The sequence below is a fragment of the Nuphar pumila genome, chromosome 3 (genome assembly GCF_984573655.1).
Source record: "Nuphar pumila chromosome 3, dmNupPumi1.hap1.1, whole genome shotgun sequence".
Classification (NCBI taxonomy): domain Eukaryota; kingdom Viridiplantae; phylum Streptophyta; class Magnoliopsida; order Nymphaeales; family Nymphaeaceae; genus Nuphar; species Nuphar pumila.
In genome coordinates, this window is record NC_143251.1 from 114254119 (window position 1) to 114326207 (window position 72089).

The 72089-nt window shown below is 36.9% G+C and overlaps 2 protein-coding genes and 1 pseudogene across 3 annotated transcripts; 2 read left to right on the forward strand and 1 right to left on the reverse strand.

Annotated features, from left to right (window-relative positions):
- The first annotated feature begins 11615 nt into the window (after window positions 1-11615).
- Window positions 11616-36230, forward strand: LOC149843361 (small ribosomal subunit protein bS16m/bS16c-like). 2 transcript variants are annotated; one of them, XM_090001799.1, is made up of 4 exons: window positions 11616-11892; window positions 12012-12057; window positions 12314-12358; window positions 35884-36230. In XM_090001799.1, exons 1-4 carry the CDS (start codon window positions 11760-11762, stop codon window positions 36107-36109), a joined length of 450 nt encoding a protein of 149 aa, XP_089857925.1. In that variant the 5' UTR covers window positions 11616-11759; the 3' UTR covers window positions 36110-36230. The 2 variants fall into 2 exon arrangements, with proteins under 2 accessions (XP_089857925.1, XP_089857926.1); XM_090001800.1 differs by lacking the exon at window positions 12314-12358.
- A 2396-nt stretch (window positions 36231-38626) lies between these two features.
- On the forward strand, window positions 38627-42079 carry LOC149843362 (thaumatin-like protein 1 pseudogene; annotated as a pseudogene).
- Window positions 42080-51114: 9035 nt separating this feature from the next.
- Window positions 51115-67076, reverse strand: LOC149843363 (UDP-D-xylose:L-fucose alpha-1,3-D-xylosyltransferase MGP4-like). The gene is made up of 5 exons (XM_090001801.1): window positions 66379-67076; window positions 54639-54800; window positions 54247-54462; window positions 51388-51809; window positions 51115-51262 (listed from the first exon to the last, which is right to left on the reverse strand). The coding sequence occupies exons 1-4, from the start codon at window positions 66865-66867 to the stop codon at window positions 51600-51602; spliced, it is 1077 nt and encodes a 358-aa protein (XP_089857927.1). The 5' UTR covers window positions 66868-67076; the 3' UTR covers window positions 51115-51262; window positions 51388-51599.
- Window positions 67077-72089: the final 5013 nt, after the last annotated feature.

A 72089-nucleotide genomic window follows, 5' to 3' on the forward strand; every position in this document is an offset into this window, starting at 1 on the left:
ATTTAGGGTCAAACTCATCGAGTCCCAGTAGAGTGTACTAAAAGACAACACATGTAAAGTGAATCAATATACACAATACATGCTTTCATTCACTTACAAACCATCAATTAAGCAAACATTCATTTTAAAACTTGCTTTCAATCACAACTGCTTATCACAAATAATTTCAATAGCAAAAACCAAAATTATGCATGAGTAGTTAAATAATGCATGTACTTACCAATACAAATTTGATAGTTCTTTCTTGCACGAGTGACTTTAACTTCTTTTATTTACATTCGCTTTCTTAAATAATGCATACAATGTCCAAATTAATGCACATATAATTATTGTTTCGCTTTTTAGCCCTCTGAGTACTAACAAGGATTTTACATAGATTAGGGCAATGGTCAAGAGAGAGCATATTCAAACAAGCTATGACTTAACTGTGCCTGAGCACTAGTCACCAGTCGTGGGTGAGGGACAATACATCGATCTTGATATATCAGACTTCACTTATGAGTTCTAGACCTATTACCCTGTGGCTACTGTGAATGTTTCCTCTATCTCCATGGTTGGAGAGAAGCAATCTTTCGTGCTTAAACATAATTTCACAGAACCAAAAGTACCGCTTACCCTCTCATTATAAGCATCAGTAGATTTAATGTTTGTATTTTGATATTTTAATTACATTAATTTAATTGTCTTTCATGCACAAACACAATGAACCTATCTCAAGGCTTCGTGCTTTCATTTTGGGTAACCGGATGCATAATTTCAAAGTCATTTTCACACACATCATGCATATTAATCGTAAAGTAGTAGCATTCGTTCATGCATTCATGTCAGACATTAAATATAAATAACATTATGCATTCATATTATCATACACTACACATTAGCAAACATGCATTTACGTATTTCGATGAAAAGTATTAACATCGAATTAGTTGCATGCAATAACAAAATATCCAAGTGATATGTTTTATCAAAACTTCTAACATGCACCTAAACAATATCATAATGTACATTTGCATACTCTACATTAATTATCATGTCTGCATATTCAATTCATCATAATCGAAAGCCTATGATTCATACTACCAACTGACTCATTTTCGATTAAGGATCTGGTTGAGCAAAAAATACCTTGTTGTTATAGCAGTCACTCTATTATGCACAGACTGTGTTCGGGTCTCTTTTTTCTATCAAAGGTGTCCTGATCTGTAACCTTTCAAACCCTGCAAATTGTTTATAAAAACTTCTCATAGTTTGAGAGTTATGAGTGATTCACTTGGTAGTAGTCAGTTCCAAATTGTAGACCATAATAAATGCTAACTTAGAAATTTTGCAGAACTGCCTTATTTTTTTTCTATTCTTTTCTTTTTTGTTGGGGATGCGGCAGGCCTACTGCAGTCAAGCCGTGGGGCATCAACAGGGTGGTGCACCTTGCTGGTCACCTGAGTTCATGGCAAGCAAGCTGGGGTCGGGCAGATCCCACTGCTCAACACAACAGAATGGTTTTGCTATGTTCAACAAGGCAACAACAACTTGCGGTATGCCAAAAATAGCCGTCTGAGGGTTGGCAGACCCTAGTTAGTTTGCATTTTTTTTCTCGTTGATAACAAATAATTTCAGTTTTTCTTGCATTCATCACCTCCATTGTCATTGGGCTGTCCTCCACACCATCTCTATCTGTCCAAACTATGGTGTCATCTGACCTCATACAACTTCTCCCTCACCTTGTCCAAACTTTATCTTCGGTCTCTATCTCAGGTATCAGTATTACTTCTACATGGTTATTTGATGCATGTGCTTCAAATCATGACGGGTAATGGTTGGCTCTCTATTTTATGGCACTGCTCTCTTTTTTGGTAACCCTTCTATCTTCTCATCTTGTAAACTTAGTTGTTTGGGCTGCACTAGCTGACTCCATAGCCACTCCCTACCTCTTTTAATACCACCATGCCCTTCAACCGACCAACTAGTTTCAACTGCTTACTAACAAGCACTACAAGAAAAATGCTAATTAGCGACAGAAATTGGCGACAAATTATTTATGTCGCAAAGTTGCTATGAATTAGCGAAAGAAAAGCAGTCGTCGCTAAAATTGAAAATTGATGCGGACTTAGCGACAGAAATATTCGGTCTCAAACTTCGTCGCTAATTAGCGACAGAAAAGTTGTGTCAAGCTCCATCGCAACGTAGAGACAGATTACGGCAGAATTCTTTTGTCGCTATGAAAGTTGCTACTTAGCGACAGATTTTGCCACAAAACTTTTTCATCGTTAATCTGTCGCTATTTTTCGATATAAGCCTGTCTAAGGCACGAAATTCCCTCTCTCTCTCTCTCTCTCTCCTCTCTCTCTCTAATTTCTCCCAAATCGGGTTCGAACCCTAACCCTCCGCCTTTGCCTCAGCCAACCGGCCCCTTAGCAGATGACAACCCCTTTGCCTCTATCTGCCTTCCCTGCATCCGGCTACCTACTGCCGCCAGCCCAGCCAGAATCCACCCCGCCACTGCTCCCTTCCCTGAGCCCCGCTCCTCGCCTCACTGGAGGTCACAACACCGCTGCTCCCTTTCCCTTCCTTGAGCCCCATTGTTGCTCTCTTCCATCTGCTGCTGGCGACACCCTCCACCTCCCCCCCCCCTCTCTCTCTCTTTGTTTTCCTCTTCGTCTCTGTCGCCTTTGCCTTCATTGGCCAACCCCTTTGCCTCTGTCGGCCCTCCCTGCATCTGGCTACCTGCCACCGGCCGACAGACACATACCATTCCTCTTCGTCTCCTTTTTTTTGGCCGACAGGCATAGGCTGCTTGTCCTCTATTTTTTTTCTGGTCGACAGGCAGAGACTGCGCCTCAGCTTGTCTCCCTTTTTCGACCGGCAAGCAAAGGCACCCCTGCCAGTTTTTCTGATCGGCAGAAGAGACACCTCCCTCATTCCTTCCTGTCAGCAGGGGCTTTGCCCCTACTGCCTGGGTGTTTTCGGCATGCGGGGGCAAGGCCCTTTCCCCACCCGTTCCTTCTTTTTTGTCAGGGAGGGGTCAATTTCCCTCCCAGTCTTCTTTTTCTTGGGTTTTGACGGAGGAGCCCAACCCCCTCCCATTTCTCTTTCTTCGTAAGGGAGGGGCCAAGACCCCCTCCCTGTTGCTTGGGTTACGAGGGAGGGGTTTGGCCCCGACTGCGCCTCCCTTCTCTCTGTCGCCCTCGTCCCTCTTCGCTGTATATAAATGTGCATTGCAGGTATGTAGCTGAGCTAATTGCACGATGCTTAGTGCTAAGCATCGCATGCGACTAAAAATTCAATGCAAAAAAAAAAAGGAAAAAATGCAAAGGCAAAAGCAAATCGGGTAAATACCAGTGGTGAATAAGTGATGCAAGCGCATCACATGTTATTTACTTTCTTGGATGCAACACTTTCTTGTTCACACACTCACTTAGTTGTGGATATCTATGACTGCTTTGCTGGAGTTCGAAGATCATGCTAAGTATGATTTGAATATATGGTAATAAAAAGTGCTCTTATTTTTGTAGTTCGGAGTCCATGCTAGTCATGGTAGTAGTTAGCAGGATATTGGAGTGTGTTTGCAGCAGATATATATATATGATATTATTGTGATATGAATGATTGAATGTATTGCAATATTTAACGTGACTGTATCCTTGCTTGCATGAAGTTATTTTTGAATTAATTATGTCCTCCGTGTGAAATTATATTATGAAAACATGTTTAAATTGAATGTATCATGTTTATGAATGTGATTTCATCTTTCTAAATATGTTTGTGATATATATATATATATATATATATATATATATATATGTGTGTGTGTGTGTGTGTGTGTGTGTGTGTGTGTGTGTATACATGCTTGCATGAAGTTATTTTCGAATTAATTATGCCCTCTATATGAAATTGTATTATGAAAACATGTTTACATTGAATGTATCGTGTTTATGAATGTGATTTTATCTTCCTAAATATCTTTGTGATATATATATATATATATATATATATATATATATATATATATACAACAATGTATGATAAATTAGATGTTTTCTTTATCATAACATTCTTATGATTCTCTGTTAATTGGTTAGGATAATATCCGTAACATCATAGGATAAAATGACTGCAAACCATAAATGGATGTATCATAGGATAGTTGACAATGAGGTATCACTTGAATATATGAATGGTGTTGACAATTTTATTGAATTTGCAACGGTAAGTGTCAGTACAGTGGATCTCATAGGTCGGATCAGGTGCCCCTGCATAATGTGTAAGAATAATCAATTTGTAGAAGCTCATATGCATGATTGAATCACTATAAAAGTTTTTTGACCACCTTAAAACACATATTAGCATGATTTTATCATTGTGAAAGTTTTTTGACTGCCTTAGAACACATATATGCATGCTTGAATAACTATGAAAGTTTTTTGACAATATTAGAACACATATATGCATGATTGAATCACTATGAGAGTTTTTTGACAATATTAGAACACATATAAGTATGATTTCATCACTATGAAAGTTTTTTGACTGCCTTATAACACATATATGCATGATTGAATCACTATGAAAGTTTTTTAATAACATTAGAACACATATATACATGATTTCATCATATATGAGCATGCTTATATCATTATGAAAGTTTTTTTACTGCCTTATAACACATATCTGAATTCTGTTAATGTCCTTCACTTTATTGCTAGCTAGTCTATGTGTAATTCATTCATGTTACTTTGATTGCCTTAGATTAGGTGCATTGCATATAATTTATTTCATTATATTTTGTTTATTAATACTAATCTTTCGGTTCTCTTATAGGATGCTGGAGATAATCAACGTCGAGAAGCTGATGAAGGCATGGATGAATGGGCAGATCGAGACAATGAAGAAGATGATGCTCAAAATCTTGGCGATGATTAGATTCATGTGTTGAATTTGTTGCACCTTCTTGTTGTTTCAAAAGAAACTCTTTGTATATGTTCACTTGTAAATAATTAGAGTTTGACAAGGATTATAGTAGATCGATAAATTTTTCTACCTTTTATCTTGTGTTAAATTTGTTTCAGCTGCTTTGTATATGTATTTTGTTTTTTATACACAGGATATATAAATTGTATAACGAGAATTTTTTTCTCGATATTTATATTTCAAACATTTTTTTATTTTTTTATTTTTTGCGATAGATTAGCGACGGATAATATCCGTCACTAATTAGTATTAGCCTCCAATTTAGCAATGGATTAGGGATGGATATTTATCCATCGCAAAATTAAATCAGCCGATGTTTTGCAACGGATTGAAATCCGTCTCAATTCCATTGCTACAATAGCGATAGATATGTATATGTCGCAAAACCAAATCTATGCATATTAACGACGGCCTCGCGATGAATCATGGCATTCGCTAATTCGTAGCAAATTAGCGACAGATATGTTCCGTCGCTAATTAGCGACAGATATGTTCCGTCGCTAATTAGCGACTAGGAAATTGCGATGAAAGTTGTCCGTCGCTAAACTGTTCAGCGACGGATTACGATCGTTGCTAATCCACAGTTTTCTTGTAGTGAAAGAAATGGTTGGTTTGGTACTGCCCAGCATGGGCAATATTAATCCAACAAATTTTTAGCTTGTGGATGGACAAAAAATGGCTTGATTTCTTTTTCTTATATTTTTTGAAATGCTTAACCATTTTCCCATTAGGCAAGAGCTTTTTCACTCTCTTTTTTTTTGGTATGTGGAGAAACTCAGATTTTTTTTGTCATCTAAGCAAGGTTAAACTCGAGGGGGGTGGGGTAAAAACTAGGGGTGTCAATGGGTCGGGTTTGGTTCGAACCCAAGGTGGTGCTAGACTTGGACCCGATTTTCGGGTATGGTATCAAGTCCAGACTTGGGTCTAATCGAGTTCACTATAAGAAAAAACCCATACCAGGACCCGATAAGAACTACATGAACAAGACCTGAATCATACCCGGTAAAACCATATTTTTTATCATTTTTACATAAAAAAATTGGTCTTAATGGGAACTCGGGTCGGGCCCGGGTCTGGTATTAAATTTCACAAACTATACCCGATTTCATGTATTAATCTGACCTTCGGGTCGGGACTAAGGTCTTCATCGGGTCTTATTATTTATCACCGTACCCAGATACTATAGGTTTTGGTTATGGTGGGGTCCAGGTAAACACCCCCCAGCAAAAAGTAACTTCTTGAATGAATTGAATGGAAATAGTTGAAAATTTCTTGAAGATAGTATCTGGCTCTTTACAAATATGATTTAAATACCGTGTTGGCACACGGTCTGTATCAAAAACAAATAAAAATGTGAATATAGTGAATGGTAAAATTTCTTTGTCAAGGAGAAGTTGCCAATTTGATTCCCGCTATCGATCCACGGTGGAGCAATGTAATATGATAAATGATACTGTATAATTGATATATCCCTACCAGTTATACAACCATACCATTTGGGGTTCGAACTTGCAACGTCCCAACACAAGGTGACGTGCACTAACTACTAACTGATCCTGCGAGACAAGCGGAGCCCGTTGGTCTAAATCCTACTTTTACTTTCATAAAAACTAATCATCATATAGATGTATGGTTTGACAAGAAGATGAACAGTCTTTTCATGTTCACCCAAGATGTAATTGTTTAAATGGTATTCAAAACCTGATTAAAAATTCGAGCTTTTTTTAGGAGTTAAAAATTCAAGAATATAAACAGGTTTTACCCTAAAAACCAGGTCTGGAGGTACGTTTGGATGACACTAAATATGTGCGTAAAACTTGGGGATTGCAAACCTATCCTACCAAGATTTTTCACCACAATCATTAGCCTTCGACTTACTAGTTATTTTTGGCTAGCTACTGACTAGAAAATAGCTGGACTAGTACTTAACTTATATGAGTAGGGCTGGCAATCGGGTAGGGTTGGCGGGTCGACCCGGTGGGTTGGTGGGTCAGCATACCTCAACCCGGTCGGGTCGACTGTGGCAAAGATGAACCCGACCCGTTTATTAAACGGGTAACCCGACATGACCCGCCAACCCGTTTAATAAACGGGTTGGGTTGGGTAAACGGGTGGGTTGGCGGGTTGACTCACCCGCCTAACCCGTTTATTAAACGGGTCAGCCAGGTTGGCATACCCCTAACACAAACCCGACCCATTTAATAAACGGGTTAGGTGAGTCGACCCATTTATTAAACGGGTTAGTTTAAGCCCAACCAGAACCCACCTAAGAGGCGGGTTGGCGAGTCGTGTCAGGTTTTGCCAACCCCCCCTATATATGAGTGATAGCAATCCTACATATTTGTGGCAACTTATATGAGTGATAGCAATCCTACATATTTGCGGCTTGTGGGTGATCCAAAAATGGCTAAACATTTTTTTCTTGTATTTTTTGAAATGTGTCGACCATTTTCCAATTGGGTCAGACCTTTTACCTATTTTGTAATTTCTGGCAGGCGAAAATGCTCAGATCTTTTTCAGCCTCCAAACAAGGTTGAATTGGTCCTAGTTACTTTTCTGGGCAGAGTGGAAAAAGGGAAGAGAAAAAGGATCTAATTCCTTGGATAGAATTGAATGAGGTAAACTGTCATCCAAACAAAATCTTCTTCCAGACAATCAATAAAAAGGTGAAAGCTATTCTCATGGTTGTTGATCTATGCTACATTAAAAAAAATAAGGAATGAAAAGTTAAACATTGGTTTGGATTTGGTTCATATACCAAACAACATCAGATTAGTAACTGAATTTGGATTCTGCATAGAGTTTCACAATGAATTGGAAACTGAATTTAAATTTGACAGATATGGATTGGAATTTGTTATTACCTTGTCCATTCTGAATCTGGATTCGACCACAAATCCGATTGGGCAATATCTGATTAAGTTGGGTTGAGTAATTGCTCACATTTGAACCGAATCCTACCTGGTTAGGTCCCTAAAATTGGTCATTATATAGATAGACGGCTTGGCACAAAGATGAAGAGTTCTTTCATGCTCACCCAAGATGTAGTGCTAATTGTCCCAACTGGTGGCTTCTTTAGATTTGACAAAAAGATGGAGATTTTAAAAATCCATTATGCAAAAACATGTAATGATTTTATTGAGCCCCAGAGGCCAGCCAATGTGAGGTTAGTGATTGGAAGGGGGAAGAGAGTGTTGTTGGTTTCCTTGGATTATGTAATATATATATATATATATAATGGTTTTATTCAGTAATTTTTATTTAAGGTTCCACCTATTGCATGATATTTTATTAAACTCATTTTTTACATAGGCAATTCAAGACGCAATTTTTCAGTAAAACTGTTGAGAGACCTATGTTGGAGTAACTCAGGTTAGCCGTCAGTTATGTATAATAAACTTACTAAACTTGTCCTTGCTGCATAATAAATTATGCTAAAGATATTTTTTTGGAACAAAGGTTAAAAATGATGTTTTATATAATCTTAACCATGATATTCACTTTAGGCCTTTATTTAATAGTTTCACTATAATACCAGGTCCTGAAATGTCTTTCCAGAAAACAGAGGATCCTGAAATATTAGGTAAACATTGGGGCTCTGATTGAGATTCTTTCTTGGTAGAAATTGTCCCTTACTGCTGTTTTACATGATCATCCCTACCTCATGCTTTTTTGCATAAACGTCCTTGTTTTTTATTCCATGAAAGGAAGAGAGATTGATCATGGTCAAACATTAACCATAGTTAGATGGCTATCTAAATGATTATTACACCCTCAATACCTAGCTAGACAAAAAAAGAGGTCATCCCAAATTTGGCAGTACTAGGTATGTAAATGGGTCAATCTCGGGTCGGATATAGGCATTACCGACTCCAACCTAATCGAATTCAGATTTAGGGTTGGATGGAATCGGATAAAACAAATCCAAATATGACTAGCATAAAATCCGATATTTACACATAATTGGTTTTGAATTTTAGTTGGATTCCGTTCCCAATCAGATTTGGAGTCGAACTCGGATGCAAAACTCAATGTCCATCCCGAATCTGATTATTAATCTGATCCAAATTTGGCTACCAAATCCAACTAATCAGATTTGGGTCGGATGACAGATTACATCCTACCCATTGACATCTCTATTTCGCACACCCACTAGTGTTCTCTAGGGCTGGGCCGGACAGGCCCAAGCCCATTTATAGTTCCGCCCATAGGATTTTAAGTGTAGTCTGGCTCAGAGATGGCCTAACCCATTTACTAATGGGCCGGGTTTGACTAGGTTTTTAATGAGCTCGGGTTTAAAGAGCAACCCATGATTCAGCTCATTGGCTCAATGGGCCAATATTTAGTGGGTCAGTCAAGCAGGCCCAAACTCATCTGTAGGTTATTTATGTTTTTATTTTTTTACAAAATTAATGCAACAAATTAGGCAAATAGTAATAATCAACAACTTCCCATGTACCCAACTAATTATGTTTCTATTTTTATAAAATTAATGTAACTAATTAGGTAATGATAATAGTTACCAAGTTACTATGCAGCCAGCCAATTTCTTATTTTTTATATTATTAAGAAATTAATTGAGTGACTTAGGCCCATCAGATCAGCCCGGTAGTCTGTGGGCTGACCCAAGCCTGACCCATGTATATAACGGGCTGGGTTTCAGCCCGGAAGCTAACGGGTTAGGGCCTAAAACCTTGTCCCAAACCCAGCCTCTGGTAGGCCTGGTTGGCTTGGATCGATCACTGAGCTGCTTGACCTATTGTCCACCCAACATCCTTACAGCATTTTGTAGCACCTTAGTCGTGGTGGCTATTTCTATTGGAAGCTATTTTCAGATTTTCTTTTTAAAAAAAATGTTCTTTTAGTGAGGTCCAAACCACCATTTGGCAGTCCTTAATAGCAATGTTGTTAAAATCGGTTCAATAGATGAATCAGTTTCTTAAACAAAATTAAGAATCGAATCAAATTGAATCGTTTGTGAGTGTCATTAAACAATAAAAGATATTAAACTATCTTTTAACCCCTTAAGAATATTAAAAAATGAATTGAATTGGTTGTGAATCGGCTCATTTTGAATCATCATTGGGCTGATTCTATCCGAATAAGCCTATTCATACTAATTTTAACAATTGATGCAGGAGTGAAGCATAAGACCCGAGTCCATAAATTCATATTTTGGATTTTTATAGACCCGGGTCTTCCCATCAATAACATTGTTAAGAAATAACGTCACCTTGTGTTGGGACGTTGCAAGTTCAAATCCCAATGGTATGGTTGTGTTCTGCCTAACCCCAGCTTGCCTATAATTAAAAATAGACTGTTAAGTTGGTCTGTCATTGGGTCGAGTATCGAATCGATGAGGGTGCACTCATTCCCACCCAAATAACAAGTACTCAAGTATGGAATCTCAAACCTGACTCACATAAGTTGGAGGAAAATAGCTTCAGGGCTGTCTGGTAGGATCAGCAAGTGCACGTTACCTTGTGTTGGGATGTTGTAGGTTCAAGACCCAATGGTACGTATAGTTGTATCACTGGTAGGAGTCTGCCTAACCCCAGCTTGCCTTTGAAAAAAAAGTAAAAAAATAAATAGCCTCAGGTCTGGATGGATGAGTACCTAAGATAAACCCGACCCGCTGACATCCTAACATGAACCTTTTTCTGTTTTGTTGCATTGAGATGGTGGGTTATACTAAAACAAGAACCTATGTTGGTGTAGCTTTCAAGGCAATTACATGTCCATACGAGAGCAGTTATAGTTATAGAGTACATAATCAAACTATTTGATATGTTTCACCACTACCACCCATAGTGACAAATATGGCGAGATTTATGGAAAAATCTTGCGATAATATCACGAGAAATTGCCTGAAAGTTTAAAACGGCAATTTCTCGCCAGTTTTTCAAAATATCGTGAGATTTATGAAAAAACATAAATACCGTGATTTAAACATGATATTTACGTTTTAAACGGCTATTTATCACGAAAAAATGTGTACTTTTATTTTTAAATAATTTTTAGTAATATTTTCTTATAAAAAATAAATTTTATATTTTTTAATTTATTTTTTATTGCCGAGATTTTGCCGAAAAAAATGCGAGATTTATGAAAAAAATTTATTTTATGAAAAAAATGCCCAAAAAAATGCAGCAAATAGTTTGATTTGTCCATATGAAATAAATTTTTATTAATAATTGTAGCCGTTTTTTATTTTATCTCAAAAAAAAAAAAAATGAGGTGCTGCGCCCGAACCCCAGACTAACATAAAGCTGAACATCTCATTGTAATTGTAAGCATAAAAATGGTGACTCAAATATTATTTATTTGGATCGAACCAAACTCGGCCTGACAATACGTGACTCCAGCAACAAAATAGAAGTTCAAACCCAAACCATGCAATTTAAAGGTAAAACGCTATTCAAACATATCTTTACTTAAAACTACGTACAAAATAATTGGGTCAATCCGGGTTAAGTCTGGTATCCAACAAAAATGTTATACTCGTCAGGTTTTGTGCATTTCGGATCGGATACCCGAGACAAACCCTACGGATTCGGGTAAGCCTGATATCTGACTCAGAACCGAACAGTAGACGTTCATAGCCATAGGCCGTATGTTGGAATTGGGAGAAAACCGCCACAGTCCTGTCGCTCAAATCATAGTTCCCCAACTTCTAGCGTTTGGGCGTCTTCCAAATCCTCCTGTTTCTTCACCGAGTTCGTGATTTCTAACTGCCCATCTTCAAGAAAACCGAAAACAAGTTTCGCTTGGACGGGAAGAAGTGGGGGAAGATGGTTGTTAGGATTCGATTATCACGATTTGGGTGCAAAAACCGGCCGTTTTATAGAGTGATGGCAGCCGATAGCAGGTGCCCGAGAGACGGGAAGCATCTCGAAGTATTGGGTTATTACAATCCTCTTCCTGGTATTTGGTCTTTCCCTTGCGTTTTTCAAAAGAAAAATGCTTGTTGATGTTCTTTATTTTGGTGCCATTTTTTCATTTCCGTAACCATTCTTGAGAGATTAGTTTTGTGGGTAGTGCAGGACAGGATGGTGGTAAACGCATGGGGTTGAATTTCGATAGAGTCAAGTAAGTTTATCTCACTATGAATCCTCGTTTGGTATTTGTTGTTTAAGTTTTGCCTTTTCTTTCTAAGAATTCATTGGTGCTTCCAATTCGGATGTTTAATTAAAGAAATTGATTTCTTTTTTTTTTAGACATTTGTATTAGTTGGTTTCTTGTCATATGGTTTTAGCACTTTGATGGACTGGTTCTTTTTGGTTCAGTGAAAAAATAAGCATTTGTTTTTCGTTTTTTGCGGTTTGCTGATGTAATTTGTTTTCAGAGAGTTAGCTGCTCTGCTGCTTGGAAGTCCAACTTTGTGCTATTTGTGAGTTGGTGACTTTTTTTTTGTTGTTGTCAAGATGCATTTCATATAGCACTTTCGAGAGGATAGGTTTTACGGTTTTACGTAAGCATGAAAGTGATTGCTTTAGTATGTTACAACAACATTTGATCCTCAGATTTCAAGTAGACCTTGTAAGGGAATGCTTGTTACAAACTTTGGCACGTGCACTTCCCACACAGATGCAATTTATAGCCTACTCTTTGCTGAGCGAAGGATATTTTGTTCAAAATTTTGGCCATGGGATGAATGTACACAAAGGGCATGGAGCAATCTGGATATTTGTGGAATGGTTAACCTTCTTGTCTGCGTAGCCATATTTGTTAGAGATTGTAGATGCAGAGTAGGGCAGCACGGAAAGAGAACGATGTGAAAATGGTAGGGATTTACAGCTTGCTTCAGAGGGGATTATTTTCTGTTTGATGTCTTCTGTATCCATTTTCCATGTAGAGTCTGTGCACCAAAAATTGCGACCATTCATTTGGGTCTTATCCCATAACAACTGAATTTTGATTTTGAATAAATTTGTTAATTCGTATAGTCCATAACCACAACGGTCATAACATTGTCTGCAGTTGTAGAGTGACCTCACTTGAGGGTGAGTGGCATGGCCAATTGGCCAACTAATGTAGGGCTAACATCTTCCATTTGGCTATGAGAGCCCAAACTATGTGTAGTGGTTTTCCTCCCACTATTTGGAGATTTTCACTTGCATCTAAATCTTTATAATGACATTTTTATTTGACTAGGCTTAACTTTTATAACTAGATAATTTATACATATCTTAAACCCAGAATGATTTTCTTTTTTGGTTCATATCGCCGACCCCAATTGTTTTGGGATGAAGGCGTAGTTGTTGTTGTTAAACCCATGTACAAGACATGCTTTAAAAATAAATTTTCAGTTATCTATTTTGTCAATGGTGTGCAATTATATTAGAGGTAGGAAGATAACTGACTATACTTTCATCATTTTTTCAATCATATTATGAAGATAATGGTACTTTATGATTATGTGTGTGCTCTTTGAGCTATCTCTTCCACTCTTTATTAGGGTAATATCTGCCTGATTGTCACAATATATTTGCACTGGCTTGTGGACTATGTCTACTTTCAAATCCTTAGTGAAGCAGCTTATCCAAATGACAAAAATTGTAGCAACATTGCAGGAAATATACTTCACTTGCTATGTATGCTGAGCTATGCAACCTCGTTTCTTGCAAGACCATGACAATGCACTTCTCCAGAAAGAAAAATGTAAATAGAAGTAGATTTACTATAATCTTTATTTCTTGCAAAACTACTTAGAGTATTCAGTTATTTTTTATTATCTGCCTGATAACAACTTAAAATTTTTAGTGTCTTTCAATTAATGAAACATTCTTTTAACTGCTTGACAATGTGGCCAACTAGGGTTACTCGGGTATCAACTAAGAAGACCCACAAAACTAATACATGTTCTTGTATGCAATATGACATACATCAAGCTTCTAACAATTTGAGCATAAGGAACTTTTAATCTTGTTCTGCACCTAGATAGTCATTTTTACTTGACTTGACCCCTTTAGCTACAGGAGTAATCATCAGTTTACAATTACTTTCTCGACTTAGACATAAAATTCTAAATCTTTTATCTTGTGCAATCTTTATTCCAAGAACATAGGATGCCTTTCTGACGTCTTTCATCTCAAATTGTGAACTTAACCATGACTCTTTCATCTCAAACTGTGAACTTAACCATGACTTGGTTTTGATAATTATTTCATTGTCACTTCCAGTCAAAAGTATGTCATCTACATGAGATAAAATCACAAACTTTTTCCAACTTTCTAGATATAAACAGTGGTTGAGCATATTAGCCACATACCCAATTTTGACTATGGCTTTATGAAATGTCATTGTGCTCTTAATCAAGCTCATATCGGGATGATAAAACATATGTCCTTTTGGATATCCAACAAAACTATATTGTGCTGAATGATTATCCAATTCATCTCTTAATAGATCTAAAATCTTTAGACTGTTTGTAGATTCCCAGCTACGATTTTGCTACACCATTTTGTTATGGTGTGTTTGTGTGTAAAATTTATGTTCTCGACAATGTTCATAAAGTCATCTGAGCAATGTTGTGAAAAGCATTGAGGCGTAGCGAGGCGCTCCACCAAAAACTGAGGCGAGGCATAAGCCTCGAGGCGCAAAGCATAAGCCTCGAGGCGCAAAGCATAAGCCTCAAATTTTTTTTTTGAAAACTTAAAAAAAATTATAAAAAAATATCTAAAAATACAAATAAAAAAATGCTTTATTGTTGAAGCAACAACTAGTAAGAAATAGAAAATCTCAAATAAATACTAAAAAATCTAAGATTAACATGTAAAAGTAACTGATAAACTGATTATATAATAGCTGTGAAAAAAAACTGCACAGCATAACAGGATTAAAAAAAGGAAAAAAAAACTATACAACATAAAGCAGGATTAAAAAAACTATAAAAAGTAACTAAAAAACTGATTTTATAACTGAGAAACTGATTATATCGTCTTCTTCTGTGAAAAAAACTACACAGCATAATAGGATTAAAAAAACAGGAAAAAAACTACACAGCATAAAACAGGATTAAGAAAACTATAAAAAAGTAACTAAAATACTGATTATATAACTGAGATTCTTCTTCTTCTTCTTCTTCTTCTTCTGTCTGGTTTTAGCACTTTGATGGATTGCTTGGTTTGGTTCAGTGAAAAAATAGATATTTGTTTTTTGTTTCTATGGTTTGCTCATGTAGTTTGTCTTCAGAGAGCTAGCTGCTCCGCTGCTTGGAAGACTAACCTTGTGTTGTTTGTGAGTTGGTGAGTTTTTTTTTTAATGTCAAGATGCATTTCATATAGCATTTGTGAGAGGATAGGATTAACTGTTCTATGCGTGATGATGAAAGTGACTTCTTTAGTATGTTACAACTACATTTTTGTCATGAGAAATGAAGTAGACCCTATGTCACATAGACACGGCAAAAGGTCCCACGTACCATTTTTACATGGTCCGACACAGGTACCAGTACCAGGTGTGGCACAGGAATGTGCTGGGCGTGGGTCAGGTCGGGTCCAACTGAAACCCAACCCAAATCCCAACTCTCTCTCTCTTGCTATTTTTCCTCTGTCTCCACCCTAACCAGCGAGAGAATAAAAACAAGGGAAGGAGAAGACAAAGAAACAACGAGAGAGAGAGAGAGAGATCCATTTACTCACCAATGCATGGGCTAGCTTATATAAATGTCAACACTTAATCATGTTGAGAGGGTCATTCACACATGTATTGTGACTCTTCTGGCTGTGAATTCAAGCTAAGAAGCTCATCACTCATTGTAGAAAATGCAGTTTGATTGCTGTTGGTAATTCCATATCATTATGAAAATACAACTTCTTTTTCCTCTCTGCAGAGTAGTGAATGGACATTCTCAAGAAAGACTGCTCTTTTAAGCTAAAAATGTTGGTGCTTTCAGTCCAAGATAGGTTATAGTTTTGAAGTATTCCCTTGTCACGATGATGATGCTAAACTGCAGTTACTAGGATAGAGAATCAATACAAGTTGATGCGTGAAGCAAAAGTGGGGAAGTGGGTGTTAGGAAAAGTAGTATGAAGCCTAAAGTGGCATGAAGGAAGCAATACTAAAGCAGAATTAGAAACAATAGAACCGACATGGAAACAAGTAGAAATCACTGCAGAATCAATATGGAAAAGAACAGAGCAAAATTTTCAAAAAGCACACTTAACATCTTGGCGATGATAAAAAACACATCTAAGTTTTAGATATTATTAGAAACACCTAAATTTATGCTCTTTTAATTAAGGACACATCTTTGTCTATTTCAACTGGCTTTTCACTAACCAAATTGAGTTAAGCGGCTAAAGTTATTGATTTACCCTCAAAAGGTCTCCATCTCTCTGTTAAGGTTTCCCATGTACATTCTTTCTTATCCACCATTGTTTCTCACCTACCCAACTCTATTATCAAAGTTGCCTTCATCGGGGACTACTACTACTCATCCCATCCCTTCAATAACCATCATACATATAGGTGTTATACAAAGTTAAAAGGTAGGTGCATTCTTGAATGTTATTGAAAAGTGATTCTTTTTTAGAGCACTTTTTTGAGGCAAAATGGTATTTCTGGCACATATTTAGCAGCAACCTTGACAGAAGGATATTTAACAGCAACCTTTACAGAAGGAAACTCTGGCCTTTTCAATTTACCAGGAAAATATTTAGGTGCATTTTTTACAATATCCAGAACTGAGGTGTGTTTTCTATTATCGCCCAAAAACTTTAGTTGCATTTTAGAATTTCTTTTAATGTATAATATGAAAAAATTAGGAAGCGAGAGAAAAGCATGCAGTAAGTGATAGGAAGCAAGGAAGAAATGTTTGGGAAGCAGTTTGTGAAGGAAGTTTGAAGCACACTTCTCATTGCACAAGATGCATGCATCCTAGTAATGGAAAGCACATTTTATCATGCTCCCCCCTTCTTAGGAAACATGGTGCTTCATGCTTGCAAAACATGCTTCCTGGGAAGCTCACTTCCTAGTCTAGGGAGGCGCACCAATATCTATGTGCTGAACATTATAATAAATGAATGTTAGTGGCAACTGCCAAGTTGTTGCTTGCTATTAGGAGAGAGACTCCTTCAATGACCTCCATTTGCTGACCATTATCCATTTCATGATTGAGTTGTTAGACCCTAATAATGCTTATTCTCTGCTGTATGCATTTGATTAAGGGATTGCTTTCTAAACATTTTCTTTGATCACTTCATAATTTACATGAATACCTCGTTAACAAATGGGAAAATATGTCACATAGGTGCGGGTGCGGGTGCGGGTGCGGAATGTGGCACTTTAAAAAAACTTGGGTGCGGGGGTGTGGGGGTATATATATATATAACAGTTAACAGTAACACTAAAGAAATAAAAGACAATTATCATAATATCATCAAATCAATTAATCATGCACTATGTCACATGGGTGCGGGCGCGGGTGCGGGGATTCGGCACTTCCAAAAAACCTGGGTGCGGGGGTGCGGCAGGGGCAAAAATGTAATAAGTAATATATATATATATATATATATATATATATATATATATATATATATATATATATATATATATATATATATATATATATATAAAGGGGGTTGGGGAATAGGCGGGTTTTTTTTTTAAACTTTGCAGCTGTCAGCTGCTGTCAGTAGCTGACAGACAGCAGCTGTGCTCTGTCAGCAGCTGTGCTGACAGCTGCTGTCAGCAGCTGACAGACTAGCATAAAGTTTTTTTAAAAAAATTTCGAAGCCCATTTGGGCAATTTTTTTTTATTTTAAAAAATGGACATTAATGATCCTGGGTGCGGTCAACGCACCCAGGATCGAGTTGACCGCACCCGGTGCGGCACCCGCACCCGCGTCGAGTCGCGTCGACGCGGGTGCGGCACCCTCCTAGCCGAATCCCTGTGACATAGATCATGCATGTAATAAATCAAATTAACAATCTACAATTCTATTCTTCATCATAAAAACTACCACAATTAAATCAACCTAAATATATTATATAAACAATCAAATAAGTAAAACAAAATAGAAGTAAATTATACAGTATACTAATAAAAGAAGCAAACAATGAATAATTATTACATACCAAAAGTATATCCTACACAATGTATATGACGATGAGGTAATCGATCATAATAATTTTCTTCATCATTATCAAATGCATCATAAGAAGGAAGACTAAGCTTAGATAAGTCCATGTTTGTAATGTTGAAATCATGATCTCCCTCTAAGTCACACTCTTCTGGGTTTACATCCCAAAATTTGGATGATCTTTGTTTGCATTACAAGCTCAATTTGAAAATATTAAATAAGTATATTTAAATAAGAAATAGTCAAATAACTAAGAGAGCAATTAGTACCTGTATTCATCATTGGTTCGCAAAAATAGTCGAAGATTAGAATGAACATATACTAAATCCTCTGCACGCTTGCCGATGAGTTTGTTTCTCTTCATGTTGTGGATTTGAGAATATGTGTTTCAATTTCTTTCACAATAGGATGAACTAGCAGGCTGAGATAACAATCTCAATGCAAGACGTTGGAGAATAGGTGGTTCTGATCCAAATGTTGACCACCATGTGATAGGATCTATATTATCATTTTCTCTTGCTATTAATGCCTGTGCAGATAATTTCGAATATAAAAAATTTTCAAACTCTTGGATGACTTGATTTAGAATATGGGATTCTCGGTAAAGTCTTGTCATACACATATTTCTATGCCTTGATAGCTCTGAGTCTAAATTTGGAGGGACACGACCAACACCACCTTCATGTCTCTTCTTTGCTTAATATTTGGGATTGAGAGAATATGTCATACAATGCAAAGAAGTGTTGCTCTTATCTCATCTGCTGACTAAAATTGAATGAATATGATTAAAAATTTCTGAGTCATCCAATGCAAGATTTTTTTTCTTATGCTTGAAAACTACAATTTGTATTTTTTTAATCATATTATCCCACATTTCATAGACTTTGTGAAGCATGTGCTCATCTTAATCAACTTCTCTCAACATTTCCCAAATACATTGCATAAACCAAGGTTTTAAAACCTAGTGACTCGGGACTCAACTCATTCTTTATTGACTCGTGACTCTGCGGGTCAACTCGGTGACTCGGACCGGGTTTTGTTAACTTTTGATTTTAAAATAAAGACAATATATAAATTGTCATTTAAACATATAAAGGTTTGTAGAATGACTTAATTATTAGTTTAATTGATTAATAAGTAAAATAACATCAAGTAAAACTACTTTTAATTCAAATCTCACATTTACTAAAGAAACTATACAAGCAGGAACAAGTCTTTCAAATTTTCTTACAAATAATCCTGTATGAATGCTCAGCCAAGGATAGAATTCAACTCTCCTATGCCACATGCTACTTTTCCTGTAAAGTATGTCCAATACAATAACTTAGCAGCTGGAAACAGTGGAAGTTTTCCTCAAACTTCCAACCTATAAACATTTTTATTTTTTCTCTTTCAATAAAATTTACCTCAGAAGTGGGATAACTACATCAAACTTCTCTTCATAGCAGTTATCTCGTTTATCTGTATTGTATAGTATAGTTTACATAATCAGGTTCTGCTTTTCATGTTTTGACATCGGACCTATTATTGGTAAATTTTTGTTTTTGGCATGTTTTGGTGCAGCATATAGGGCTCTACCAGTGTATTTCTTCAAGAATTTATTAGTAATTCTCTGGCTTTTTTCATGGATTTTGCACATCATATGGTGATACTTCTATGTGAAGGCTTAGCAAACTATATTTGGCATAATACGATAAAAGATATCTCACAACTAAACGTCCAATCTCATTTTGTATAGTCTTATTTGTCAAATGTTGGATTTTTATGTTCTTAACTATAATTCATCTCATAATGGTTATTATGGTCCTTAAGCTTTCTAGGATCTTATTCATGTTCTATTGCAAGTCCATTTAGTTGCAGCAGTTACTTTTTTAAATGACAGAATCGAAGTTACCTTTTTTCAAGTGAGAATTTGTGCTACATTGCAATGTACACCTTCTGGTTGGTAACCTAACAAAAACTCTGCGTAGTAGGTCATTCTTATGTAAGCTCTGTGTGAGTTTCATTATGCTCAGATGTCTTTAAAATCTTGATGCCTTACTGGTCCTTTTCTGTTGGTTGGGTTTCATCTACTTTCAGACAGTATAAAATGAAATGTTGTATGTCAGCAAGCTAACATTATAAATTTGGATCTGTTGGAAGTATTTGTATATTCTTCTCATGTCCATTTAAATCCCAGAGGAAAAAAAAACATGGTTGAGTTGGTAAGCCTATCGTTATTATGCTATTTGTTCTTTGAAAAATGAACACTTACAAATGAAAAAATTGTCCATAGCCTTTGAGAAATGAAAAAAGAAAAAAGTGCCCAAAACTCTCCTGAGTCAGGCCGAGTTTTCTCAAAACGAGTTTACCTTGCTGGGTTGACTCGTTGGAGAGCCTAGCTAGCCGAGTCACCGAGTTGATTCGACGAGTTTTAAAACCTTGGCATAAACTGAATGAAGTATACGACTCTATCCCAAAACTCATTATCAATAATGAATTTCTTAATTTCTTGAGCCCTGACAACATTATCGGCACGATAGAATGTCAAATTCTCATAAGTCACTATGTTAACCAAAACATTTTCACTTCCTTGATCATTTTCACCATCACAATGATAGATGCAAAATGTGTTTCAACAACCTTCAATAATTTCAGATCAGAATGCCTATTAGATATAGCACTATCACGATGGTGGTTGACAACAAAATTCTTAATGTTTTTGACATTTTTTTTTAATTCCTCAATTCATGAACATAAAGCGGTGAATTTTCTTCTTCTTTTGGGTTGCAGGTGCTCTTTGTGGGTCAGATTGCTGTAAGCTACACAGGGAGTCCAAAAAATATAAGGATACCCACTCTCCAAACTGGAGCATTGTTTGTAATGATTTGCATTATTTTCTGATCACTCACTTCTTTTATTACTTCTATAAACAACAACTTCTTCAAATACTCAACATTTTTATATTGCTCAAATACATCAACTGCTTTTAAGAATACTGGGCCACTAAGCGAAGATGTAATAAAATTAATCAGTGGACGCCTTTGAATATTTGTCCACCCATTAGAAACAATAAAAACTATATTTTGTTCTCATGAATATTTCTTATTATCTAGCAATCTCTCAACATTTATCCTCTTTTCTGCAAGAATTGTCGTTCGTAGTTTCTCTGAACTTGGAGGTACATAGCCACTCAAGTTACAATTTACCAGTGAAATAACTAAATCATTCAAATAAGGATTTCAAACTCCATTATATGGAAGTGAGCTAGAATAAAAATACCTCCTTACTTTTCTATCCATCTCCTCCCTTCCATATGTATTGAATGATGCTTGTATCATTTCTCTTCCTCTACCTCCTGTTAAATTATGTTACGAAACCTTGTAATCTTATATATTATATATATATAAAGGATGATACACACATATATATGATATATATGATATATATATCCATTTATATATATAAAATATATATTTTCTTATTTTAGTCATAGGGGTAGTTTAGTCATTTTCACTATTTTACACACATTCACTTTTATGAATGTGATTGTAACTTATTTTTATTTTTTATTATTTATTTTTTTTATTCTTAATTTCTTTTCTTTTAAGTACCAAAAGGTACCTTGGGGGCCCCACTCAAATAGCTGTTGGGCCCTTCCAACGGTCACATTTGTGACCGTTGGAGGGGCTCCAACGTCTATGAGTGGAGCCCCTCCAAGGCTCCTTTTGGTTGTTATAAATAGGGGCTCTCCCCTTTGTATTTCTTCATGGCTTTGGGTCAAAGCCCAAGCATTCAATAAAACCTTTTATTCTTTTAGTGCATTTGTGAGATTGATTTGTGCTTTTGTGAACAAGTGTTCTAAAGTGTTCTTATTGTGCATGTGTGCACGTATTTGTTATCAAGAATATTAAGGTCTTGATCTTAGTATCTTGTTGAGGATACTTTCACATGGTATCAGAGCCTCGTTGAAGAAGGAGGATCGTGCATTTCTTCATTTGTTTTGAGTGTCTTGAAAACATGCCTTCAAGCTATTGGAGTTTGAAGTGGATCATTTTCTTCGGGCAATATTTTAGAAGCCTCTTTTATCAAGAAAGACTTGAAAATCTTTTGAGGTACATGTTATTTTTCAACTTCTATCATCTTTAATGGGCGAAAAGGACCCTCACTTCTCCCTTGGGTTTAAACTTAATGGTTCAAATTATCATGTTTGGGCTGGTAATATGGAAGCCCATATTAAAGGAAATGGGCTTTGGGGGTATATTCAAGGTTCGATATCGGAACCCGAACCAGAAATTACAATCGTTGAAAAGTGGGATATTAAGATCCTTGAAGAGAAAGAAAGACAAAAGGCTCTTGAAGAGTATTCAAGAAAGCATGACGAATGGGAGATGAAAAACTTCAAGATCTTGTCTTGGATTTTTTCATTCGTTGAAACCAAGATAAACGCCAACATCATTAAGTTCAAAAAGGCTTCCAAAGCTTGGTTATATCTTGAGAAAATGTATACTTCAAGAGATTTGTCACACAAGTATTATGTCCAAAAAAGGGCATTGACCCTCCAACAAAATGAGATGACTATTCAGGAATATTTTGCCGAATTATCTTCTATTTGGGACGAGCTAGCTATGCTTGAACCAAAATGGAGTGGAGAAACGATCGAATTAAGGCACAAACAACTAGGGATGGCAGTGGGGCGGGGCGGGGCGGGGGACAAGGTTTCCACCCCCGCCCCGCCTCAAAATTTTATCCTCCACCCCCGCCCCGCCTCCGCGGCGGGGATGGATTTTATCCTCCACCCCTGCCTCCATCCCCGTTTCATACCCTTCATCCCCGGTCCAAACGGGGATGAGGCGGGGCGGGGCGGGGCGGGGATATTGCGGGGAAAAGTGGTCGGGGCGGGATTGGGGCGGGGATCGTGGCGGGGACGGGGCGGGGCGGGGAAAAGTGCACGTCCACCCCTGCCCCCGCCTCCGCGGCGGGGATGGATTTTATCCTCCACCCCCGCCTCCATCCTCGTTTCATACCCTTCATCCCCGGTCCACTGCCATCCCTACAAACAACTAGAGGAAGATCGGTTCTTCAATTTTCTAAATGAACTTAGACCCGAATTTGAACAAATTCGGTCCTCCCTTTTCGCCGCCTTCACATCTCCCTTAATTGAAGATGTAATCACTAAGTTAAGTGGTGAAGAAACCCGTATGGGGATCAGTAAGAGTAATCCTAGCATTTTTGCTACCTCTTCTACTCAAGAAGATTGTGAAGGGGTTAATGTCGTGTCAAGACCGGGGAATAATGTGAAGGCCTACAAACCTCCTCACTTTAAGAATCAAGGTTAAGGAGGAAACGATCGATATGGCAAGAGAGACTATAGCAAATTAAATTGTCATTTTTGTAAAGAACCGGGGCATATCAAACCCATTTGCCCTAAATGGAAAAAATTTATTGCAATGACTATAACATCCCAACAGGAGGAACGGCCATCATCATCAAATGGGTCTCTTTCTCTTCAACAAATAGTGGAAGCTTTACAACCTCTTCTCAAGGGAGGCATTTCCGGTGCTGCTATGTCAACTTCTTCTCGTCCCGGTAAGACATCTTGGCTTTTAGATTCCGGTGCATCTTTCCACATGACCCCAAGTGCTTATTCTCTTTCTGATTTTTCTAAAAATACTCTTCTATCTTTTGTCTCAACGGTTGATGGAACACCTCTTGAAATTAAAGGGATAGGCAATTTTGAAAAACAAGATTTCTTTGTTCCAAAAATTCGTCTTATACCAAAATTAAATTTAAATTTACTTTCGGTCTCTCAACTCTCGGACCATGGTTGCGATATAAAATTCTCGTCTGATAAATGTTGGATACAGGATCGTCGGTCCGGGAGGTTGATTGGGGAAGGCTCTAGAAGAGGAGACCTCTACTATGTTGCTTTTCTCTAAGTTCCCAAGAATCAATTTTGTAATATTGTTCAAAACAAAGATATTCATGTATGGCATAAGAGATTGGGACCATGGTTTTAAAACTCGCTGAGTCAACTCGGTGACTCGGCTCGGCCCTCCAGCGAGTTAACCCAACAGGGTAAACTCGGCTTGCCTTGACTCGGTCTAACTCGGCCGAGTTCTGGGATATTTGAAATTTGATTTTTTGGGTATTTCAAAATAACAGTTTAATAATAAATAATAAATTGCAAGACAAACCAGTTCAAAGATACAATAATCTATCAATCTTTATGTGTTGATTAAACATATTGGCAAAAAAAATGATTCAAAGATCTAACAAAAAAGTGAAGCATACACGTATCAGTGCTTGTACTTCATGTTCTGGTGTTGGGTGCCTTTGAGTGTTGTTTTATGAACACATATCATATCCTTCATTGTATATAAAAATACATTTTTGTACAAAATCTGTATCACACCTGTGCATAACAATCTGTACCTTGTCATCCTTATTTTTTGACAGAAACACCCATATCATACCAGTTGTGCTGATCTTGTACAGTAAGCTTGTACATGTATCCATGTGACAGCATTTCCCTTGGTCATAATTGGAATTTCTTATGGTGATTCATTCTCTTATTGTTGTTTTACCTTGTTGCAACTAATTCAATCTGGCTTTTTATGCAAGATGATGTGTTGCTGTTCTCAATGAGGTGAGATCACTAGAAAGGATCAAAGGAAAGCTAACAAAAGCTAGGGTGTCTTCTGGAGAAGTTTAGCTGAAATTCCTAAACCATTCTATTTAGAAACTTGAGTTTAAGTATGTTTCTAGACTCAGTTACATGGGGCCTTCATTGAATACCAAAGACATGCTTGTTATGAAGAAGTTTTTTCATGTAACTTGATCTTTCCATGTGACCTTGTTATGAAGAAGTTTGTACTTTTTCTACTCTGAACTTGCAATTTTTTATTGTCAACTCTTTAGACTATATGTTTACTGAAAAACATGGTTTGAGACAAATTATATATTGTTTTTCTTTTAAAATCAAAAGTTAACAAAACCTGGTCTGAGTCACCGAGTTGACCCGCCGAGTCACGAGTCAATAAAGAACGAGTCGAGTTCCGAGTCACGGGTTTTAAAACCTTGATTGGGACATCCCAACATTGTTAAAATCTCTTACTTGCCTTTTATTAAACATCTTTGTAAAGGAGATTTTTATGTAATGAATGTATTCTTGGGAAGATGAAAAGTCTACCTTTTACTCAAAGATCCATGTTTACGACAAAACCCTTTGAAATTGTTCATTCCGATGTATGGGGTCCGGCTCCTGTGATATCTAAAGGAGGATTCTCATATTATGTGATTTTCGTGGACGATTACACTAGGTTTTGTTGAATATACTTTCTTAAACATGAACATGAAGTTTTTTCAACATTTAAGACTTTTCATATGATGGTTTTAAATCAATTCAATGGAAGTTTAAAAATTCTTAGGTCTGACTCTAGAGGTGAATACCTTTCAAACGAATTCAAGGGTTATCTTGAAAGCTTTGGCATTCTCCATCAAAAATCTTGTCCAAAAACTCTTTAACAAAATGGGTTAGCTGAACTAAAGCATAGGCATATCATTGAAACAACTAGAACCTTGCTCATTTCGCAAAATATTCCAAAGAAACTCTGGGCTGAGGCAACTCTTACTTCAGTCTATCTCATAAATAGACTTCCATCAAAAAATTTAAACAAGATTTCCCCATTTAAAAAATTATACGAAAAAAAACCTGATTATAGCAGGTTAAGGGTTTTTGGATGTAAATGTTTTGTCCTTACTGATAAAAATGACAAACTTTCTCCAAAGGCCATTCCTTGTGCCTTTATTGGGTATTCTGAAACCGAAAAGGGTTTTCGTTGTTATGATGTTAAGAATGGCAAATTGTATGTTTCCAGAAATGTGAGTTTTTTGGAAAATCTTAGTGGCTTCGAAAGTCTTGAATCTCATGATGAGAATGTAGATTATTCATTTCTATTTGATCTACTAGGTAAAGACGATGATACTAGTGATGATGAGTCAAATCAGAATGACTCAAGTGATATTGAAACCGAGGAAATCATTCCTCTGATCTCCCCATCTCATCAACATATTGATGAAGAACCACATAGAGATCCCATCACCTATATTCATAGAGATAGAAACACATTTAGAAGTGCTCTTGAAAGATATGATGATGCTAGTAGGATTCTTCCTCAAAGTGAGGAGAACCTTCGTAGAACCGAAAGAAGTAGAAAAGCTCCCTCTAGGTTCGTCTCATATGACTCATTTTCACCTAAATATAGAGCTTGTCTTAGTGTCATTCATTCTTACATAGAACCTAGAAACTTTCAGTAAGCACGTAAGTGCCCTGAATGGATAGTTGCAATGAAAAATGAACTTGGAGCTCTGAGAAGAGCCAAAACCTGGGAATTTCAAGACCTTCCTAAAGGTAATAAAAAATAGGGTGTAGATGGGTATTTAAGGTTAAGACTAAGAGTGATTGATCTCTTGAGAGATATAAAGCTTGATTGGTTGTAAATGGATATAGCCAAGAATATGTGATTGACTATTAGGAAACCTTTGCTCCTGTAGCTTGAATGGTCACTGTCCGATGTCTTATAACTATTGCCTCAATCAACAAGAAGAGCATCTATCTTTATGTAGTTGATATGATTTTCACCGGAGATAACATAAAGAAGATTGAAGAGACAAAAAAGAAACAGGCTAATATAGTCGAGATGAAAGATTTGAAACATTTGAAGTATTTTCTTGGGCTTGAAATAGCTTACTCTTCAAGGAGATTGTACGTGTCCCAACATAAGTATACTAGATATTTGGTTGTGAAAGCAAGATTAGTATATGACTCAAAACAGGTAAATTCTTCCTTGAAGGCAAATTTGAAGATGAGGGCAACTGATGTTGTTGAGCTAGAGGATCCCGTAGTATATAGGCAGTTAGTTGGGAGCTTTATATATTTGACTCAGAGTTACCGGAAGCGCCTAGGGTAAAGGGGAAGCGCACTTCGGAAGCGCGAAACGTCACGCTTTCGAAGCGTGAGGGGAAGCGTCCCCCTTTTTTGGGAAGCGCGCAGGAAGTGCGTTTCCCTTTTATGGGAAACACGCTTCCCATTTATGGGAAGCACGCTTCCCCCACGCTTCCCCCTCGCTTCCCCCATTTTTTTTCATTTTTTTTCGCTTCCCCCTCACTTCCGGTTCACTTCCTAGGTCGCTTCCGAGACGGTTCATAATTTTCTTCTAAGTGGTCCCCCGCTTCCTACATTTTTGAAAGTGCCTCACTTCCCACTCCCACTTCCCGTATCGCTTCCCGCTCCCGCTTCCTCAACTGACAACTCTGATTTGACTATATCCCGACTAGATATAATTCATCATGTAGTCAGTCAATTTATGAGTGCTCCTAGATCAATTCACTTTACAACCGTATTCAGAATCAGGTATGTTAGAGACTCTATGCACTATGGTATATTTTTCTCATCCTCATTTGGCAAAGAGTTGAGAGCTTTTTGTTATGCTGACTTTGGAGGTTTTACTAGAGATAGACTTTCCACTATAGGGTTTTGTGTTTTCCTTAGAAGTTCCTTGATCTCGTGTTAGAGCAAGAAGCAACAAAGGATTGCTTTGTCTACTGCAAAAGCAGAATATAGAGTTATGACTCAAGTTGTGGCTGAGATTATTTGGATAAGATGACTATTAAATAAATTAAGAATTTTATGTGAAAAGTGAACTCGGCTATATTGTGATAATACGAGTGATATTCACATTGCCAAGAATCTAGAGTTTCATGAACGCACCAAGCACATTGAAATAGACTGCCATTATACAAGAAGGGCTTATGAAAATGGAATTATAGCTTTGGAGCATATTAATTAAAAGAATCAGATTGAAGATGTGTTTACAAAAAGTCTTTCTCCTTTGCATTTCAGTTTTTTACTTTCCAAACTTGGAATGATTCCTTTACATCCTTCCAAGTTTGAAGGGCGGTATTGAAAGTCTATGTAATATATCGTAGTATAGTTATGTTTAATATAACTTAACGAGGGCCTTTTGTACTTACCCTAGTAAGAGGGGGTACATTGGTCGACCCTTTTTATGTAAGAGTGAGCTCTCTCTCAAAACATTAAGTATTGAATACAACTTTCATTCTTCTTGTCCACTTTAAACCTTTCGTAACCCTTGCTTCCCTCTCTTTTCTCAATACTTCTAACATAATAAACCCTCGTATTGTGTTATGAGTGTGTGTCGTATCGCAAAACCCAAAAGTAACGATATGTATCGTACCATATCATACAATACGGTCCTTACAACACTGGTTCTAATGTAACCTCAAATTTGAGATCTCTTGTGTATTGATTAAATGGAAGGATCTTGGGTAGTGAGATTAGGCCAAAGTTTTGGTTATTGCAGAACTGTTTGCTGGAACGTTTGGTTAAAAAATCTTCAGATGTGAACTGTAGGTTTTGTTTACATAATTCCAGCTTGGTGAGTGTTATTGTCAATTTTGTAGTAAGTTGGGAGAAAAAGGTACCTGAATTTCTGTCTTACCAGAATGGTGATAGTGATGTAATAGCAGTGTTTTTTACCGATTAGTTCATAGAAATATATATTGAAGAATATGTTTAGCCCAGAATATTCTAATGTGTACAACGATCAGAGAAGACTTTGGCAACAATAAACAGATGCTTGGAGGAAGCCATAATCTTTTCAGGCAAATTATCATTTCTACGCTTTGAAGGACCATATGACACAGGTACCATAAATTCCAATGGTTCGTAGTTGGAGAGTAGTGTTTGTACAGTCTCAAATATGGTATGAAATTTGGCCACAGATCAACTATTTGACCATTTTTAACGTTATATGATCTTGTTGGAGCCGATGGTGGCTGATAAAAGTGAACCTGTAGGGTCCTATAGGGCTCTGCATCCTATGACAAGTTCTGTTGTGTATGATGAAATGAAATGGGGATCTTCGAAACACGAGCTTAGATTCACAAGGGCAAGTGTCAAGAATGACACCAAAGCATAACCCTTAAAAAGGGTATAACTGGAAACAAAATAAAAATAAAAATGTATTCTTTATTGATATGAAAAACCAATTGCTTAAGAAGCATTGGGATTAAATACAAGAGGGGCTGCACCCCTTTATATACACAGCAGAAAGAGGACTCAATAGAGCTGTTTGAACTAGATCAGGACTTGACTAGCAACAGTCATTCTAGTTCAAATTGAACTAGATGACATAAAGACAAAAATAAAAATAAAGAAAAAAAATTACAGAAAAGAAAGAAATGAAAAATATATTTATATATATAATAATATAATATTATTATATATATATATATATATATGTACAGTTTTACATTTTAACACTCTCCCTCAAACTTACGGTACAATGAGCGAAAGTTTGTCTAAGTGAAAGTTAAATCGAGGAGCAGCGAGAGGCTTTGTAAAGAAGTCTGCTAACTGATATTCTGAAGTGACATATGGCAGATCAATTATCCCATGTAGATATTTCTCTCTGACGTATTTACAATCCATTTCGATGTGTTTGGTGCGTTCATGGAATGTTCTGTTATTGGCAATGTAGATCGCACTTTTGTTGTCACAACACATTTGTGAAGCCTTTGTCGCTTCAGCTCCCATGTTAGCAAGCAGTCGTCGGAGCCAAACTACTTCCATGGTCGTGGTTACCATGGCTCTGTATTCAGCTTCGGTGGATGAAAGAAATATCTTCTGCTGCTTTTTATACCTCCACGAGATCAATGATTCCCCTAAAAAGACACAAAAGCCAGTGGTTGAGTGTCTGTTATTGGGATCACATCCCCAATCAGCATCAGTATATGCAATTAAATCAAAAGAAGAGAAGGAAGATAAGAAAAGTCCTCGTGAAAGAGAGGACTTGATGTATTTGATAATACGCATGACTGCTCCCATATGAACAGAAGTAGGAGCATGTTGAAATTGACTTGTTGTGTGAACAGCATGTGCTATATCTGGTCTGGTAATGGATAGATAGGAAAGTGCCCCGACAAGCTGTCTGTAAGGAGTAGGGTCTGCAAGAAGTTCTCCATCATCAATCTTCATTTTAACATTAACAACTTCTGGAGTGTCAACTTTCTTATCATCAGTAGTACCAGACCTGAAAACAATATCAAAAGCAAATTTAGTCTGAGATAATGAATATCCTCTAGGAGAATAAGCAACTTCAATGCCTAAAAAATATCTCAACAAGCCCAAATCAGTCATTTCAAAATGAGATTTAAGAAGTGTTTTGATTGTTTCAACTCCCTGTTTATCGCTTCCGGTGATGATCATATCATCCACATAGAGAAGAAGCACAATGATCCCTGCATCAGAATTCTTAATAAATAAAGCAGTGTCAGTTAAACAAAATTGAAAATCAATATCAATCATAACACGACTAAACCTATCATACCAAGCTTTTGGTGCTCGTTTAAGTCCATAAAGAACTTTTTCTAAGCGAAGGACTTTACCCTTAGGAATATTTAGACTAGGAGGGGGTTCCATGTATACTTCTTCAACTAGCTTTCCATTTAAAAAAACATTTTTGACATCCATTTGAAAAATAGACCATTTTTTGATAAAAGCTAAGGCAATTAAGGTTCGGACAGTTGTCATACGAGCCACCGGAGCAAAGGTTTCTTCATAATCAATCCCATATTCTTGGGCATAACCTTTGGCTACTAAACGGGCTTTATATCTTTCAAGAGTGCCATCACTCTTGGTTTTAATTTTATAAACCCATCGACATCCTATAGTTTTCTTCCCTGGAGGAAGATCTTGAATATTCCATGTAGAAGCTTTTTCAAGTGCATCTAATTCAACTTTCATGGCTTCTATCCATTTGATATCATTTTTTGCTTGAAAATATGTGGATGGTTCTTCATATGAGTGAATTAATACAATAACTGCCCTATATGTGGGTGAGAAAGACTCGTATGATACAAACTTTCCTAGAGGCCTCGAGACTCGGGATGATTGTCTAGTTGGAATGTTAGAATATTTTTCAAGTGCACATGGAGGATTAGACTCTTGTTGCCTGGAATATTGAATACTAGTATCTCTATAAACTTCTTTATTTTCAACATTAAGATCAATAATTCTTTGATCATCATCAAAGTTACAGTCAAGGTCATATTCATCAGATGTTGATGTTAGATCTAGCAAAAAGGAGTACTCAGTGATGTCTTTTAATTTTCTAAAATAAAAAAGCTCTCCTTTTCAAGAAAGGAAACATTTTTAGACACATATAGTCTATTATTTTTAAAGTCAAAACATCTATAATCTTTCTGTTTTTCAGCATATCCTAAAAAAGCACAAGGAATCGTACGAGGGGAAAGTTTATCATTTTTGTCAGTAAATATGAAACATTTGCACCCAAATATTCTTAGTCTAGAGTAGTCTGGAGAAATGTTCATAAGTTTTTCAATGAAAGTGATATTTTGTAACAAAGAAGATGGCATCCTATTAATGAGATAGGTGACAGTTAAGGCAGCTTCTGCCCAAAAGTCTTTCGAGGTTTGATTTGCGATTAATAAAGTCCTAGTGGTTTCTATAATATGGCAATGTTTTCGTTTTGCCAGTCCATTTTGTTGAGGTGTATAAAGACAAGATCTTTGATATGTGATGCCATGCAATTTAAGATAATTTTGAAAATCTGTGGATAAAAACTCTCCTCCTGAATCTGTGCAAAAAATAGTAATATCATTTTGAAACTTGTTTTTAACCATATTATGAAAAGTTTGAAAGTATGAAAATACTTCAGACTTATGTTTGAGAAAGTAAATCCACGTATGTCGAGAGAAATCATCGACAAAAATAACATAGTAAACAAATCTTCCTTTAGAAATTACTGGTGCAGGACCCCAAACATCCGAGTGTATTAATTCAAGTGGTCTTGAAGAGAAAAAGGTTCTGTTCTAAAATGATAATCTTTTCATTTTGCCGAGAATACAATATTTACAATCAAATGATTCAGAGTTACAAAATTTTCCTAGATTTGGAAAATGTTGGATTTTGGCTATATGTGGGGTGACCAAGTCTCTTATGCCACAGTTCCAACTCTATTTTTTGAATATTATAACAAAAAGCTTTCTTCGACATTTCCAAAAAATTCATGTAATAGAGTTCTCCTTCTCTATGGCCTTCCCCAATCAGCTTGCCTGACTGGCGATCCTGTACTCAACAACCATGAGAAGAAAAAGAAATATTACACCCATAATCAGAAATTTGAGATAGAGATAAAAGATTTAAATTTAATTTGGGAACATGTCTAATTTCTGGAATAGAAAATTTCTTTGTTTTATAATTTTTTTTTAAAATTTCCTATTCCTTCTATTTCAAGAGAAGTCCCATCAGCAGTAAAGACCTTTGACACACTTTTTATTTTTAACACATTTGGATAGACTTTGATTATTTGGGGTCATATGAAAAGATGCACCAGAGTCAAGGAGCCAAGAAATTTTACTTGGATCAGAAAAAGATGAGGTTGTTGCGCCGGTTGAAGCTTCAGATGAGGAAGATGCACCTTTGATGAGAGGCTGAAGAATCTCCATTAGTTGGGCCAGGGAAACTGGTGCATCCTGATCTTTAGGCTCCGATTCAGCAATTGCAGCTCTTTTTTCTCTCAACTTCTTAAGTTTGGGACATTGTGGTCTGTAGTGCTCCGGTTCATGACAGTGATGACAAATAACTTTCTTCTTATCATAGTCACCATTTTTTCGATTAAAGTGAGGAGGCCTATATGATCGAACATGATTCTCTGGTCTAGACACGGCTAAAACAGAATTATCTTTAATTTTTGTAGAACCTTTCCGGAGACGATTTTCTTCCATTGTTAACTCTTCAATAGTTTCAACAATAGAAGGAATTTTTCCCCGGTGAAGTAGGGCCGATTTAGTGGTTTCAAATTCCGGCCTTAATCCAATGATAAACTGGTAAAAATGTTCAGCATCAAGTTGTTTCTGACGAAGCTCGATGTCTTCGGCACAATGCCACTTTGGTTCTAAAAGGAAAAGTTCTTCCCAAAGTTCGGACAACCCATTATAATATTTACGAATAGTTTTGTCTCCTTGTGTCATCATTCAAACTTTTTCTTGGAGGTTGCACACGTGTGCAATATCTTTAAGGGAATACATATTCTTAAGGTATTCTCATGCCTTATCGGCATGATCAAATTTGGCAAGACTTGAGCATTTTTTAATGTCAACGCTATTGATAAGCCATGACATTATTTTCGCATGAGATATTCTCCATTCTTTTCATTTCTTCTCGTATGAGGCAATAGCCTTGATTTTCTCTTCTTCCGATAGAGGAATCTCTTTATCTCCCTCCTTTTTAGTAAGAGATAGCTTAGGTTCCGAATCGGAACCATCCACAATCCCCCGTAGGCCTTTTCCCCATATATGGTGCTTCATGATTGAAGTCCATGTTACATAGTTCGTATCACTTAGTTTCATAGGCATGACGGTGACTTTATCATTGTCATCTATAGATTACAAGGAGGGAAAGAATAGGGATAAAAGAGAAACAAGAAGGAAAATGAAAAAGAAAGAAGAAAAAAAAACAATACAACAAGATGTGAAATCTTTCCCAATAAAGTGATAAAACACTTCTCTTCAAGTGGCGAACACTTTTGCGAACGGGCATGGAAACCGAGGCAGCTTTTTCTCAAGATTTAGTACTTCCGCAGCTCTGATACCATGAAATGAAATGGGGATCTTCGAAACACGAGCTTAGATTCACAAGGGCAAATGTCAAGAATGACACTAAAGCATAACCCTTAAAAAGAGTATAACTGAAAACAAAATAAAAATAAAAATGTATTCTTTATTGATATGAAAAACCAATTGCTTAAGAAGCATTGGGATTAAATACAAGAGGGGTTGCACCCCTTTATATACACAGCAGAAGAGGACTCAATAGAGCTGTTGGACTGTGTCAGTCCAACAGCTCTATTGCTAGTCAAGTCTGGACAGGACTTGACTAGCAACAGTCATTCTAGTTCAAACTGAACTAGATGACATAAAGACAAAAAATAAAAATAAAGAAAAAAAATTACAGAAAAGAAAGAAATGAAAAATATATTTATATATAATAATATAATATTATTATATATATATGTACAGTTTTACATTTTAACATATGATATCCTCCTGAGGTGCTTCTTTTGAAGTGGCTCTTAGAGGACCTTATCCAAGATTGTATCTGATTTAGATAATTTTCTTATGCCCATCTTAATTGAAATTTACATCTAGAATATCCCATCTGTATTTCCTTTAATAGGCATCTAAAAATGGGAATGAATATTTGTTTGGAGATAAGAATTTCTCTGTGATTTTTTGGGGGATGAAGATATTTTATTTAAAAACCAAAAAGTGAGGAGTCACAAAGTACAATCAAGAAGTAAGCAGCTTAATCCGATCATGAATCACCAATCCCAATTCTGTTCATTCCTATCCATCCAATATTAGAAAGAATCCAATTATTCCCAGCATACAAATCAACAGCACGATGTAAAGAAATATGTATCTGCCATTTTTTGCCTTTTGGCTAAATCCACCTTGCTGTTATTAACTCCCTAACAGAGCATTCTGTCAAGATTTCAAAGTGCAGATCCTACCATCCCAATCTAACAACTTCCTGAAAGTAGGGGCATCATCAGAAGATAGGTCACAGTTTGCCATAGATCCTATGGAGTCAAGTGTAGACCACTTGACAGGCTTTGTTCCAGCAATCGGATGTGAATTGTTGCCTTTAGTAAGGTATTATTACGTTTCAGCCCATCCTCCCTTGCATGATGACATAGAACACATCTGTTGACAGCAAAATCCTTTGGCTTTAAGATGTGGATGTGTCAGTGTTGTGACCTGTGATATCAGCCAAGCAAATTTCTCTTCTCTTGGAGACATCCCAGGTATGCACAGCTTTGAAACCACAAAGAAGCATGCCAGTGATAAGAAAAACAAATAGCATGTAGAAACAGAAAATGGTAGCTGATCATGAATGCCAACAAATGATCGCAGTCAGGACCCATCGGCAAACTGCTACACATTAACAGCTCCTGAAGTTTAGCAGCCTCCTGTATTTCTGCTCCTCTTGGAATTTTACACTGATCAATCACCCATCCAGTGAGACTTTTCCAGCATTCAGTCACTTTCTTATTCTTATCTCTGTCCAAAACATAAAGCCAGGGGAAATGACGCATGGGGAATGTCTAAGACTCTAGCACTAACGGATTGTGCCAAAATGCTAACGAATGCCTGTCATCGTAGGATTTCTCTGTGATTTTAAACAACACAAGCTGCCTGTTTTATGCTAGTTGAATTGAAGTGCTCTGCCCAGCACATTCCAATAACATGGTCTTATTCTAACAGAGTGCCTTTTTCCCCTGATCATGAGTCTCTGACCAGTTCATGCAACTCACCGTTGATTTTGATCCATGCACATCTATACTTGTCCCATACACACTGAGCAGGTTGCATGAGTCAGTGTTCCTGTTTCTAGGATGATTTCATAATGACCATGATTTGAATGTGAGCTTCATATTTTTATTTTCCGTGTTCTGTCTTGTGGTCTTTTCACATAAGGATTAAGGTTTGATATATTGATGTTTCATAGATCAAAATGGTACTTGTATGGCTCGTAGCACTCCTCCCCTTTTTTATCCCTGTTTCTCCTTAAGTTTTATTTGTGTTTCTGTGCATCTGTGTGTGTGGTGCTCTTGCTTTTCCTTTTTGTGTAGTCTTAAGGCTGGGATAAATGTGAACACTGAAGCCCTACAGCGGGGAAGGTTTCATTCATGATGGTGATAATGATCATGATCGTGATGATGATATTGTTTTGTAAGTGCAGATATTGGTTATCAGTTGGTGCTCAGCCGTCTGAGCCGGTGCAACGAATTCTTTACCGGGCAGGGCTTTTGCCTCCACCTCCTATGCTGGCAATGACACGTAAAGGTGGAGCTCGTGATCCCCATGCAGTTGATCCTTTGAGCGGCCGTCCTCTCCCTTTCTGTAAGCCAGAGGATGATGCCAAGAAAGATGAAGCCGAAGCCGAAGCTGAAGCAGCAAGCTCTTGAAAGGTGGTAGGCAGTGTAGTTCAACATATATTGATGAATGGGCAGAAGTCTTCCATGACTAGAGGAAATTCTTGAGATCATTGTTATATGTTGCCTGTATCAGATGATAATGAGCGTACCAGAGAGAGAGACAGAGAGAGAGAGAGAGAGATTGTGTGGTACTTGATTGAGGAGAGCTCTTAATTGTAGGTAGTTTTGATGCTGGATTTCAGTTTCAAATGAGAGATGAAAGATTAATGGCAATTGGACTAGCATGATCAGGGTTCACCTTTGCTCTCTCTCTCTCATCTTTGAAGAGGATGTTGCTTGCCATTTGTCTACGGTTAAACATCTTAAACACATGCTGCCGGGCATACTCCAGTGCAGCTGGCTCTCTTACTCCCAGGGTGGCTTTTCCGTCCATGGAAAAAAACATATATTCATGGATTGTGAACATTTGACTCTTTGCCGTCATTTCTGATGGACAGGCTGACCCTTGTCTGGTTCGAGCCAATCCTGGGTGTTATCAGGCTGGGGTTCAAGCCGGTCAGGTCAGGCCCTTTAAACCATACTACTAAGTGGCCTGGGCCAACCGAGCTTGATCTCTCATTTTCTGTACTCGAAATGCAACCTGTTTACTAATCAGGCTGGGCCGAGCTTTATTGATCTCATTTTCTGTACTCAAATACCTGTTTACTAGTCGGGTGGGGTTGAGCTCGTTGGGCTTAGGCTGTGCCAAGGCAGCTCAAACCTGGGCCATTTTGTGTCTGGTACCTGACCTGATGTCGATCCCTGCATGGTAGGCAGACTCAGGTTGAATGTAGGAACTGAATCAGTACAGTTGCATTGTATTAACTATGGTCACAATATCTCTTTTTTGAACAATATCTCGATCTGAGGTTTTTCTCTGCAACGCAAAGGAAATCTTGTAGGACACGTTTGAAAACGAAAAAAAATCTCATAAGAAAAAAAATTGCCTACGAGAGGATTTGATCGAGAACTTTTTCGAATGAAATTTTTTTGTTTGTTTGTGTAATGAAAAAAAAAAGGTTGGAAACCCTCTTTTTTTTAATGAAGTTAGGGAGAAGATTAGAAGCCTTTTCACACACACACACACACACACACACATATATATATATATATATATATATATATATACACAGAGACAGAGAGAGAGAGACCTTAAGATGGAGGTGCACTGGAAGAAGGTAGTAGAGTGGCAGCCGATGGAATGAAATGCTTTGAAGGTGAAGGGTTGCTTTAATGCAAACTAGGTGGATTATTTGTTTTTATAAAAAACGTGTTTAGAAAAACCTTATTTTCAAAAAAAAGATCGTCTAGAACGGATGGAAAATTTGCCACTTTTTCCTACTTGCAGTTTCATACCATTTTCTCTCTTCCAAACATGCCCGTAATGTCTCCACTTTCTCAGAAATATCGAGTAAATCTTGGCACATTTATAATTAATAACAAAAAAGTGAAAACATGTAAGATATTCAAATAGTTGAAACACTATAAAAATCATGATAAATTTGTGATAATACATCAATAAGTTGAAAATGTGCAGGGTATATCAGGATTTTCATGGCCTGTGAAATTTCAAGATCTCGGTGGTACCCGGGACACTGGTCTTGCCTTGATACTTCTTGGGCCTTGTTCAATAGAAAACACATGGAGTCTGACACGTGTCCACTGCTGACAATAGAAAAAAAGGGCTAAGATGGACTATATACGTTCATTTGCAGATCCAAAAAGACGATGGTGACAACTTTATCTAATCCAAAGTACAAAAAAGGATGAGAAAATAAGATACGCTAAGTGTGAAAGGGATTTGCGATCCCAGTGCAAGCACTTTGGTAAAAAAGCAATGCTAAATGACTTGGCTCGAGTCATGAACTTTGCATCATATCGTGTAATTATATTCTGCAGATCAAGATGTTTTACTTTACAAGTGGAATTACTTGTGGCTTAAAGAAAATATATGACACTGGTTATCTATGTACACATGCAAGAAAAGAATACGACAACTTTAATCAACACACCTAAGTATCCTAATTGACCTTTACTCAACGCACAAATCCAGAAAATCAACACTAGGTCCTCAATTTCAAACTGATATGTGTTATTGTAGTCCAATTACCATGCTGGTTCAAGATATTATATATGCTTAATCTTAATAAAGGAAAAGTGAATGGAATAATCCTTTTGAAAAAACTATAATTTTGGAGACAAAGCTAGATTCTTACTGCCCCTACGGAAGGAGGGTAGTTTTGTCAGTTTTGAAAGTGAAGCGACAGGAGTGTCAGTTCTTGACATCAAAGAATGTGTGCCGTGCAAAGACCAAGAAGGCATTTCTTCACTGTGAGGCCACCCTCACCCCTAGTGCACAAAAATACTTGACCCAAATTTGTCAACTTAATCTTATCTATGCACATTCCATGGATCCATTCAAATGACCAAACACCCACACTTCACAATGCAGACCATTCATCAACCTCAGACCTGCTTGCCGGCAAACGCGTCTCCGGCGGCATTAACATGGTCAAATTTACCGGGAACTTTGCATTACTGCCGTTTTTCTTCGCCATCGTAAACGGTTGCACCTTTACGATCACCAACTACTGCCCATACACGATATGGCCAGGAATTCTAGCAGGTGCTGGCTCACCTAAGTTATCTCCCACTGGGTTTCGGCTAGAGACAGGTGCAAATTACACGGTCTCAGCAATGCCGGCATGGTCCGGCCGGATCTGGGCGAGAACTGGGTGTGAGTTCGACAGTGAAGGCAATGGTGTGTGCCAAACCGGTGACTGTGGTGCTGGCCTTGAATGCAATGGACGTGGAGCTCAACCACCAGCGACTCTGTTTGAGGTCACCTTAGGAAATGGTGAAGCTGATGATTTTTACGACGTCAGCCTCGTCGACGGATATAACTTGCCGATGATTGCGGAGCCACGTGGTGCATACGGAGGGTGCAACACCACCGGCTGCACAACCAATCTCAACTCAGGTAGATGACAGCCAAAAAAAACTGTCACAACTAGGACATGCTGTATACACGCTGCACATTCAACAAAATTTTGATAAATTTTAATATAATTTTGAAAATCAATATATTTTCATAAATTAAAATATAAAAAATATATTCTTATCAATTATATAACTAAAAAAATTGTCTGGTGCATCCTAGTTGAAAAAAAAAAGGTGTCCATGTTTTGTATTTGTATCAAGTCTGCATCTATTTCCAAGTTACATACCTAGAAAATTGGATAAAAATAAAATAAAAATCCAGGAAAGAAAAGTAACTTTTCTTTGAACTAAATCAATGGTTTAATGATCATCAGGTTGTCCAAAAGAGTTACAGGTTGGAGATGGTAATGTGGTTGCATGCAAGAGTGCGTGTGGGGCGTTTGGTCTTGATCAGTACTGCTGCAGTGGGAGATTTGCAAGCCCCACACTCTGTAGGCCAACCTACTATTCCTCCTTGTTCAAGAGTGCATGCCCAAGGGCATACAGCTACGCATTTGATGATGGGACCAGTACCTTTACATGCAAGGCTCTGGCTTACACCATCACATTTTGCCCTACCGGTGATCGGTACTGTCTTGTTTTTGCATCTTTCCTCATCACATTCTCACAAGTTTGTCCAAACAATTGCATCTTTTAACTTTTTTCTTTCTTTTTCCAGTTTTTTTATGATAGCCTATGCCACAGGTATCAGCGATATTTTGAAATGATAGTGATTTTTATCGCGCAATAATCACAAAAGTCGAGACGATCTCAACAGAATGTGATCTTTGAGAGGTTGCCTATTTTGAAAATGTTTCATTTTATCACAATATTAATTTTCCAAAGGAGTGCTTTTAATGATTTTTATATTTTCTTTGTTGTTTTATATTTTTAATATATTTTCTTGAGAAAACAAAATTTGTCTATTTATTGTGAAAATTTCCTCATCTAGATTTTTCGGAGAACGAGATATGTGATATGAATAATACCATGATCTTCTTTATAGCATCAAAATCAATAGTGGGAATGTGGCTGCATTTATGAGTGTTGCTATGTATGGCTCATATGGACCTTTTTTTTTTTACAATACGAAGCAAATTTTACAAATCTCAGTTTGGGATTTTCTTGGTGAAAGAAACTCCCATGATGAACCAAAATTTTGATTTTTCAAGAAAATCCTGAGAAAATATCAGCAGATATACATTTAAAAAGAAAATTATATGAACATATAAAAGAAATCTTAGAAACTACAAAAAAGAATTTGAACAGTGTTGATATCACATTGATATTGCGATGATATTCTCCAAACAGGAAAAATTTTGAAAACTTAGTTTATTCCGAATTATATCAGCTCTTGAAAATGTCACAATGAAAATCATGATGCTTTCTAACATTGCCAATATTTTTCTCTCAAAAAAATAAACATTGCCAATATTTTTTACATTTGAAAAGAAGAAACATTGCAGATATATTTTTACTACATGAATCTAAAGCTTCATGATCGTAAGAATCAAGATAGCACACCTCCAAAATCAAGCATTAGGTGACCAGGATACAAATGAAGAGCGTGTAATCTATGGTCCTTGTAAATACTTATTAATTCTTTTTTTTTTCATGAGGAACGGGGAACCCGCCCTTGAGATCAGAGACCTTGCCTACCATACTTACGGTTGCTTTCCCAATAGTGTAAACCCATGACTCACCCTTCTTCGAGCAAGGAGCTGACGCCCATGGGAATGGAACCGTGACCACCTGTTTAGCAGCCAAAGCTCCCTCCCACTGTGCCAAACCCCAGGGAGCTAAATGCTTATTAATTCGGTATCAGGAGCTTCGATCACACCTAGTCTTATTTCATCACCATCATAATATCAGGATGTACTATTGTCATTTTGTTGCCTTTCTCTCAACTGTTTGAAGAAATGCAGGTCAAGGAGGTCGAATGGTGTACTCTCCAACCTACACCCTGCCCATTCCAAGAACAACGCACAGAAGAACAATATGGTCTCTTCCTCAACGCGCCAAACCATCAGCAGCCATTTACTCTTGCTTACCATCATAATCTCTATAAGCAGATACTTTGACCTGTGATCCCATGCCAAATGTAAACAGAGACAGTTCAGCAACAAATCTAATTGAAGCATATCAATTTTTATCAGGCTACTCTCAGTGTGCTGTGCATGCACATGCATGTGTACGCGCGTGTTACATATCTCATTCTGTATATCAAGATTGGAGAAAATGTCAAGAAAATCTTAGTACGTTTGGAATAAGAGAAAAACAAATGGAATATAAAGTATGAATAGAAACATAAGGAAAACAAGAAGAAACCAAACAGATAACATTAAATCATGTTATATATATAAGTTCTCTTATAAAATGATTTTCATGCTATGTAAATGTATCATGAGAAAAGCACAATAAAGTCAAAATGTTGGCAATATTTATGAACTCATGGCATCCGCAACAAATGATTGTCCCCAAGTTCTTGAATGCTTCTAGGATGCTAGTGCTATAACAATCAACACTCCAATCAATAAAGTCTGTGCTTTTCTAGGGCCCTTATGTACAAAGAAATCAACAACTGGACAATGATGGACTAGCAGGATTCGAAAGTGCATTGGGTACTTTAAGAGAGACATGAGACATGCTACGTGCAATTGTACAACCAATGGTGGATGCCGATGCACCACAATTAGTTCCATTAACGCCTAACACCAGTTTACATGCCCTTCCTTTCTCTTCTTTTCCTTTTCCAAGTTTACACACCACACAAGATAGATGCATAACCTTTTCTTATTTTTGCAGTTGCAAAAGTAAACCGAAATTTCTATTGAAGGGGATCCTGCCCCATGAACTCCCTGTATCTAGAGGAATAATATTTCTCTACCTGTTAAAACCTTAAAAGCAGATCCAACCTGCTGATTTTTATCTCTGTCAGTTGAATGCGTTTTATGTCATATTCAGGCATTGCAACAGGAGTAGTTGATGCAAGAAAGTACCACTCACATAATTTCTTTTCACTTTTTTTGAAGTCTGGGATTTCCTTCCCCCCTTCGATGCTTTTGCTGTAGTTTTACCCTTTTTCTGTGTTATTCCCAGCAAAATATCATCCAGCAAATGAAAAACACCTGGTAGATTTATACAATAAATAGATAAAAGAAAAGGGAAAAGAGAAGATATTTTACAAGCCAAGAGGTTATCCGACCCAAGCTGTGAGTAATCATAATCATCACATATTAACTATGCATTGGCAGCGTATGCAACTTACCAACCCCAAAACTGCAGCACATGCTAGATTTTGTGGAGTGTCATGCCCACTATAGCACATACTAGATTTCAATGATTATCATTCTTTTCTTAATTCACATATCTGTTTCTCGAAGAACCTGTGCCACATGGATACGGAGCGGCCATTTTTTGTGAAGTTTTCAATATGACTAGTATATAAGTAGACACGATACAGGGCCAAAGCGAAGTATCTGCGTGACATAGTTTACAATTAATGAAAAAGTCTGTCCACAGTGAAAGCTTGCTATTTGGACATTTAACTTGTGCACAAATTCACTCTTAACTGGAGGCCGATTTCAATATTTGATTTTTTTTTTAAGAATAAATATTGCATCGAAAGTGTATCAGGAAAAAAATCACAGTGTACTTGGGTGATTTATTTTATGGTGCAAATCTTAATAATAGGTAAGTTGGAAAAAATTATCCCAGAAACTCATGCGGACATCTTAGAGAAGACGCAACCTCTCATTGAGTCCTTGTAATGGTCAGACTCAAAGTTCACTAAATCAAGTAGTTTTGTATGTGCCCACGTTTCCCAGCTGTGTCAAGCACAAAACATACGTTTTTGCCCATTAGTTGCAATCAGTCATCAGTGGACTTGATGACAACTTTCTCGCAACTTTAACTGAAGTAGTGACTAACTTGCTTACATGTTTTCAAACCTATCTTGTTTTATTGTTGTTATTGTAAATTTAGTCCCATCAAACAATCAAGGAATGTGACTTAAACTTGAGGCGACCTGTAATATTGTGTGTTTTCATGTTTTTTAATTTCAAAAATTATGAATTTTTAACTAAGTATTTAATGAAAATGATAAAATCATGAGAAAATATCTTTAAATATCGGTAACATCAGGCATGGACAAAAATGAGATAATTAAAGTTTGAGAAAAAATTTCTTTTTTAACCTTTAAATTTGAGTGAAAATCGAGCAAAATTTGAAGGCAAAACTCAGGTATGCATACCGTTATATGCGTATCGTAATTCTGAGAATGTTGGTGCCTTGTTTTTCTATAATCAGGTTATAGTTGGCTCGAAAATCATGTTTTTCAAAAAATGACCCATCTCTATTTTTGCTTTTTTTTTCTAGATTTGATCAGACTGAATTCGCTCTGTTTGATCCAAGTTAACATGGATCTGAACTCAGTCTAGGATTCATATTGAATATGAACTGATCCAGTTGGATCTATATAAATTTGGATCTCAAATCTATCCATGACAATTTTAAAACTACTTTGAATTTAAAGTTTAAAAATAACTTTAAAATAAAACAAGGATGAGGTAGAGTTCTACCTTGGGTAGACCTCTACCCCATATGGGCTTCCAGAACCGTCTTGAAATATTTTTTGATAATATTAATTTTAAAAAAATAAAATAAAAGCGATAAAATCTAGATGCATAAGAAAAGTAGAAAATAAAGTTTTACATATGGTAAAACTCTACCCATATGAGAGGCCTCTAGAGAAGACGTCACCCCCTCTTTAGAAGACCTAAAAAAACATTATATAAGGGGTCTAACTCCTCTCTTTCGCTAGAACTCATTTTCTACAGAGAGAGACAGAGAAAGAAAGAAAAAAAGAAAAGGAAAAAAGAAATATTTTTTCTAAAGCATCCATCGATTTACTGAGTTTCTTCACACTTTGAATCAAGGTATGGGTTTTTCTCTAGATTCGTGTGGAGAGAAATAGTTTTAAACTTGATTTATGTGTAAGTTCGGATGGAAAAAGAGAAATCAGTTTATATATATATATATATATATATATATATATATATATATATATATATATATATATATATATATATATATATATATATATAAAGTCATGTATGAGATTTTGTCAGTTTCGAGAAATTACTTTCAAAATCTCCATCTTGCTTCCAACTTGGACTGTCACTGGGACTAGACAATGCAGGTGATGCATATGGAGCCTATAAAGATGAATCAATTGAAATAATCAGTAAGATTGTAAATTCTCCAGAAAAGCCATTCTAAAATGCATTTTAAGCAAATTCAATTTGCCTAGCACCGGGAAAGTTTTTTTTTTTTTACTTTGAGATTACAAAAAACAGTTCAAACTAAGTTACTACCAAGTAGCAACAATTTGGAACATCAAATACTTGTGGGTTCAACAATTATAGTCAATGCAGATTTACATAACATTCAAATCGAATACCTTAAAAAACCATCTGCGCAGCCACCCATACTCAAGTTGTTCAGAGACTATATGAACTAATTACCAAGCAAGATTTTTGTCAAATTGCAGCATCTTAACAGAAGGGGGTCTTGGGTTCTCATCCAAATGGGGCAACATCCATCATGACTATTTCAAAAAAGGAGAAAAAAGAAGACCAAGCAAGACTGCCACAATGATGAAATGGAATTCGCACCCATTTGAAAAACAAAGAAAAGAACACCCACAGAGACCAAAACAACATACTCTATTACCATCCAAAAATGAGAAACAAATGCTATTGTTCAAACACTAACTTGTAGATGCAACCATCAACCACATAGCAAACCCAACTTGTAGATGCCTTAAAACTTTCACAATGGTGTGAAGAAGGAAAGGTTGAACGGTAGAACAAGAACAAATGAGAAAAAATGCTATTAAAATTAAAATTGGTGGTGATACCTCAAAAGCACGAAGCCAATCAGGACTACTCTCTCTCTCTCTCTCTCTCTCTCTCCAGGTATTGGGAAAAATTTTCCAACCCAAGTCAAATCCAGAAAGTGAGAAAGATGTAGGAAAATTATATGATTTTTTTGACCTTTTCAAATGAGACTTTTTCTCCGAAACAGTTTTTTTTTAAGTACACTTTTTGATAAGAAACATTTCCCGCCACCAATCTCACCACCACCATTCATCTCACCATCACCATCATCCATCTCACCTCCCAAAAAACAGACCTCTCTATGATGATTTTTTACCATCCATCTCACCGCTATCACCCACTATCTCCCACCTCCTGGAAAACATACCTCCCCAGGGTGTTTTTTCATCATCCATCTCACCATCACCACTACTACCCACCATCACTCACCTCCGAGAAAACCACTCCGGAGAAGCTCTACCACCCTCCTCCTCTCATGTTTTTTAAGAATTTTCATTTTATTTTTCTCATACAACCCAAGTGAAAATTTTTTAAATACCAAGAATAAGTTGGAAAATGCAGTATTTCCAACCTCTGGTAACGAGAGGGCCAATTTGTCCATACAACACAATGACAATCAAGTATGGCTGGCCACCAAACTTGAGTTGTTCAAAACTTGGTTCATTTAGCAAAGCTCAAGCTAAACAAGATAGGTATGAGCTTGCTCATTTACAATAAAAATACAAAAAATGATTGCACTGTACGACAAAAATGATGCGCTTCCAAAAATACCCCACAATTTACCAAATTTGTCGAATGGACAATTCTATAGGTTCCCAATTTTTTCTTGGCACTTTTACCCCTCGCGTATGCAAATTTTTTATTTGCACACATGACACTAAAATAATACACCCATGAAACTCATCAACAAAATCACATCTGATGTGATATTTCAAAAAAGATTGTAAAATTTTGAACAATTTTCGAAACTCATCACGAGTTTCACATGATCACCAACAAAAATCATAAAAATTATTGAAGTTCGATAATTGCAAAATTACAGACAAATATCGCAAGACGTAGTGTGAAATTATAAAAAATTATGAAAATTCGAAATTGAGAATTTTCTTATTCCAATCGCACTTATATTGCACAAATCATTCTTTTTGCAAAATTTTGTCCCATATAAATGCACGTTTAGGTTTTTTTATCATTTTTCTTGTTTGTATCTAAAAAGAGTGGTAACCCCAATCATCATCATCCTTCTTCTAGAACCCCAACCCTTTTAGTGATTCTCATAAAAGTTGTTCGCTACACCTCGTGCAAGGTTGCGGTATACTTTTTCTCTACTTCGGTTAGCTATTAAGGTTGTGACATTTTTTCTTTTTCTTGTTTAGTGTTTACGGTCTTTAGGAATTTTCATATATAGTTACTTATTTTTGTTTGTTCCTTGTCAATATTCAATGATTTTGTCAATATTAATCTTTGTTTGATTGGAGCTAAAGCGCATTCAATTAGTTAGATATGGCAAGGTTAACTATGCACAAGCATTGAATAGGGGTTATGGGTATTGTAGTTTATTGTGGGTTGTTGGTTTTTCAAAGTTGTTAATCGAGTGATACATTGTGTGATTGGTGTAGGCAATTATGATGGCTGATGAAAGGGTATTTATAAATTATTGTAGCATTGAGAAACCCTTTTAGATCTATAATGGTTTCTAAAAACAGTAGCTATAAAGAATTTGTAGCATTAATATCTTGAAAAAACATATATATGAAAGAGTTAATGTTCCTCTGATATAAGTGCACTCCAAAATTAGATGATGAAGATATATGGATACATCACTTGGACAATGATAATGTATAAGTCAATGTTATAAAGGGAAACATTTACATAGTTGCCAGTAAAGCTACACGAACTGACAATTTTTGTGAAATTAGACAAGACAATTTTTGCAAAGTTAGACAAGAAGTTGGAAAATGCATTGTGACAATCTGAAGTGATGTACAAAAATCGTGTGGATAAGGTGCATCTTTCTCAGCTACCTGCTATTGATCTCACTCCTCTAGTGAACATCTCACCGTTCTCAATAGTTAATGACACTTAGCCTTCTAATGCAGATGATAAATTTAGGTAAAGGTTGACACTCTTTCTATTTTATGCTTGAACTGGAGGTGTTATTTTTTTGGTTAATCTTCAAAGTTGGTAATGCAATAATGTTGCATTTTAAAAGCAAAGAGAGTCATATATACGTCAAGTTTTGATTTACTTTGTGTAGTTAATCAGTCATTTTGCGCTAGCAGCGATGATGAAAACAATGCATAATCAGTTGATAGCAATGATTCTAAGTATACCATGTCATCTGGGTAAGACTCGTGATAAACGATAGTGGCCACCATTGCACTTGCATCAATGAAAGTTGAAGTTGTTTGATTCTTGTTTTTTTATGAGAATGAATTGTGTATATAACAGATAATGAAGTTATTTGATTCTTGTTTTTTGAGTAGAATGAATTGTTTATATAAAAGGAGATTGATTGATTTGTTTGTTTATGATAATAAATTATGTATATAACAGAGAATAAAGTTGTTTGATTTTGTTTTTTGTGTATATAATAGGAAATGAACATGTGTTTGTAAATGATAATTTTTTACATCAAAAAGGAATTTTGCAAGTACATGTGAATTTCAATTTATTCTTTTTAAATCAAGAAGAAATTGCGTAAGGTACATGCAAATTTTTTTTGTTATTCTTAAATCAGAAAGAAGATTCTCAAGGTGTGTGCAAAAAAATTTATTTGCATCACACCGGTATTGCCAAATTCCTTTTTCTTGCAAAATTTCTTTTTTGCCTCCACCATTCATAGGAAATTCGACGAAAAAAACATTAGAGGGGGGGGGGGGGCTCAAATTTGGGGTTTGCGAAAATAGAGTATTCATATGCAAAAAAAGAGGCTGAGAAACGAAGCATCATTCTTTCACAAAATGAAGTTGCTCATGCATTGCATTTATTTCATTCTTTTACAAAATAAAGATTTTTATACATTACATTCATTCAATTCTTTCACAAAGTGAAGTCGCACATACATTGCATTCATTCCATTTTCCACAAAATGAAGTCACTCATACATTGCATTCATTCCATTTTCCATAAAATGAAGTCGCTTCTCATTAAGAGAAAATATTATACTCTGTGTTATTCTCGTACATATCATCGCATCAAATTCTAACTTGTGGACTTTTTGTTTTCTATCCCACCCATACCATAAGATGCGTTTAGCAAAAAAAAATCACATTTGGTTAGAGTGAAGGCCTCAAGAATGTTGTATATCCCACCCATACCACGTGGTCGAACACTGACTGTTAGATGCATCGGCTTTGTGTTGATGGAGAGATATATCATCATCACTCGGTCTCTATGATGAGAATGGGTTGCAGATTTCATTTTCAATGTTACATATACCATAAGATGTCTTTACCAAAAAAACTCATCGTCGATGAAACACCGTTGATCTTCTCACCGTCGATGCTTGGCATTGAAAAAGTGAAAATAATTTTTCACTGGTTGAAGACCACAAAAACATAGTTTTTGTGAAACCCTAGCTTTGCTTTTATATTATTCATATGAAATTTTGCAATACCAATGCAATACTCTTTCGCATTTTTGCAATTATCGAACTTCAACAAATTTTATGATTTCCGCAGGTTATTGCACAAAACTTGTCACGAGTTTTGCAAATTGTTGGAATTTTGCAATCTTCCTTGGAATATCGCAACGTCATATGTGATTTTGTTGACGAGTTCTGTAGGTGTATTATTTTATCATCTTGAAGTGCAAAAATAAAAAAATTCACAGCTGTAAGGGGGTAAAAGCGCCAAGAAAAAATTAAAAACCTTCAAAATTGTTTATTCGGCAGATTTGGTAAATTGTGGGGCATTTTTGCAAACGTGCCATTTTGTTATACAATACAGTCATTTTTTGATAAAAATATGCTGTTTCAAAGCTGGAAGTAGTAGGGTTTATACTCTATAAAGATATTAAATTAAGCTCAAACTGACTCATTTACAAAAAGAATATATAACAACACGTATATGCATGCTCTGTGCAAAACCCACACGGATGTAGTTCTGCATATTCTTAGGTACGTTAAAAAGAGCCTAGGTCAAGAACTTCTCAAATGCTCCACCAGCCCACTTCAACTCAAGGCCTCTGGGGACGTGGGTTGGCTAGTTGCCTTAAGACTAGATGCTCCAACTCTAACTAATAACTAATGCGTGTTCTTGAGTGCTACTACTGTATCGTGGAAAAGAAAAAAAAGCAAAGTATTATCTCTCAATCCTATGTTGAAGCCTAATATCGAGCCATAGCCAATGTTATGTTCGAACTTATTTGTCTAAGTGCGTTCTACAAGATTTAAGCATTTACCATCCTCAGCTTTACTCTCTTATTCTGTGACAATCGCTCTTCATAGTGCTACCAATTTTACTAAACATAACAAGATTGGTTGTTACCTTGTTCATGAAAAGATTGCCAAAGGATTGATCAGCATGTCCGTATGCGCTCATTAGTCATCAATTAATTGATCTCTCCTCCAAAGCTCTTGGCAAGGATTGGTTGTTTTTTTTTTTATCTCCAAGCCATATGTTCTTGATATTCACATACTAACTAGCCATCTTAGCAAGGAGTGGAAGCGTTCAACACCGATTGCATGGATAACTAGCCATCTTAGCAAGACCCATAAAAATTGTATTTCTCTTAACAATCGAGAAGTTTCACTCCGTCAATTTTTTATGTCTATCTTTTTTTTATAAGAAACCAGAAGCCAAATCTGGGTGGGGCCCCACAGCCATCTTGCCTTATGTGGCCCACCTTCGAAAGTTAAGGACACACCCTCGCGCCAGAAGGGTTTGATACGGTGTCTTCATCTCAACACCTTCACAACCAACGGCCACATATCGCAGATTTCCTTTGCATGTGTTGTATACTCAATCCTCCAAATGAAATGATGTAGACAATTCATGAGTTTAACGGTACTGGCTCACAAACTTGTGATCCAATGGCCACATAGCTTCCCTGTTTCTTTGGGTGGGATTGTTATCGAATTTGTTCCGTGAGATCCATAAGCCCGTTCCCTCCTGCTTATCACATGTACTTTTCGTGTCCCATGTCAACGTAGCATTAATCATTGCTTAGGTCACATTTGAAGAATGGAAAGACTGTACTAAATGGCTAAACAATATCATTCTATGTACTTAAGAATGACAACAATGAAATCATCAGCGTTTTGATTAGTCCAGGACCAACTCATCCCTAATATGGATCAGCTCATAGCTTAAAAAATGAGACACTCAATTGACTTAATAATTACTATCACCAACATAGAAAAAATAGCAAAAGGAATAAAATATATAGAAAGAAGGTAAGATTTAAACCTCATCTCCATCTAAAACTCATTGTATGATCCTTTCATCCACAGGTGTTTGCAAATATATGTTGTCCAAAGAAATTGGATTGATTCACTAATCGTACTTATGAAAAACTGTCTAGCTGAAAGGGTGGAGAAATGGCGGTAGAATTTTTGAAAGCTGTATATCCCACGCTATTTATATGATACGAATATTCAAATTTTCTAAGAACAAAACTTTTACCACTTTCCAACTGTAGAGTTGAATTCAAAAAGACATTTCTGACTCGTGTCTTTCTGTCTTGACTTATGATGATTCCCTTCTCAAAGCCTCGTCAGGCATTTTCCTCTGTTGGCAATAATGCCCTAATTTGATACAATGGCAGCATAAACAATGCCAAATATCAAGATTTTCTTGGCAAGGAAAATCTCGTGGTAGATTTTTTTCCTTGGAAAAGTCTCATTGTATATTGCCATGATTTAAATGCTTAAAAATAAACAGCATGCTGATTAAATTTCGGTATGAGCAGGAGCACTAAGATAACTAAGCCAACTCAGTCTGATCGACAGATCTACAGCAGCTGCAACTGCACCAACTTGCACTTGTTTGCACAAAAACTTGGTACCACTAAGGCTCTGTTTGAGAACCGGTGTTGGAGGGAAAGGATAAAGGCACTTGTGTGTGTGTGTGCGTCATGTAAAACATGATCAAGTTCATTTAACTCCACATTTCCATGTCCATAAACTGCAAAATTTCAATTAACACAGACCTTTTGTACGTGAAATCTGATCACATTTCAGGTGCACCAAACAAACTTATCTGAAGTTCAAAAGTTCCCCCTTGAGAACATCAAATTGCCACATGATAATTCTCTTCTTTGACTGGAAAAACAGGAGAAAGAAAAATAGGAAAAAAGAAATGACTAAATAAAGAATAACAAAACAACAAATTGTCAAGAGTTGTATAATGAAACAACAAATCACTGAGTTGAATTAGTGGAACACACCATGCGGATTTCCTGCCAACTCAATCAAGATTAGCTGATCCTCTGGGACTAAATGGTGGTCAGAAGAGTGCAGTCTCTTGGCTGAACTAGTAAGATCAGGTAACCCAGCATCAACAAAACACACTTCCATAGTTGCTGCAAGACATCACCATAGAAACTCTAGCCCCAGGATGTGTCGATGCCAAAAAGGATAAAACTTGCATATTTTCTTCTCATATTCTGCCAAGTGGGGATTCATTTACATAATCATCCAACAACCACAACCCAAATTCACGAAATCGCTTTATCTTCTTCTCGAAACCAGTGATATAGTTGTTATGAATAATGACGTGCATCCCTTTGGTTTCTTGAACCCAAGTTTGGTTTTTGAAATATAGCCCCCCTGATGGAAATGCAGCTTGCGGCAGCAAGTACAGATCAACCTGCAAACAACTCCATTTAACTCATTTATTTGTAGTTTGTACAGCCAGTTAAAAAATAGTGTGGGAAGGTGACATACAAGAGACAGTGACACTACCAACAACAAATAAAAAGGGAACACAGAGACTTAAAACTTCAAAATGAGGCACCATTTGAGCATCACATTTGTGTATGGCATATACTAAGACCACTAAACATAGACCAGATCAATGAAACAGCCACAAATTCCTCTATAAAAGAGCAGAGATTTTTCACCTGACATTCATGCCAGGGAAACCCTCAAGGACAGCCAATAAATCACTCTCCAATGCATCAACAAAGAAAAGGAGACCACTTAGGAAGGTCCATAGACATTGCTTATGAATATCGAGTCAATCATAAAGACCTTTGGCTAGGGCCTACTAAAACTCTGGCTTTCTCAATGTTTCCTTCTTTAGATTTTTCAAATACATGTGATGCATACCATCCACTAAACCTTCCTCAAATTCCTTAAAAAAAACTATTTCACAACTTCAGCAAATAACTCGGGTAGCTTTAACAGTCGAGAATCAGTGCTTATCAGTGCCAGTGGTTTTCACAATGATACCACAGGTTTTAAGAAGAGAATAATATGAGAGAGATGACACAAATGGTTCATATCTATAAAAGAGCCTAGGATATCTTCCATGGATGTGTACACAGAAATGTGGTTAGCATGCAAACTAAAAGAGTTCAGGTTGTAACAATGTTTTATCACCACCACTATAGAATAAAACTTTAGCTATCAGGATAGAGCCTCGTAGATAAAAAACTACATTATAGTGGAACATACGTCAAGCTCTCATGGACTCACTCACTCCTTGTAAAACTCTTATGTTCAAGCATTCAACTGAGTTTTGGGTTGTGATTCCATCTTAACTGGGAGCATGCGGCAGCCAATAAGGGGCCATGTTCCCAACAAGAAGAAAAACAATGAACAGATGACGAACAGAGTAGGAAACATACACAAACAATGAACCCCTGTAACACACTATACTGCATCTTACTCCTATATCATACCCCTTAATGCTATTCTTGATACAAAACTCCACACACATTGATATCACTACATTCTATCACTGGTGTTCAATGAAGATGGTCAAACCAAAACATGTATGAAAACCTTGGTGCAAGTCCAAATTCTAAGTCATAAGAACAGGAACAAACCTTCAGTAAGAACACAAACCACAAGCATACAAAGACGCACCTGACTATTTGGGTTGGCTTGAGGCGTTCAAGTAGGGCTGGTAAGCGAGCCAAACAGACTGAACAGAGGCTGTTCAGGCTCAGCTCATTTACAGCCAGGTAGTGTTCAGGCTCAGTTAATTTGGCTTGTGTGAGCCGAGCTGAGTTTAGCTTGTACAGGCCTGAGCCAAAGGGGCTGACCCTGACCTGACACATTTAAGTACAAAAAGCCTTTTTTATCGAAGGTTCTATAGTGAGAATAGAACCCCTGACCTGGTCCATCCAACCAGTTACTGTCATACATTGTTTAACATGTGTGATACATAAATATTACATAAGCTATCTAAACAAGCCTATAAGAGGCAAGATTAAACAAAAACCCCTTGTTTGTGCTCAGCCCCAATATTTACAATGAGCGAACATGTGCTCAGCTCACTATCTAAACAAACTAAACAGGAACAAACCTAGGATGAACCGAACTGAGAAGAGCCCAAGCTGGTCGGTTAGTTTCCAGCCCTATGTTCAAGTTGATGGATGTCAAGAGTTTGATACATGGGGCGTGCATCTCTTGCCTCAAGGTTGAAGCTAATGAAAGACTATCCCTGGAGGGCGGCGGAGAATTATAAAGTTCTACACCGCACTGAAGCAGGGCCATGGTGAACGTGGCAACACTCAGACCATAATCGAATGTCCAAACCAAAGCGGTGGTTTCTCCCATTACCAAAAAAAAGGGAGCACAAACCACAAAAATTCGAGTGTAGGCTTGTTTCTAATGTAAGAATTGTTTACATAAAGTTATATACACACCATGAATAAGGAGAGGACCTATGGGGCTTCACATATGTATGCATGCTTGGAAAAACAAGCAAGTGAGCAATTTCATTAAGACATAGATGTATACAGCATATAGTTGGAACATTATGTGAGAAGTGGGTGAAAATCACTCATTGGAACTCTTGTCTGCAAGGCATCGCCAACCTAGGCCTATATGATTTCCATTGGTAGTGTTTAAATGGACCTCAGAAATTCCACTGGAATTACCATTAGGCTTTCCCAGAAGTAACTGGAGTGGAGCTATATATGAGATGGAGGAGCTTTTCATTTATGTTAAACATATATTTTAACACTGTTCTTGTCATTGACTTATATTAATTGTACTTGGTTGATCTAAATTGTAAAATGCCAATAGAGTACTTTTTCCAAACATAATATTTTTGATAAGCCAGAATGAACAACCTGCACAGCAGTTTTGTTTAGAGCCCAATTGAAGGCAGGCTGGTCATTAGTCTTTGTTTTGCTAGTCCAAGGCTGAACTTGGAGTTCTTCAATCCACTTCTCCATCACTTTCTTAGCCCCGTTTGTAGGGCGCAAGAATATCATGCAACTGCAAATGTAAGTGCGCCCTTTTTTACCAGGGGCTGGCAAAGTGTGAGGATGATTCAAAGGTTTTACCTGCAGGAGTAAAAAATGATGATTTATAAGGGTCTAACAAAGATAGAAAAGCAGCTATCCTTTTGTGTCGAGAAGTTGCTCACTATTTTGCAGATATAAGAACAAAGCTGCTATTTCAAAAGTTTCAAGTTGACAACATATATTTATCAAATAAAAGGAAAGGAGATCAGACACACCATAGCCATGTCATCTGTGAAATAAATATCATGATTCCCCTCAAAGAAGAGGAATGGATCTCTCAGCCAGACCATATCAACGTCATTATACATTACACTATAGCCAAGCTCCAAAATAAGCAGCAAGTGGCGAGGTCTGCGGGATGTGAAGTTGAAGAATCCCTGTCAAATGATATAAATATCAAGGCAATCCAAAAAAAGCAGAATGATACCATTTTTTGTCAGGTAAACATGACAATGAGTAGTACAAGCAGCATAACACATTTAAATAGAACATGAGACACTGACACAAAGCTCATATCACATGCAAGTGGTTCTTGCAATTATTCTCATGTGATGAACCTAGTTACCATTAGGCTACTGGCATTTACTTCATAGTTGGCAACCTCGTGACTCGAATCCGGATCACCTGACCCTTGACTCACAAGCCAGCAACAAGTTAGAACATGAATTTTTTAGTATTAAGATATAGGAAAAATCAAACTCCAAACTGTATAATCATTAAATTTAGCACATGACATCAATGACTAAACTATATAAGTATTCAACTATATATAATTGTTGATATTTATGATTTAAAAATATATGATTCTTTATAAAAATTATCCTTTTATAAGCATTATGCATTAAAACCACAAAATGCATGACAAAAGACACATGAGTGGCATGTGGATCGGTGACCCAGTTGGGGCCCGATCCGGGACGACTCAGGTGATTCCCAAGTCAACCCGCCGGGTTTGCCAACTATGATTTACTTTGCTTGCACTTGTTCAAACACTTGATCATGCTGAATTTTTGGTATAACAATATTTCATCATTGGATTACCGGTGCTAGGGGTCACAAGTGTTAGAATGTATTGTATAAGAATATATATATATAATCTTATTTTAAGTTATGTATTTTGGGTATATGATCAGGGGTATTTTGGTCATTTCACATATGTAATGGGGACTGTCCACTAGGGACAGTTTAGTCATTTTTATAACCTTTATTTTTGTGTCCTTTTTTGTTCATTGTAAGGGCACTATGGTCATCCTGACCATAGAGTCATTGGGATAGCTCCCAACGGCTATAAATATAGCCGTTGGGAGATCCCAATGACTCTTGGGAGCTCCCCAAGGACATGGTACTTGTATGTATAAGAGAGTCTTCCCTCTCATTTGTTTCTATGTTTGTTCTAAACATATTTGAATAAGAATTATATTGTTTACTTGTGTTCTTGCTGTCTTTTGAGAGGTTATGTGTTAGCCCTTAGTGGCTCTTTTGTATTTGGCCCATAAGCGGCTTTTCTACTTGTGTATGTGTACCTTTGTAGCCTTTTTGTGGCATTGTATTTGTGCACTTGTTTTATTACATGGCATCAAAGCCTTGTAGATCTAGAAGACGTGTGGATTCAAAAAGACATGTTGAAAGCTCATAACGTGTAAAAAAGCTCACGGTGAATCTACATCAACTTGAAAAATCTCCTCTTCTTCTTGTCTTTCTCTTTCTTTTTCTCCTCTTTTTCCCCTTCTTATTCATTATGACTGATAAAGAGATCGTAATTGTTCTCATCAAATTTGATGGGAAAAACTACAATAAGTGGGCCGCGGCGGTTAAAAGAATTCTCATGGGCAAAGATATGTGGCAATTTGTTGATGGTTCAACATTGGAACCACAATCAATTCTCATTAAAATAGTTATTGAGAATGATGGTGTGTCTAAGGAGGAGAGTCTTAAAGGAGTACAAAGAAAAAAGACTATGCTTGAATATAAAAAATTCTATAAGGAGTGAGAAGTGGGTCATGCCAAGGTTCTTTTCTTCTTTATGGGTAGTATGCATGAGGACCCATGCTCCGACATTCTTAAATTTAAAAGAGCCGATGAAGCTTGAGAATATATTAAACAAACGTATACTCAAAAAGATGTGGCTCAGAGTGGGATGTCAAAGATAAAATACATAGTTGCAAACAAGGTGATAAAACCACGAGGGAATACTATAGCACCCTCAAAAGGCTTTGGGATCAATTGGCTAAACTTGAGCCTATATGGGAGACTCCTAATGATGCTCAAGAGTAAAAAAACATACAAGCATAAGGAACAATTGTTTTGATTTTTTAGAGATCATAGACCCGAATTTAAACAAGTTTGAGTCAACATCATTCATAGGGAAAATTTGTTAGATTTAGGGTTTATGAGGTTCCTGCATAGAGAAAGAAGACAACAACAAGGTTTGGGCTAAAACTCCATGATTCCCAATAATGGAAAATGTGTTCTTTACTATAAATATATATTAATCTTACAACAGACAAAAATACCCTTAACAATATACAATACAAGAAACAACTAATAGGGCATTTAGGAAACAAATGTAACACAACATAATAAACAGACGTTAGCATAGAAATCACGCTTGATGTGATTTGGATCTGGATCTAGATCCGACCACCTCAACCTCACACTTTAATAGCCACTTCAAGTTGTACATGGTTAACATCAATGGACAACTTGCTTCTTAAATACCAAAACATGTTCATTGCGAGGCCTTTAATGAACAAGTCAGCCACTTGGTCTTCAGTTAGAACATAGCTGATCTCTATCTCCTGATCCTCTACTTTCTGACGAATAAAATGTTGATCAATTTCAATATGCTTTGTCTTTCTATGTTGAATTGGATTTATTGAAATCTTGATAGCTCCTTGATTATCACACAACAAGAGTGACTTGGGGATGACTTCCAAATCATTCAACATGTATCTAATGCATGTCATTTCAGCTGTAATTGCAGTCATGGAACGATACTCTGCCTTTGTACTTGACCTCGCAACAACCCTTTGTTTCTTACTACTCCATGACACCAAATTTCTTTCAAGAAAAACACAATATCAAGATATTGACCTTCTCTCATCAGGATCTCTTGTCCAATCGACATCTGAATAAGTCGTAACCATTAATACATCTTCATGTGTTGCTCTTTTTCTGTAAAGCAAGCCATCTCCAACAATACCTTTTAAATATCGCAATTTTTTTCACACGCTCCTTATGTGACGTTCTAGGCTAATGCATGAATTGTGACACTTGATTAACAACAAAAACAATATCTGAACGGGTAAAAGTAAGATATTGTAGCATTCCAACTATGCTTCTGAACTGTGTTGGCTGTAACTCCAATTCTCCATCATTTGCTCCTAATCTCTGATGAATGGGAACTGGAGTTATAGTCGGCTTACAATCTTTCATGCTCGTTTTACTTGGGAGATCCATCATGTATTTGTGCTGAGTTAAAATAAGAGAATCAACTTGCCGATCTACCACTACCCCAAGAAAATATCATAGCAGACCAAAATCTTTCATCTTAAATTTTTTATTTAAGAACATCTTCACTTCTTCAATATGTTGACCACAGCTGCCAGTAACAATTATATCATCAACATAAATTAGTAACACAGTGATAAGATTGTTACCTTTATAAATAAAGAGTGAATGATATAATGGGGACTGAGTAAAATTATAGCCTTAAATTACAACTGAAAAACTCGCAAACCAAGACCTTGAAGCTTGCTTCAATCCATAAATAACTCTTTTTAATCTGCAAAGGTTGGGCTATCTACCAAATGGATGTTAAAAATGTTTTTTTAATGAAGACTTAAAAGAAGAAGTTCACATAGATACACCTCCAGGATATGAAGTTTTTTCCGGTAAGGTGCTTTGATTGAGAAAGGTTTTTTATAGTTTAAAACAGGCACCCAAAGCCTGGTATGATCGTTTCAGTTATGTTATATTCAAATTTGGTGTTAAATCTTGTTATACTGATATTGTCATGTTTACTAAGAAATCTGATGCAGGGATTGTAATTCTCCTTTATGTTGATGACATGACCATCCCAGATGAAGACAAACATGGAATAAAGATATTAAATGTATTCTTCAAAAATATTTTGAAATGACTGATCTTGGATTTCTTAGATTTTTCCTAAGAATTGAAGTTGCCTATTCTCCTAAGGGCTATTTATTTTTTCAAACCAAGTTTGTTAAAGATATTATTGACAGGTCAAGAATAACTGACGAAAAGAGGGTGGATACTCCTTAAGTTATTAATGCAAAAATGAAGATTGATGATGAGACACCTCTGGATGATGCTACCCTATATCGCCAAATGATTGGCGCATTGACTTACTTAACTATTACTAGGCCTGATATAGCACAAGAAGTTTATACAGCCAGCCAATTCAAACATTATCTCACCACAGTTTACATGAGTGTTGTGATGAGAATTGTTAGATATTTACAAACCTTAAATTCTAAAGGTCTTTTGTTATCATCCTCTTCTCTTGAGTTGATTGCATGTTCTGACTCAGATTGGAGAAGAGATCCAAATGATCGGCGCTCAACTACTAGCTTTTGTGTATTTGTAGGTGATCATCTGATATCGTGAAAGTGCAAAAAATAATATAAAAATATCATTATCATCCACTGAAGTTGAATACCATGCAATGGCTACTACAACATCAGAGATTGTTTGGTTGCGAAGATTACTTGAAGATATGAGTGTTCATCTATGGACACCCTCCAGACTATGTTGTGATAATAAGATTGCAATATACATAGCTGACTGTGAAAACACGTGAGAGAGAGAGAGAGGGAAAGAGAGAGAGAGAAAACCCTTGTTGAGAAATCGGCAGCCCAAAGTGTGTTGGTTGCTGCACTAATGCTTCATTAGTATAGGGTTACAATTATCTTTTACAGGGACAAAATTGCCCCTTATAAGTAACACATGTTACATTATAATACAACTTAAAGCAAAACTCGTGGATGGATATGGATCCGATATCGGATCCATATCCAATCCATATTCCACATTCTAATACCCTCCCTCAAGTTGTGCATGGGATTGAACCATGTGCAACTTGTTCTTCAAATACCAGAAACAATGACTTGTAAGACCTTTTGTAAACATATCGGCAGCTTGGTCTTCTGAAGGCACATAAACTGGTTCAATCTCTTTGTCGGCTATCTTTTGTCTGATGAAATGTTGATCGATTTCAATATGTTTAGTCCGACTGTGATGGACAGGATTGAATGCAATTTGTATAGCACTTCTATTATCACACATAAGTGTCGAATTTGAGATATCCTCTCCCATCTCTGTAAGAAGATGCCTAATCCAGGTCACTTCTGCTGTGGTAGCTGCCATAAATCTATACTCTGCCTCTGTGCTAGATCTTGCCACAGCCTTCTGTTTTCTGCTACTCCATGAGACAAGATTTCTTCCAATGAAAACACAGTATCCTGAAACAGACCTTCTCTCATCTGGATCCCCTGCCCAGTCTGCATCTGTATAGGCAAGTATGTCATGTTTTGGTGATTTCCATGAAGATTGAGTATATGTGAGTCCATCACCCACCGTTCCTTTTAGATAGCGAAGGATGCGTTTGACAACATCCATGTGACCAGTCTTTGGTTCATGCATGAATTGAGATACTTGATTGACAGAATACACAATGTCTGGTCTAGTGAAGGTAAGGTATTGTAACATGCCTACTAAACTCCGATACTTGACTGCATCAGGATATAACTCACCATCACAAATACTGAGCCTTTGATTAACAACACTGGGTGTGGGTAGAGGTTTACAATTTGTTATTCCTGCTTTAGCTAGAAGATCAAGAGTGTATTTATGTTGAGTTAATGATATTTTATCACCTTGTCTATCTACCTCTACTCCAAGAAAATATCTCGGCTCCCCAAGGTCTTTCATTTTGAACCGCATACTCAATAGAACTTTAGTTCGCTGAATGTGGTCTGGAGCATTACCAGTGATAACAATATCATCAACATATATGAGTAGGAAAACCACAGTGGTACCGTTCCTATATATGAACAGAGAATGGTCAAGTTGGGAACGAAAGAAACCATGTTTATGGATTTCTAAGGAAAAACTTTCAAACCATAACCTAGAAGCTTGCTTCAATCCATACAAAGCTCTGGTTAACTTGCATACATATTCTTTTGAGCTTCCCTCTGTATAACCTTGAGGCTGCTCTATATAGACCTCTTCCTTTAAGTCCCCATGAAGGAATGCATTCTTAACATCAAGCTGACTGAGGATCCACCCATGTTCAATTGCCAGGTCAAGTATAATGTGAATAGTTCCCATTCTCACCACTGGGCTGAATGTCTCATCATAATCCTGACCATATTCTTGAGTGAAACCCTTGGCCACAAGACGCGCCTTGTACCGTTCAATGCTATCATCCGGTTTATATTTAATTTTATAAACCCATTTGGAACCAACAACATTTTTGTCTGGAGGACGGCCAACTATCTCCCATGTTCGACATTCATGCAGTGCCTCAATCTCCTCATTCATCGCTTTAATCCATTTGTTGGATTGGATAGCTTGATGAAAACCAAGTGGTTCATCGTGTTTTTCAATCTGGGATAAAAAGATCTGAAAGTCCATAGAAAAGTTGTCATAACTAACCCACTTTTCAATAGGATGCCTTATCCTGCCTGATCTTCTTGGTGCTTCTCTGTCATTAGACAATGCAATGTGTTCTTCAGCAGGTACATTTGTTTGCTCTCTATATCTCCTGGTATACACATTTCCTTTGTATCTTAGACACTCTGCTTGTGATGCATCATCTAAAACTGTCTCACCATGTATGCTTTCAGGAGACAGAATAGTATGCTCGGCAGCATGTGAAATAAGTTCAGCGCTAAGCCATGGGTCATACCAATTAGCAACTGAACCAGTAGGTTCACGATTGACATCTGTTTCTTTTCCCAGAAAATTATTTTCATCAAAAACAACATTTCTGGAAATTCTAATCTTCTTATTGGCAGGATCATAGCATCTGTAACCCTTGTGTTCATCTGCATAACCTACAAATTGGCATATAGAGGCTTTGTCTTGGAATTTAGTCCTCATGGATTTGTCAATATGAACATAACATGTGCATCCAAAAACTCGTAACTCATTATAATCGGGATGTGCACCAAAGAGAACATAGTAGGGAGATTGATTTTCAAGAATAGGCATAGGAAGGCGGTTTATCACATGAGTGGCAGTGTGAAAGGCTTCAGACCAAAGACTAATGGGTAAGTTACTCCCATGCATCATACTCATTGCACTTTCTACAATATGTCTGTGTTTACGTTCAGCAATCCCATTTTGTTGTGGAGTGTACGGGCAAGAAACTCTACGATGCATCCCATTATCTTGGAGAAAATCTAAAAATTCTTTAGAGGAATACTCACCACCTCCATCACATTGGAGAATTTGGATATTTTGAGAGAATTGATTTTTAACATAGGCATGAAAGTGACGGAAAATGGAAAAGACCTCTGATTTATGTTTCATAAAGAATATCCAGGTAAAACGAGAGAAACTGTCAATAAAGGATACATAATATTTACTTCCAGAAGAGGAAGGATTAGGAGCTGGACCCCAAACATCTGAACATATTATCTCAAAAGGTATAGAAGCTCTTTTATTTATTTGATGAAATGGAAGTACATGACTTTTGCAGACCTGACAACTGGGACATATTTTATTCCTCAATAAAGGTGAAACAGACTCCGAAAGAAGACCATTGGACACTAACTTTTCAATAAAGACTTGACTACAATGACCAAGACGAGAATGCCAGAGATCTGACTTATTACATTTGGATGTACTTAAGACACTTTTGGAGACGAGATCAGATTGGGGCTTCAGGACACTGGAGGTTGGATCTTCATTAAAGACATACATGTCTCCACGTCGCTCTCCTTTAGCGAACATCTCTTTCGTTTGAAGATCCTTGACAAAGACAAAAGTAGGAGTAAATTACACAGAAGAATTGGTAGAATCAACAAGCTTGGAAACAGATACAATATTTTTCTTTATATTTGGTGCATGAACAACATCAGATAAAGGAATAGATGACTTAGACAAAGGAATGACGAAATTGCCTATGTTCGAAATAGAGTGGTGAGTCCCGTCTCCGGTTACAATATTAGATTTTCCAAAATAGGGAGTCAGAGTAGAGAACTTACCCGCATTACCAGTGACATGGGTTGCTGCCCCAGAGTCAACATACCATATTCCATCATCATTTTGCTTCAGATTCAAGTTGGCCATAGCAGATAGAAGGAGATCCTTAGCATCTTCACTGACTCGGAACGTACCTGCAGTTCCTGATGTACCAACATTTCTGGTGTTTTGCATTCTATTCCGATTTTGTGGGTTGAACCAGCAGTTAGCCTTGATATGACCTCGCTTGTTGCACTGATAGCATGTGGGAACATTCTTTGAAAAATTGGCATTAGAATTTGGTGTAGGTAGTATCCCACGTCCACCTTGGATTGGATTTCCCTTGCCTCTGCCATGCCCTCTCCGTGTACGATCAGCAAACGTCCCTGTGACAAGAATCTCATGCGTAGATGATTGCCCTGCTGAAGCATCAGATATGCTTTTCAAAGACATCTCGTATTGGAAGAGTTTAGCACGTAATTCCTCAAAACTGGGCAACGAAGGTAAGCATAATAAAGAAGTGACCAGTACATGATACTCTGATCCCAGGGCATTCAGTGTTTGTTGCACCTTTTCTTTGTCGGACACTGGATATCCAACAAGGGCTAATTGATCTGTGATGCTTTTGACTTGATTTAAAAATTCAATAATGGTCATTGCTCCCTTCTTTAAAAGCTGAAATTCATGCTTGAGAAACAGCACCTTAGCCTCTGATATCTAAGAGTAGGTTTGAGCTAAAGTTTCCCACAATACTTTAGATGTGCAATCATCAGGGATAGAAATCAAAACTTCTTGCGACAGTGTGGAAGTGATATATGCGACGAGAGCCTGATCACGTTTCATCCAAGCAGTAAATACAGGATTGCGAATGGTGCTTGACATTGCTCCATCCCCTTTTTCTTCGGTGGTGACAAATTCCGGAGGTATTTGAGTGGAGCCATCCAAGTGACCTGAAAGATCTTGACTGCGAATAAAAGGGATAATCTGCCTTTTCCAAGTCAAATAGTTATTTGTATTCAGTTTTTCCGAAACCAGCTGCCCCAGGAAGTTGGAGGAAAGACTAGAATTGCCTGAAGAATCCATTTGTAGGCTTATGACAGAAATGTGGCTGAAAACAAAGAATAGAGTGACGCAGCTTATGACAGAAATTGGTACCAGAAGGAACGAATTCAACCTTTTTGTGTAAACTGTGAATGAATGAAGAAGGAGGAGTGACCAACTGTTGTTGTGTGTAAATTAAGAAAAAGAAGTGCAACAACTAACCCAGTTATGACAAGGCAAGTTGTTGTGTGTGAATTAAGAGGAATAAGAAAAACTGCAGCAGTTGCTGTGTGTGGATTAAAAAAAAAAACAGCAGGCTGTATGTGGATTAAGAGGAATAAAAAAACTGCAGCAGGCTGTGTGTGGATTAAAAAAAAAAAACTACAGCAGTTGCTGTGTGTGAATAAAGAGGAATAAGAAGACAAACCAGTTGCTGGAAGCAGACGTTGACAGAGAGGAATAAGGGAATAGGAGGAGAACCTTTGAAAGAAAAGAGGAACCGACTTTTGCTTGGCTGTTCACGTCCCTGAGGAGTTGCTGAGGAGGACCAGATTCACGTGAACAAATTCACGTTGCTTGGCTGTTCACGTCCCTGATTCACGAGTTCTGAAAGAAATGAACCCCGATTCACGAGTTCTGAAAGAAATGAGGAACTCGACTTTTGCTTGGTTGTTCACGTCCCTGAGGAGTTGCTGAGGAGGAACAAATTCACGTTGCTTGGCTGTTCACGTCCCTGATTCACGAGTTCTGAAAGAAATGAGGAACTCGACTTTTGCTTGGCTGTTCACGTCCTTGAGGAAGATCCCTTTTCACCCAGGAATGCAGCGTGCTCTGATACCATGTGAAAACACGTGAGAGAGAGAGAGAGAGGGAAAGAGAGAGAGAAAACCCTTGTTGAGAAATCGACAGCCCAAAGTGTGTTGGTTGCTGCACTAATGCTTCATTAGTATAGGGTTACAATTATCTTTTACAAGGACAAAATTGCCCCTTATAAGTAACACATGTTACATTATAATACAACTTAAAGCAAAACTCGTGGATGGATATGGATCCGATATCGGATCCATATCCAATCCATATTCCACATTCTAATACTGACAACCATATATTTCATGAGAGGACCAAGTATATAGAAATGCATTGTCACTACGTACATGAAGAATATCATCTTATCATATGTCACATCCGAGTATCAACTGCCGAACTTCTTCACCAAGGCATTTTCGTCACCTCGATTTTATTTTATTTTTGACAAACTTTCGGTGATCACACCGTAAGTTTGAAGGGGGTGTTAGAACATAGTTGGCAAACTCGTGACTCGGGCTCGGATCGAACCCCTACTGAGTCACCAAGTCAGCAGGTTGACTCAGTGACTCGGACGAGTCAAGACTCTAATTTTATAGTGTAAACACATGAATAAGACTTGAAAATAACTAACTTCAAGCTAATATGTCAATAGATAAGTTGCAAAAACATATAATTATACATGATTAATAACTTTTTTCATTGAACAATATTAAATTCTTCATAAAAAGTGACTTTATATAAGAATTATGCATTAAAATAATAAAATACATGATAAAAATTTTTATTTAATGGGTTGGATCAGCAGTCCTGAATCGTGACCTAGTTGGGGTCCGATCCGAGTCGACTCGCCAGGTTTGCCAACTATGGGTTAGAATGTATTGTATAAGATTATATATGTATATAATCTTATTTTAAGTTATGTATTTTGGGTATACGACCAGGGGTATTTTGGTTATTTCACATATGTAATAGGGGCTGTCCACTAGGACAATTTAGTCATTTTTATAGCATTTATTTTTGTCCTTTTTATTCATTGTAAGAGCACTATGGTCATCCTGACCATAGAGTCGTTGGGATAGCTCCCAATGACTATAAATATAGCCATTGGGATAGCTCCCAACGACTCTTGGGAGCTCCCCAAGGCCATGGTACTTGTATATATAAGAGAGTCTTCCCTCTCATTTGTTTTTATACTTGGTCTAAACATATTTGAATAAGAATTATATTGTTTACTTGTGTTCTTGCTCCTTTTTGAGAAGTTATGTGTTAGCCCTTAATGGCTCTTTTGTATTTGGCCCATAAGTGGCTCTTGTACTTGTGTATGTGCACCTTTGTAGCCTCTTTGTGAAGATATTGAAGCATAGTCTGAGAAATTCAAAACAGCAGTTGAAGGCTACATAGGCAGCATTTCACTGTAGCACACAAGCCAAAGACACCACCTCCTTAGCCACCCAAACAACCAAGGCCTGTATCTGCCACTAACTCATGCCTGACCATGTAAACCACCACGGACATGTTGATGACTTCCATATCTAAGTCTCAGCATCCCATCATCTGTTGTGCTCAATCATTATCTTAAAAGACATGTGACAACTTTAGAAGACACTTTTAAATCTGATAAATTTAATATCCATAGAGATCTAGTTTAAAATATTTTTATCTATCTAGATACTTTAAATTACATGAGAAAAGATGTGCTTACACCTAGACAAACATGCAAACATACCTAACATAATAACAACAAAAGCAATAAATAGTATAAGATGGCGATGACGATGGTGGTGGTGGTGGTACACATTTGAAAGATATAAGAGAGACAAAAATATATCATAACCTGTGATGGAATCACTACATCAAAAGGTATCAATAAGGAACTAATCAGTTGGCAGACATTACCTGTGATCCAAACTTATGGGCCGTCTGAGCATCGGGGGCAGGAGGGATCAGGACGGCATGTCCTGGCCAGTTCTGATTCACCTTATAAAGTGTTGCATAATCCTCAGCAATAACCAGTACCTTCTCCTGATGTTTCTGCCTGGATATGCTGATCAACCAGTTATTTAAGAAGGGTAAATATGGCTGACTAACTGCACAAACTATCACAACACCATCCTTTGCTACAAATGCTGCAGCTTCAGCTAGTGTATAATCTCTCCATTTTGAAAGAAATTCACCACTTGAGGAAAATAGGCTTCCTGAACCACCAATCCAAGGGTAGAAAATTCCAAGTAAAATAATAAGGGACAGTAATGTGATAAAAAGCCCAACCATGCTGAAGAAAGAGGAAGATCGTTGGTTAAGGTTTAACAGACGAGATGAAATGGGAAATGAGTCAACCGGAGTTTGCTGCTGCTGCTGCTGTTGCCGCTGGTGAAGAAAATACATGGTTCTCCACGATAATAAGACCAGCAAGAATTCTGGTAAAGCTCAAGGACAACTTAGGAGAGGTTCTACTGTTCTAACACCTCTAAGTTTTGTTTTATAATATTCCAGGAACTGAAGAATATGACTTTTCACCGTGATAACTTAAATATCCAGTCGGAGTTTTGCATATCACCAGCAACACTTCTTGGTCGGTGGTCGCTTGCAAAATCCTAAAAAAGAATGTTTGCACAATGCATAGCAGAAAATCAATAATTGCAAAGGAAATACAAATACAGAAATAACTCTGATTTTCCAAATCATTCTTTTTAGGACAAATAAAAATGGAAAGCAAATATCTCGCACTAGAAGCACAGAACTTAAAAGCAAACACCTAAAAACTACACTGGTAGTCTACTAAATAAAAAGCTTATAATAGATCTCAGTCAACCCAAAAAGGAAAAATCAAAGTGCAAAACTGAAAAGTCTGCATTGAGCCCCCTTCTTTCATCATATTCTATCAATGTATTTACGTTCTTCAATATCATATTCTCAAAAGAACAAACCTTATACAAAAGGAAAACAATCTAGGTTTCGTTTAAGACTCTCACCTAATTTTTTATTTTTTCCAAAAAACAGAAAATGTACATTTAAGCACCAAATACCTGTCAATCTGTCATGGGTTTTCACTTCCTACGAGCTCAAAAAATAAAATAAAAATACAAATTACAGTATGCTCATCAAAAAATAAGGGAAAGCCGATGGAAATGCCTCAAATATTTTCATAAATTCAAAAAACAAACATAAACTGTCACAAGAAATGTTCCAAACAAGTTTATTTCTATTTCTTGATGTTTTCTGAAGATCTTGCCACCGATGTTTTGATGTTCTAACAGTTCGATGAGCAATCATCAACCTTTTACAAAAATTCAATAAAATGAAAAAAATAGATTCAAAAGCTCGAAATTTTGACTGCATTCAGGCTAGAACCTAATATGCATTGCCGATCATTGGAATTCTATCCCTTCCAGATAAAAGTAAAAATGAAAAGGCTTTTCCCCTGCTACTTTTGGTCCTTCGAAAAGCAAAAGAAATGCTTAAAACAAAAGACAAAAGGGGGAAAAGATGAGAACAAAGAGACATACTCATCCAGATAGGTTTTAGCATCGATCGGCCAAAATTTTAAAGAAGAGCAACGAGTTTAGTTTTATCCATGTTAAGGACCCAAAAGTGAAAGTCAGAACTTAACCGTTCACCAAATTCAAGTGATTCTCTATCTTTAAGCATCTACGTTTCAAATAGTGATTACATTCTAGACTGAATCTTGGTTAAAAAAATGTATCTAGCATACTGAGCAAAAATTTGAACAGATCTAAGCTTTTATTCAACATCGTACTAGATTTGACAATCATATCCCGAACAAGAGAAAGATATGGCTGAATTTCTGGATAATACTCGATTTAATCCAGAAATCTACCAGAATTCCATGATAACAACTCGAAATAGACGAAAGTAAACAGTGAAATTCAGGTTAATATGAAGATTTCAATCAAACTGATTACCTAAACTTTTTGATAGCCCTAAGCTTCTCCGACTAGGGCCCCAGTTTTCCCGGGAAAAGCGATCAAGATTTCCTCAAAAACACAGAGAGAGAGAGAGAGTGGAAAAGGAAAAGAAGCTAGACGAATAAGGAAGAGAAGTACCTGATCTACCTTCTAGAATGTTTGAGAAAGAAGGATTTGAAGCCGGTGGACGAGGAAGAGTGTGAGATCGGAGAGGAGACTCACTCCCGGCGCCCTCGAAGTAGCAAAGACGATGATCTTTGGTGTTGGGATCATAGTGACAAAAGTTTAAAATGGCAATTTCTCGGTTGTGAATTTCTCGGGAGATTTTTAACTTTCTGAATATTTCTCGAGTTTTTTTTTGGCAAAATCTTGGGAAAATATGAAAAAATCAAATAATTTCTCAAAAAATCTAAAGAAAATCAAATAAAATAAACTAATTACACAATTATTTTTACATGAAAACAAATATAAAATCTATTTTCAAAATACTGTTGTACCAAAACAACTACTGCAATCCTGACAATACTCATCTTGTAAACACTAAACAGAGTGTGGTGATAAAGCTTGGTTTTAACATATAGAAATCACAAGTACCAAATACAAAACTGCAAGTCGCTAAAAACTGTTGATAGACCACAAAAGCGAAAAGGATTTGCTAAGGACACCACAAAAGAATGGCCGGAAACAAATTAAATCAAACAATTCTAAAAGAAAATGCAAAAATTGGTAAGCAGATAAGACACATTGAATTTCGAACATTAAAATTACAAGTCTGTTGGTGAAACAAAAATATTGAGTCTTCATGAGAAATTCAAAATCATCATAAAACCTAAACTACATCATTGAAGCTTGAAGTTCTCAAACAAAAAGTGAGAAAGGAAGAAAGGTAGCCTATCAAAATGGCACCAAAATGGATGAAAAATCCTCCTACATTAAAGTCGTTAATATTTCATTAGGAGGGAAAGAAAATAAATAAACTATAAGCATTACTCTCAAGTCAGTACACAAACAGTCTTAATCTAATATAAATACAAACCTTCACAGAAGTTAAATTTAAAAATCTGTTGAAATAAAATAGTTCAGGAAATTAAGAAAGAAAAAGAACACGAAGATCAACTAAAACTCCATGGGAAATATGAAAATAAAGTATCTCTAAGGTTGTAAACTGATTGAAATTTGTCACTATGCTTCGGTTCAAATTTCAAATCTCAAATCTCAATGGAGTTATCCACCAGTTTCCCCATCATAAAAAACAAGCTTTCTGAAATCAAGTTTCTAATTAGGTTAGAATCTGATGCTTTTCGAATCTAATGTATCCAATCCTGCATCATGATTCAAGACATTGCTGGCATTCATTGGATTCCCCTCACCGTGAGAGAGAGAGAGAGAGCACTCACCGTTGGATTCTTGACGCCGGAACCCCTTTTGCTCTCACGTGATCTACAGCCGGAATCCAGATCGCTCTCACCGAAAGAAAGGGCTTAGAGCTTGGTTCGGCTGAGAAATAGGCTATTTGAAAAAAAAACGCGATTTACAACTTGTGGCGCTATTTGCAAAAAAAAAAACAACGTGATTTACACTTGTGGCAAACACTGTGACGATATATTGTCACAAACGAAAAAATCGTGATATTTTGTAAATCTCGCAAAAAATTGCCGGTTTTAACTTTTAGAATATTATTCGCTAAAGAAACGCAAGATTTTCATAAATCTCGCTCATTTGTCACTATGGTGGGTCGGACCTGAACCGGACTGGTGGATCCTTGACCCAGTTCTGACTTGCTGCCACCGGATCCGGGTCTCAATGAAGTGGCTTAAACAGAACCAGATCCAGATCATGAAAAGGCTCCACGTGGAATCCTCCAGGATCCATGCTCACAACTTTTTATGTCTCTAAGTTCAATCTGACCATATCACGGTCACTACCGTCCCTTGCTCGCGACAGACTTGGAAAACATAACGTTTGCTAGCAAGAAAAGAACTTGTTTTGATATGATTAGTTTTTCAAAAGAAAAATTTTGCTTTTTTTTGTAGCAAAATTTTTCGCTTTTTTTGTTAGAAAAAAAAATCTAAACATTGCTTGATGAAAGTATCTAGACAAACCTCAAATTCTGCTACATTGTTTAACCAATCAAGAATTTAAATTCACGTTGTACCACAAAAACAACAGTGGAGGAGTAAGATGAGAGTTAATTGAAAGAAAAAACTTGAAAAATCATGCGTTGAATAAATAGAAAGAAGAGTTAAAATTACATGAAAAAGGTTATAAAGAACAGTTTGATTCTTGAGAAATTTCCTTTTAATCATGAAAATTTTGAGGAAATCAATAAAAAATAGTGAAGAGTCGTCTCAAAATAAAAAATTGTGATAAAAACTGATGAAATTCCTCGTAGAAGCATTTGATCGAACAAATGGAGTGCATAGGTAAGGCGACAAAGGTGAAAAGAGCTGAAACAGTTTAAAAAAAAAACAAAATATCGAATACAAATAAGAGAAAAACAAGGAAAAAATCAATCAACTCCGCAACTCCCCATCCCCCGACCTTCCATCCTTCATCTTAGTTGCGCCCTCCATGCTACTGATCAGAGAAAAAAAAAAAAAGAAATAAGAGAAGAAGAAGATGGAGGAGGGAAGAGGGAAAAGGAGAGAAGAGGTAGAGGTGGGCAGCAGGAAGCATCGTCGAAGTTTGGGCGACCATGTCTGTCCCTCTCTTTCCCAAAGTCCTCTCTAGAAATCCCATCATCCACTACCATCCCTAAAGCTACTTTAGCAACGAGGGTCGAGGACAGGATGGGGGAAAGCGTAAGTTCATACACGCCTTCATTCCACACGGGTTTTGATTTAACCTTCATCCTTGCATCCATCCCCGATCCAAATAGGGCGAGGCAAGGGAGGCGGGGCGGGGCGGGGCGGGGCCCCATTTTCCTTGATCCACTACCATCCCTACTTGTTGCCCTTAAAATCCATCTCCAATGTGGCATTGTAGGCGCCCACTCTCTCTCCATCCCCCCACCCCCTCTTTTGACTTGTCCCATAAGCTTACATTGCTTTCTTGTAATGAGTAGCCTCTTTGCAATTACTACTGTAACACTTCAAAATTTTAACTCAAAAATAATTAAAAAGCAAAATTTATGAAAAAATCTTAGACCATCATTTTTTTAAACCTTGTAAAAACCTACCATTGCATCCAACTTGGATGATACAAGAGTTGATTCCTATAAAATCAAGCATGTAGAACATTTCTGTACGATTGAATTTAAGTAAAACATGAAAATACCCTTTAAAAGCCCTGTTAGTTGAGTGGCTAGCAGCTACCACCTTTATATATATATATATATATATATATGAGAGAGAGAGAGTTTAGGTTAAATCAAATATCTTTTATAAAATAGGGGTTTGGATTAAATTTAAATATAAACCCATGCATTTTTTGTATTAAGAAGCGCAGAAAGATTTCCCTTTTCAACCCCACCCCACCCCTCTCTCTCCACCACCTCCTCTCCTTTTCTTCTTTTCCTCTTTCTCTCCTTCCTTTTCATCTTCCTCTTCCTCCTTTTTCATATATTTTTTTCTCTTTCTCCTCCTCTATCTTCTCTCTTTTCACTTGAGAGAAAAAAAATTTTTGGGTGGGTTGGCTAGGTCCATACCTGACCAGACCCATGCCGCACCTGACTCGGGTGCT

Bases quoted from the DNA above. Each gene is read 5' to 3' on its own strand.
- LOC149843361 (XM_090001799.1), top strand. From the start codon at position 11,760: ATGGTTGTTAGGATTCGATTATCACGATTTGGGTGCAAAAACCGGCCG. The intron at 12,058-12,313 runs GTAAGTTTATCT...ATTTGTTTTCAG, and splicing joins TTGAATTTCGATAGAGTCAA to AGAGTTAGCTGCTCTGCTGC. The intron at 12,359-35,883 runs GTGAGTTGGTGA...TTGTAAGTGCAG, and splicing joins AGTCCAACTTTGTGCTATTT to ATATTGGTTATCAGTTGGTG.
- LOC149843363 (XM_090001801.1), bottom strand. From the start codon at position 66,867: ATGTATTTTCTTCACCAGCGGCAACAGCAGCAGCAGCAGCAAACTCCG. The intron at 54,801-66,378 runs GTAATGTCTGCC...ATCATTTGACAG, and splicing joins CCCATAAGTTTGGATCACAG to GGATTCTTCAACTTCACATC. The intron at 51,810-54,246 runs GTTGTTCATTCT...AGTTGTTTGCAG, and splicing joins TAAACAAAACTGCTGTGCAG to GTTGATCTGTACTTGCTGCC.